General features: G+C 40.2%; 1 protein-coding gene across 3 annotated transcripts; it reads right to left on the bottom strand.

The window, feature by feature from the left end:
- Positions 1 to 43,785: 43,785 nt before the first annotated feature.
- On the bottom strand, positions 43,786 to 71,888 carry ppp2r5ca (protein phosphatase 2, regulatory subunit B', gamma a). 3 transcript variants are annotated; one of them, XM_054795959.1, is made up of 16 exons: positions 71,743 to 71,888; positions 71,598 to 71,663; positions 70,518 to 70,662; positions 58,777 to 58,976; positions 53,257 to 53,367; positions 52,914 to 53,006; positions 52,639 to 52,769; positions 51,573 to 51,632; positions 51,275 to 51,383; positions 51,022 to 51,075; positions 50,773 to 50,943; positions 50,559 to 50,686; positions 48,890 to 48,991; positions 47,999 to 48,071; positions 47,326 to 47,442; positions 43,786 to 45,837 (listed from the first exon to the last, which is right to left on the bottom strand). In XM_054795959.1, exons 1-16 carry the CDS (start codon positions 71,767 to 71,769, stop codon positions 45,703 to 45,705), a joined length of 1,722 nt encoding a protein of 573 aa, XP_054651934.1. In that variant the 5' UTR covers positions 71,770 to 71,888; the 3' UTR covers positions 43,786 to 45,702. The 3 variants fall into 3 exon arrangements, with proteins under 3 accessions (XP_054651934.1, XP_054651932.1, XP_054651933.1); XM_054795957.1 differs by lacking the exons at positions 70,518 to 70,662; positions 71,598 to 71,663; positions 71,743 to 71,888 and adding an exon at positions 63,644 to 63,848; XM_054795958.1 differs by lacking the exons at positions 47,326 to 47,442; positions 70,518 to 70,662; positions 71,598 to 71,663; positions 71,743 to 71,888 and adding an exon at positions 63,644 to 63,847.
- Between the last annotated feature and the right edge of the window lie 201 nt (positions 71,889 to 72,089).

Below are 72,089 nucleotides of genomic sequence, written 5' to 3'. Positions count from 1 at the left end.
TTAATAGCGGTCTTTGTAGGCGGCATAGGTGTGTCCCATTACATGCAATAATAAGTTGTCTCTTTTTATCTGTTTTTGTATCTTTAGAACGAACAGAAAAGAGAAAGACGTGTGTTCGTGTGTCATATAAGGATTGTGGCTGATCGGCAAAATAAAAAAAAAAAAGTTTTCCTTTAACGCATGTCGGTCAGTATCAATGGTGTTAAAAAAAAAGCCACATGACAACACATGTATGGGCTATCAGGTGCATGCCCAAGCAGCAGGTGGCACTATAAAACAATTTTAAATGCAAATGCCAAAAAAAGCGTTGCTGATCCTATCCTGTTTTTTATTTTAATCCTCAAGATGGCGCCTTGGATAAATTTTTATATGGCTAAAGGCAATTTTCCTGAAGTGGACCTTTTACTGAGGACCCCTGTCCAAGAGGGTCATACTTTGATTTTTATGGTGGTTTGCACTCCGAGTGATTTAGGATGTACATATTTAAATAAAACGGGTTGTTCTTCTACACCACATTGCTTCATCTCCTTTGACCTTTCCACAGCTGTCTTAGGGCCTGTGGAGATATGGTCTTCCAGAGAACCCCAGCTCCTGTCTCACCCCTTACTACTCTGCTTCCTGGCAATCATCCCCAAGAAAGCACAATAGACCATATACACAATATAGACATACATGATCAGGAACGTGAAGAAAATACTAAATTAAGTCAAATTTCTTGACTGATGTATTCATTGATTAAGAAGTGTGTCTGCATGGATACTTTTACCAATTTTTGCTTGTACATCCGGCAACAATGGCAGCGCACTTCAACACCGCCGTTACTGATTTTACCCTCACCTCTTCACCATCTGGTACATGGTGCCCACTGCCAAGGACAAGAGCAAACAGCAGTGTATCATTGGCTGTGCTCAGAAGGTGATTGGCTGCAATCTGCCATCCCTTCTCTTACCCCCAGGACTTCAACGACTCTTGGACCTTGGGGTGAGCAGACAAAGATAAGGATTCCTATAAACCCTCCTCAATGTTTGTCCAGTCAAGTGACGTCAAAGCTACAGTTTTTATATACACTCCTGCATCTTGGTACTTTGTTAGCACTTTAGCACATGCTTGTTGTTGTGGTCTCGTGGGTTATCTCTGAGCGCTGCTGGATAGAAGCGCCGAAGCGCTACTACTGGTGATTTTTGACGCAGGCTGATATCATCCAATACTCACTTTTTTGAAGATATCGGACCGATATCAATATCGAATCGGGACTCCCCTAAAAACAATGAGAGTATTAACCTGCATTCTACCACTGCAATTAACAAAATGCAAAATGTTAACCACCGCAAGAAACAGTTGCGCGTGTACAAAAACTTTATTGTCATTTCATTCAAAACATAGCGTACAACAACATTACGACGGCAGGTCTGTTAGATATCAAATTCCATATGAAAACAGAAGAATGTAAATTCAAATATGCAAAAATGGAGGAAAAAAATGTCAACTAACTGTTGTGGGTTAAAAAATTGTCATTATCATGTCTCTGGCAAAAGTCACAAGTAAATGTCCAAGCGATTGGCCAGTTCTGGTTTTGATTTTGGTTATCGACATCAGCGGATGTCGACATCTGTTAGCAGCCGTCGGCTTACACTGGTTCCGAATTTATTACAGTATATTTTCTATTCTCAATTGCAGCATGAGAATGTCTTTTTTTTTAAAGACCTTAACCAACCTCTTATTTCCATGCCACTTAATTTCACCCCACATTTATTTACCCAGACCACAATACTTCCAGGAACCCAGTCTGTTTTGTCCCTGAACTGAACATCATAAATAATTTTGTCCCATGGCTCTATTTAAAATGTTTTGGATCCGGAAGAAAAACAGCCTATCTAGGATATGTTTAATTGATGGTGTTGACACAGTGAGAACATACTATATACTGTATCAAGACCCTATGTATCCAGGTCATGCAGGAATAGTCTGTTCAGCATCTGCGTCTTCACATCTGGACGCACACATTAGTCATTATTGGATGAAAGCCAATCACAGGACCTGTGTGTTTATTTTACAAAAAAGAAAGCATTCAGGGTTGAGGGGGCACATGGTAAATTGGTTAAGTCGTAATCGCTGGTTACAGTAAATCCATGTCATACTTGACTGCGGGGTGTAAGGCACACACGCAGGGGAGATGAAAATCTTTTGCGCCTTGACTCAGACAGCAGACGGCGGGAGTCCAACAGTCAGTTGATATCTTTGTCAAAGCGTTCTCTCATTTTAGGTCCATATTAAAAATTGGCCAGGATATGTTATGAGTGGATTTCTTGCTGGACTGTCCATAGGCAATACTAGTCCCTTTCATACTGCCTGTAAAAGCCGGCATTTTCCTGCCTTTACACCTTTATTACAGGTTGCTGCTGGGACTGACGTGGAAGGGTCATCAAAAAGTTGAATATTCAGTTTATTCAGAGATTCATAACAGGACGATGCCTGTGGTAGGGTGCGTATTTTCAATCAACACCCACCCCTGACCCCCACGTGTTGATGGCAATTGCAAGAATTTTACTCATCACAACAGACGCTGTCACTAACATTGTCGCTCTGCAGGGTGCTGTGTATCTTTGTGAAAGCACACACAGTTATGGCCATATGCCTCTTCAACCAGTTCTGTATAAAATGCAATGGTGGATAAATCTGGATCTCCTGTCATGGCTCTGATGCAGCCATTTTACGGCATCTCTGTGTGAAAAAAAGGCTAATTGATAATTAGTTAGCCCTGATTACCCACCATGATTTTATTCTAATCATGCAGAGAACCCTTAAAGAAGTGCTGTTGCTAGTGTAGTGGTTCACATAGCGGGAAAAAAGATGTAGTCTGCATTTCCCCCCAAACAGTACTAAAAATGGTTATATGGATGGATGGAGGGATCCATTTCAGCAGTCAACCAACTTGGAAAACCCAAACAACTCAACAATTTCCATTCAAATCAGTCAAAAATAATGGTCAATTGTTCGAATAACCAGTTTTTTAATGAAACGCGATATACAGCAGAAGGAAACCACTCAGCCCTGGGAAAGTTAACTGTAATGAGTTGAGCAGCTGACCGGAATGTTCCCCTTCATACTTCCATGTTTGTTTTCATTATTAGACGGACATTTACTGCACGTTCTTTTACTTTGACTCTATTTTCCCTCCTCCTTCCCGCCCCCCTCCTGCATCAATGCCTCTATATCATCTGTACTCTCTTTGCATTCTCAAAAGAAAACTGTTTTCATGTGAAAAAAAAAACATTCCCACCTGCTGTTACCAAATCTGCTTTGAGGAATTACTCTTTTGTTGCCGCGGCTGTGAACACCCAGAGACGTATTCTTACTTTTACCTCCCTTAAACTTTGCTGGAGTTCTTGGCAGCGGCTCGAGGTTCATGCAAGGACAATGCAGATCTGGGAAAACAGCCCCCTCCAACCCTTTTTTCGGCTGCTTACTTATTGACATGGCGGGGTTCCAGAAACCACAACTGATGAAATATCTCAACGACTAGCCGGCGAAACAGATGTACAACAAGTTTCAAAGCTGGCTGCCTCACTCCTTTTCAAGTCTCCCACCTTGAACGTAAAAGAATAGGGGATAAAAAATACGCCTCTTCCCAATCCTTGACTTCACCTTCCATGACCCGATCTAAATCGACGAGCACTAGTGGTGTTAGCGCTCAACTTTAATGAACCGCTGTTGCTGTCTGTAACTAAGCAACATGCCAGCCAACCAGGTATCTGCTAACGTCTTCTAATAATCTGTTTCATTTGTTCTCAAGACGACTCTGAGTGGTGTCTTGACATTTATTTAACTGACAAAAAACATCTACAATAATACATAAACAGCCAACAATAAGGTGTAAATAGTCTTGCGGCATGGGAAAAATGGTTTCATCATAAAACTGGCACGTTTATGAATACAAATGTTCTTTTTCAATGCTTGTCAAAAACGCTATTACGACTGGTGCAATTCCGCGAAAAGTAGACCTCCACCATTGTGGCTAATCACCCTAGCATCACTGCTGTTCATATGGAAAGTGCCTTACAATCAATTCTGTTGTGAATTGCGGCTGTATGAATGAACAGAATTGACTTGTCAGTCTTTTGTGGGATTGCTGTTTTTTTCACTCTTGCGTCCGCTTACACGTCATCTAGACAACCAATAGATACAAATATTGGGATTAAATCTGTATGTAACAAAACATGGCGCTGTGGTTGTACAATTCAGAAGTTGACAGACATTTCCAGGAAGTTGCACACAAACTTCCAGAGCTCAAACAAATATCATTCATGACACAAGCTCAGGTCAGCAAGCATCAAATGACTGACCGCATATTTGGATTTGGATTTGTTTTATTTTTATGTTCTACATGTGTCTGTTAGTCAAGACATTGTTTGTAGTTTTTACCTGTTTTTTAGGGATGTAACAAACACACTGTACAGGTATTCGCATTTGGATCGAATCGGTATGCTGTATCGAGCCGAAAGCTTCATACCCATTTCCCACTCTGTGCACATTTCAAGTGAGGGACAGTAAGTGTACATTCAGCGTGGCGGTGCGCCTCCGCAACCCCGCATAGTAGACTACATTTTGGACTATATTTTTATTTTTTATTTGAGAATTGTATTTATTGGGGAATTAACTGTCAGTAGATTGAAAGTGCATGTTCATGCTTCTCTGTAAAAATCATTAAACACAAAAGCTAAGCAGTTTTATGTTTTGCATTTTGTTTCCATGACCTAAAATGAACTGTGGCCTTAATGCTGAAGTACAGATCGAACCGTGAGGATGCTGCACCGTTCCATCCCAACTGTTTTTACTTACTATTAATCATGGTTAAGTACATATTTACACTGTATGACTATTATGAATATTTAGATATTACTTATAATTAGCACTGTCTAAAAATAGCGCATTAACAGCGGTAACTAATTATTGTCATTAATTATATTAAAATGTTTAGCGCCCGCATGTCATCATGTCAAGCCAAATTTGTTGCAGTCTATTATTCATCAAAACATATTGAAATACAAATGATTTGTAGTATTCTGGTCACTAGGCGGCAGTAATAACACAAAACATTGACACATTACATTACATGACATTACCTTAACACTGCGTGAAGTCATGAAGTCAGCCATGACATGTCCGACATGATAGAGTGAAAAAAGGTTCTCCTCCTGGCTTCTTAAGTGTAGAGGAAATAAAATTGAGGCCAACTGGTTAGCTCGCTAGCTGGCTAGCTATCGGTCGTCTCAAGTCCCTGCAGCATAAGAATTGAGCAATGTGTTGTAAACAGAGAATAATAGTGTAAAGAGAGTTATTTCATGTCTAAAGTGATCTAATAATGTAAAAAAAAACATATTTAGAAAGTCATAAACAGGTTCTCTATGCTCTAACTACAGAAATATTCATTTTAGAAGTTCATTTATCGCAGTCGGGTCTGGAATCGAGGGACAGCTTTCTCAAATTTCTTTATTTATTTCTTTATTTTACTGCTCAAAGACTGGTCATCGGTCTGACTGGAAGTTTTGGTCTGCAGTGGTTCTGCAATGTCTCTTGGTGATTTGTCATTAATAGCACTGTTAAAGTGTCAAATTTGGGGGGATTTTGACTCTTTGTCACCATGTGAATAGCTCCCATTTATTAGTGGTTTCTTTTTCTTTTAACTTTAGCCTTTTCTGTTTTGTCTTTCACCTTTTTATTTGTACCGATTTTCAGTCATTACTATTTGGTATCAAAGCAGTAACTGAATAAACTGGGTACAGATTCTCTGCTAACCAAATCAAATTTTAGAATAGTCAGCATTCTGTCACAACTATTACAGTGTTACCGTCCCATATCTGACCACAGCCAAAGTCCTCCCTTTCTGAGCCCTATTGTCCCGTCTCTAACGGTTACTGCCATGGCGAGTCCTCGCACAAGTTAATGTGTCTCAAGGAGTCTTTGGCCTTACTTGAACTCCTCAAGTCATGGTGATGGTGCGCCTGTCGCAGGGTGTCCTCATGTGGCCTCTCCCCACTGCGGACTGTTTGAGCTTATTAGTGAGTGCCCGTCTGTACACTCATTGATGCCAGTCCTGGGGACAGATGGTGGCAAGACAGGGTGAGTGAGAGCACACACACACACACACACACACACACACACACACATGCAGGTACACTAAATTATACTACTTTTCAGGTATTTTAAATCCTCAACCGTCTTAATATGTCTTATACTGATAAGCTCACTTGTCTTTATAATTTGGCTTTATGTATCTTAGATACTCGAAATATTAAATGTTAATATTAAGTGTTCATCATGTCCCTAATTTCATTATTTCTTTATTTTTTCCCATTTGTGCAATGTTACGTGTACGGCGTACGCTTGGAAAATGATTATTTTAGTTTTTAGTTAAAGACTCACAAATATAAGCTTAAAGGGATTAAAGGGATAGTTGGGATTTTTTGACATGAAGTTGTATGAAATCCCCATCGGCAGTGTACTACATCAACAATGACCCCCCCCCCCCCCCCCCCACTTGGTCCTGCGAGTCCAGTTCTGGAAGGATTTCCGTGACGAGGAACGTAGTTCCGCTTAGTTGCTGGGTCATTTAAGCAAGGAGTTTGGCTTCCCAAAACAATATGCGTTAATATTAGGGATGTCCGATATTGGCTTTCTTGCCGAAAACCGATATGCCAATATTGTCCAACTCTCAATTTCCGATTCCGATATCAACCGATACCAATATGTGCAAAATCACATATCTTTTTCTTGAGTAAAATTGTTGTAAAGTAACAATACCCTTAAATAAGTACAGTTGTTTTGTTGGCTACTCCACCCATCTATGAGCAGATCATTCATGTGCTACATATTTTATTTCATCATTTGTGTTTCTTGTGCCTTGATTTATGTTATTTTTGGAAACATTTAATTTATTTTTAGTTAAAGGGGTTTTGTTTAAAATATATGAATTTGCTGATTATTATTTTGATTGATAACTTTCATGTTCTTATTTTATATTCTTATTTTATTGCATTAAAACTACTATATATACTGTATATATATATAGAGATCAAATACATTGTTTTTGGTGCCTGACTGTTTCCCAAGTGTATTAGTGTGCGTGTGAACGTATAAACAAGAGGCATTAACTTAAATTTCTTTGCAGAAAAGCGTTTTATGAAGTACATTTCCTTGTATTAACTTACAGCGCAGCCTTGCCCCATCCAATACGGCCATGACGCTGACGTACGGCTCAGCGAAGCGGCGTCTACGTATGCAGTGCTTCCTGTTTCCTAGCGTGCTTTGCTGTACTGTTGTTAAAGAGCCGCTAAGTTACATGTTTAGAGCTCACATAGTTGTCGGTTATTCTGCATTACTCGTTGGTAGTGTCTTGTCTGTTGTTATCTACCTATTACGTTGCTGCGTGATTTTTTTTTTAGCTTTTTCTTTAAAAAAACACGGTGAGCAAGACTAGTGTGTGGAATGGTAACGCCCCCCGTGATTTCTAAGGAGCTGTTGAGTGCATTTTGAACATTGTTTTTACTCTGCTTGTTTAAATATAGATTAACCTTATCCACACAGGTTTGTGAGCAGAACAGTATTAACTTCACCATTCTGAAAATTCAGCCGTTTTGCAAGTTTGCAAGCTTAGCGCTGAAACCTCTGTATCGGCTTTTATTGTAGGGAAAAAAACGATACCGATGTTGGCCGATGTTATGCCAGTATGGGCCCGATAATTATTGGTAGCCAATAATATCGGACAACCCTAGTTCAAATGAGTAATACATTTGCATCACTAAAATGTCTACTCAAAAAAAAATCTGACCTCAAAAATCGCTCAGTCATATTTTTAAACGCATTATTTAAAGCAAAAACATCAGCTGATTGTGTAATCAAAATGGAAACAACAAAAAGGGTTATTAACGAGATCATAGAACCGCTGACGAGCATCAGGAGTTTATCATTCCAGACTGGTAAATTTCCTAATAAAATGAAAACGGCTAAAGTAGTGCTAATCTTCAAAAGCGGAGACAAACATCAATTTACAACAATTTACAATTTACAAACTACCGACCAGTTTCCTTCTTACCACAATTTTCTAAAATAATCTAGAAGCTATTCAAGAACAGGTTGGACAAATGTATCAATAAGAGTGAAATACTTGTGGGTAGCCAATACGGATACAGAGCTAACATTATAACCACCATGGCACTGATCGAAATTACTGAGGAAATTACCAACGTTATAGTCGACACAAAGTGTGCAGCTGCAGTATTTATGGATCTGACAAAAGCTTTCAATACAATTAATCACAACATCCTAATTACAAAATTAGAAAGGTACTGAATCAGAGGGTTAGTTTTGAATTGGGTCAAACGCTACCTAGCTAACAGGAAGCAATATGTGAAGCTAGGAGAATATACATCTGCAAGTTTAAATATTACCTGTAGTGTGCCTCAGGGGTCAATACCGGGACCAAAACTGTTCAACTTGTATATTAATGATAATGTAAAGTGATGAAAGACTTAAATGTTAGTATTATTTGAGGCTGATACTACTGCTTTTTGTTCCGGGGAAAGCACACAAGAGTTCATTAAAAAGTCACAGATGAAATGGCCATACTAAAAAGATGGCTTGATGAAAATAGATTATCCTTGAACCTAATTATCTTTGAACCTAAGTAAAACTAAAATAATGCTGTTTGGTCATAGCAGAAAGGACACGCACGCGCAAATACAAATAGACGGTGTGGACATTGAAAGGGTGAACGGAACAAAATTTGGGGGGATCATAATAGATGAAAAAATGAGCTGGAAATCGCACATAAAAATATACAACATAAGGTGGTGAGAAACACTTCAATATTGAATAAAGTAAAATTTGTCCATTTGACCAAAAATCACTCCATACTGTTTACTGCTCTGTGGTATGACCATATCTAATTATTGTGTGGAGATATGGGGTAATAACGATAAAAAGCAATCTTCACTCGCTAAATGTCCTGCAAAAAAACATCAGTTAGGATAATCCATATTGCCGTGTATAGAGAACATACAAATCCTTCTAAAATCACAAATAATAAAATTTGCTGATTTAGTAAACTTTCAAACAGCTAAAATTATGCACAAAGCTAACAATAACCTGTTACCCAAAAATACTTTTCTACAAGAGAGGAGAAATACGATCTCAGGGATAAACTAAACTTAAAACACTTATACACGAGAACAACGCTATAAACCCACAGCCTTTCAATTATGGAATTAAATTCTGGAAAGGATTGAGTAAGGAACTCAAACGATGCACCAAGATGAGCGATTTCAAGAAACAGTAGAAGCAGTTGATGTTAGCAAAATACAAGGAATAAAGAGTCTCGAATGTTGTGTTTATTTGTATTTATTATTATTTATCTATTATTATCTTGATTATTATACATGATTATTATTTATTATGATTGTGGAAAAACCTTGACAACGATATTACCATATTGTTACATTACCTTACCACTTTTCTACGTATTAAAAAGATCACATATGAAACGCAGGAAGTGATTAAATGTACAGCAACAGATGGACCAGATGGAACTGGGAATTGTATTATGTGATGTATTCCATTGTAACTTGTATGCATTTTCAAATAAAATTGAACCATTACCATTCCCAAATGCTGTAAGGTGATCTTGAATGTTTAAAAAGACACATATAATTACAATTTTTTATTATTATCTTTTTTTTTTAAACACAAAATGGGCTATACAAATACATTTCCCTTGCCTATAATCATTTGATTTTAATATATTTTATTTAACACATCTGCACCGGAGAATAACGACAATAAAAGTAGTATTAATGTTGTTTTGTTGCTATAATATTATAATAAAATGACATGAATTCACAACAGTTATAGCCTTGTATAGTATCTGAATTTAGGAATTACTGAGTATTTGAACAAGTGCCCAGGGTGCATAGAGTTTAGCGGGGGGCAGTGTTATGAGGGGGTGCTCCGTGTGTGCTCTTATAAAGAATCTAAAAGGTTAATTAATGTGATGTTTACTTGTTTACCAAAAACCAAATCCCCCAAGAGGGGGGAATCAAAGCGGTGGTGTCCTCATGAGGTCATTGTGCACTCAACGGTGTTTAATAGGATGTGTTTTACTGCCTTGAGTTGTCTCTGCGGGGTACTGCTAAAGCACTGGTCCAAACATCAACCGCAGTGTTTGGGATGCTAGACGAGACGGGTGGGTGAATCAAAAACCCAAACGTCTCAGCCAGTCAGGCGAGAAAAAAGGCAAAGCAGGATAGTGCAGATGGTTTTTATTTGATCATAGGTTGAAAAATGGTGTCTTCTATTACCTCATGTGGTCTGCTTCATTCTTACATATGGAGCTTATATATGAAGGCTTCTTATGTAGTTGGCGTGGGATCTATAGACTTGGCCTGGGCGTCTATTTCAAATGCTTCCCACCATCTAGTGTGACATAAAAGACATAAAAGACGTGGCCCTTTTCAGCGTTCTGTTACAGACTGTAGGACACTCTTCTTGTGTACTAGCATGTGAATAGTTTTGGCGGCTGGTGAACTTCACGTACCGGCTTCCTGACTGGTTGTGACGCTGTTAATTATCCCCATGATAAATTCCTTTCACACTGGAACTTCTGGGTAGCATCAATCATCAAGCATGATACAGTTTGCAACGACTCCGTATGCCAAAACCAGCACTTCTCATACAATCTGGAGATCTTTACTATAATGTATGGAACCCAAGTTCTGGTTGGGGGCAACATGTGTTTTTTTTAAATGAACCCACTCATTTATCATCTGTATGGAACATTATGAAGACAAATGATTTGAATGCTACTCAAGTAAAACACAGATATGTTTTCATCATATAAGTTAAGAAATGCAATAACATATCCATTTAGTCGCTACACAGTTCTTTGTTTTCCATAATCTATGTCATGAATAAAGAATGCATGGTCCACTGAATGAGAGTGGAGAGCGCTAGCCATTGAGCTAAAACCCTGAGCTGTCCACTCAATGTCCAGCGCAACCCTTAAGGCATCAGGGAGTGAGGTTGAGCAATGTACTTCTGCACAGCCACACTGGCTAGCACTCGTTACACTAGAACACCCGTAAATAAGTTTGTTTGGGGTTTGCTCCGTGAAACTTCACAGTAGTCAATATACAGCTTATACCGCAGCTTACACTGCAATAACAACCATACTTGAAACAAGACCAAATTATCTTAAAATGAGGCAGCATTTCTTATTTCAAGCAAAAAATGCTGCAAATGGGGTAAGCAAAATCTGCCTGCCTAGGATTCTCATAACTGGAATATTTTTCTTGTGACTTTTAAGAATAGAACGAGTTCTAAAATAAGAAATCCGGTCTAACTTTAAGCAAGTTGTTCTTAATCACATTGCTAGATTTAAGTAAAATGTTCTTATTACAGGCATCACCAAATGGTGGACCTCGGTCCGGATCCAGACCGAGTGATGGCCCTTTACACACCGTGACCAATTAAAGTGAGTGGTAAGTATAATAAGTTTACAGTTTGTGGCCGTAAATACTTCAGTTATTACGGTTACGTGACAGCAAACGCAGTGACAATCGTTTGCTGTCAATCGTTTGTTTACTTGCCGAGCGAATGAGAACCATCCGTTTTCTATGCCGCTTAATCTTCGAATGAGAACCATGGCTTACTTGAAAGTAAGAGAAGTTGATCAAGAAAAGCAAACATTTAAAAGTGAATGGACGGACCACAGTATGTTCATTCTACCAGAATCCAGCGCCAAACCGTCTCATGTACTCTGAAACTGTAACTGCTCAAAAGTGCAAAAACTGTTGAGAAAAAGTGTGAGAAGCTTGAGCTGCAGAGACCTCACTCAAAGGTAAACAAAAAGAGGAATTGTTTCACAAATTCAGGAAAATCCCAATGTCAGCCACAACAATAACAACAACTTGAAGAGGATGTACTGTTGCAGCTTTTCTGTTAAAGAGACACTTATTAAATTATTATTAATATTATTTTTTCAGAGAAACCGGTGCAGTTTTACTTAACTTCAAAATAACTCATGCTCATTCATTGTTTGTACAGTCAAACTTTTTATTATTTATGTGAAATTTGGTCCTATTTTCTTTTAAATGCAATTTAGGTGCCAAAATAATTGTGTTGTAGGGTGATGTGCAGGCTCTCATTACATTTGATATTCTTATGAGCTAGTCAGTTTGAGGCAATTTAAGGCAAAATAAGGTTCGGACCTTCGCTGTGAAAAAAATGGCATAAACGGACCCTACAAATAACTATTAATTGAAGACCTTTGTCTTATTACAAGGTAAAATTTAAGCCAAATGTTCTTATAATATTTATAAATTGAGATGAAATTTGCTTTGATGAGGCTAGATTTAAGCAAAATGTTATTACATATTCTAGATTTAGGAATATTATTCTTTAACATAGGTTTTCCCGAGGACAAACAACCATTCACACCTATGGACAATTTTTAGAGACTAATTAACCTAACTAGTATTATTTTTGGATTGTTGGAGAAAGCCAGAGTACGCAGAGAATACCCACAGGGAGAACGTGCAAACTCCACACAGAGATGTTGCAACAGAGATTTAAAGCCAGGTCGCTTGATTGTGCGGCCAACATGTGAACTACTCGGCCGACAGTTCCAGGCTTTTTACAGGCTTTAGCCTCTTCAGCTCTCCTTGCATCCGCCTCCTTGCGACCAACTTTTCTCTCGTCTTTATTCATGCCCTGGCTGTGTCAAGACACCCCTCCACGTTCCCTCCAGTGAATCGTGGCATCACACTCACATTTCAAAGGAATTAAAATGTAGCACCAGTCTGTGCCATCAGTTTGGTTCTGCCTTTCATCTGCCTGGACTGGACATATTAACACAAGAAAGGCGAAGCTCTGCAGTAGCTCCCAAGGAATCAGTTCTAGCCCCCCCAGTGGGAACGTGCAATGGTCATTCCAGGCTTGAAAGGCAGGATGATATGGTGACAAAGAGACACTTTGCTGAGTGACAGAGAAGGAGAGAGAGAGAGAGAGGATATAGGGGTCAGTTTTGTATATAGTAGCGGCCCACTGACAACAATGTATGTCCACATTTTATGAGGTGTTTGTTTTTAGTGAAACATATCTGAACATTTTTTTTTTATTTAAAAATACACATTACATGTGATACACATTAAAAAAATACACAAATTGGAGATACATGCTTTTATTGGACAAGCGTGTGCTAATTTGTTGGCCAGTAATTTTTTGAGGAGTTTAGTTTTTGTGTCCCCTAATTCCCTGGGTGCACCAGTCCAGTATACAGTAGAACCTATTTGACCTTTCAGGGCAACCATACTTACTGCTCATGTTCAACAATAAGTATGAGTCTATGGTTGTGTGTTTTTTTCCTGTTTTGAAGTTTTGTGCCCCTTGCTTTGTCGAGTTCCGTTTCTTCCCATTTTCATTGAGGTTCTAGATCCTTGTTCAGCTTTTGAACTTATTTTCACATGAAAAGTTTAGGTCAAGTTGTTAGAGCGCTAAACTGTTTTTCGAGGGTCCACTGGATTCATTATTTTCGTTAGTTTGTGATTGAAATAATCAACTGGGTTCGAATCTCCGTTGGGCATCTCTGTGTGGAGTTTGCATGTTCTCTCCGTGCGTGTGTGGGTTTTCTCCCGATACTCCGGTTTCCTCCCACATTCCAAAAAAATGCATGTTAGGTTAATTGGCGACTCTAAATTGTCCATAGGAATGAATGTGAGTGTGAATGGTTGTTTGTCTATATGTGCCCTGTGATTGGCTGGCGACCAGTCCAGGGTGTACCCCGCCTGTCGCCCGAGGTCAGCTGGGATAGGCTCCAGCATACCCCCGTGACCCTAATGAGGAGAAGCGGTGAAGAAAATGGATGCATGGATGGATAATCAAGTGGTCTTGGCATGTTTCACACAAAATCCAAGGCAACTAATCACCAAAGAGGGCTAAACAGCCCTACTATGTATCAGCACCATGTTATACAAACACTACCAGAAGCACTAATGAACATTTCCAACTGTAATTCTATGAAACTGTATTAATTTATTCCCAACAGTATATTATTTTCATTTTGTAGCATGGCTCTACTGCTGCCACTGTATGTTAAATTTTTTGTCCAATCACAATCTGCCCAGGGCTTTAAGATATTAGATACATATTGATTCTGAATTGCTCAAGATGATGTTGTAGTGTAAGGGTTTGGAGTTGTCTGACACTTGTTACATTTGGTCGAGTGCCAATTATACAGGAAGCTTTCAAAATACTTGTAGTTACTCTCAGAAATGTAACTCAGGCTTATTGGCTTCGATGTGTTTGAAGATTAAAGGTCTCTCTGTAATGCCGCGCCTTGTCATATTGCGTTTTTGTGTATTATTGATGGTTTGTATAAATTGTTATGTAATAGTGGTGCTATTAAGAGTTGGATTAAGTGGGTTAAGTCCTCACTGATGGACCAGGTACCTACAACATATCCCTGAATAGCATTCTTTCGACATTAAAGAAAATGGTGAAAGCCTCACCCCGAACAGAAAAAAAAAAACAATTTATATTTTTATATTGTCATATAGCAATGTGAGAACAAACAATAACATTTGTCAAAACATTTGCTGTTGGTCAAGAAAAACACTAGTTATCACATGAGGTTTGTCAGCTGATCTGCGTTTACTAACAAGACTTTTTCAAGCTGTCGACTTGAGTGTTTCTTTGGCTGACACCATGAACCACATGATAAGAAATAAAGAAAAGGTACTTACCAAGTCCATATGTGTAGAGGTCCTCTCTACATCACGATCATCGGGGAACAATTCAATCAAAACAAAAACAAATGAGAACATTATGGTTTGAGAGGCTTGGCAACAGTTGAGTGAAAGTCAACTGCAAATAAGACGAGGAGTGAGGTATTTTGGATGAAGGTTTTTACAGCAATAAACAAGACGATTATACGAGGAACACCATTTAGTAAAAGCTTTGAAAAGCAGAGATAGCTGTGAAACAAGTTTAGATTTTGCACGCAGAAGAAACAAATCAACTACACAATAAACTGCTGTTAAAGAAGAATTTATAGGGCCAACACCATGAAAAAGCCCTTAAAAAGTCATGATTTATCGGCGTTTGAGGGACGATTACACACTATGATCTCGAGTATCAGGGACAACTTCACGCCGCCTGTTGCGTCCTCTCAGGCCGTCTGTTCAATTGCTTTGCGACACCTGTGTTTAGAGCAAAAAGTAGCACTTACACACAGTGCTAAGTCTTTAGCTGAAGGTCAACTAGTGCGTATGCTCAAACGAAACAACTCTCCAGACCAGCAGATTGTGGTATTAGTCGAACAAAAGGACAAAGCAAGGCCAAAAAATGGCTAGCATCAAATTTGTAGGCTGAAAGTGTGTCATGAAAATTCATGCATTTCTTAAATCAAGAAAACAAAAAGTGGAGGGAAAAATTACTTTACCGAAGTGGCTTTTCTGGTGACTGTACTCATGGGGTCAACCCAGACTGCCTCACCTCCCCCGTAACACCAGCCGTAAAAGCCGCTCTTCAGAAACTTGGGAAAGGCAAAGCTGATGGCATGTGTGGCTGTCGAGATACTGAAGACCTGGGACCATGACATCATTCTCTGGCTCACAGAAATAATGAATTATGTATGAGTCCATGAGACACCACCTGGAGACTGGAGACGTAGCATCATCCTGCCCTTCTGGAAACGAAACAGAGACCACCACAATGGTATCACACTCCTCTCCATACCCGGTAAAATCTTCACCTGCACCTTACTCTCCTGAGCATTACCTGCTACCAGAAACCGGTGCTGCCGTGAATAAGCTAGATTCAGATTCACAATAGACCATATCGCTGCACTTCGCCTGATTATTGAGAAGGCCAGGGAATTTTGGAAGGGCCGACACCTTTTGATCGCTTTCATCAACCTCCAAGCTGCCTTTGATACAGTGGACGATCGAAAATCACTACCCTTTTCAGGCAGCTATACCATAGTGCCGAAAGCTGTGAGTGTTATTTAACTGCGTCATAGACCAACTCATGACAAGGGTGTGTGAACAAGTCTCAGGTGTATCGCTAGGTTCACACGCACAAGCTGACCTTGAATACGCTTACGACACCACACTATTCAGTGAGACACCCAACCTTCTCCTGGAAGCCCTCAGCATCTTCAACAAGGACGCCAAAAAGCTCGGCCTTAATATCAGTTGGACCAACTTATGCACATAGGCGATGGTCCTGACCCACCATCCTTTCAGTTTGATGATACCCTAGTCCTTTTTGTCTCCACCTTCAAATACCCACAATATCCAAAACCGGTGACCTAAAACCAGAGGTAGACAGACGTAGAGCCCTTGCAGCCTCTATCCCTGTGAAGGCCCTTGTGGCAACAACGAGATGTCTCCAGAGAGACCAAGCCCTGAGTATACAACGCCTCTGTCATCCCAGTCCTGCTGTATGGTGCAGAAACCTGGCCCCTGAAAAACACCCTGGCTAGCCAGGCTCGATGGGTATGACACCAGAGCCCTCAGAAGGATTGGAGGAGTAATATGGTTCCACCACGACACCAACACCGAGATTCGTGTGAACACAACTACCCCCTGCATGGTGACATGCAGCAATGCGAAGATTAACCCCCGCCAAGCCAGCCGGAGACACCTGCTGGCATGACACTTTGGCTCAGGATCTGAGGGCCTGCGACATTTCCCTGGAAAAAGCCTGACATCTTGAACGGGGCAGACCAGACTGGAGAAGACTAAAAAGAGGACTTCTCCCATGGCCAGATTCACACGTGAGCTAAATTCAAGCAAAAGGCAGCTACACCCGAGTGTCTGTCCTTAAAGAAGGAGCTTATGGAATGTCCCGACTAAACGGAAGAATTCCAAAACTCCCCCTTTCTATGTCTCATTTAGCAACAGAACATGCGCTGATATTGGCACACACATACAGTAAGAGATTAAAAAAAAGTCATCCGTGCTGTCTCAGAGGCACCGCGTTGATAAACATCTCATATGTCATGACACTGACAAAGAGACTGTGCGAGCAGTCCGTTGATGTTGCTGTCCACGCGTCTGATTGGCCACAATGTACATGAAAGCCTGTGAATGTGTTTTTATGTGGACATAAAATGTTATGTGTGCGTGTGCGTCCATGTGTGGGTGTGTGTGTGTGTGTGTGTGTGTGTGTGTGGACGTAGATCTTTTTGATGCCAGAGCTAGGAAAATATACATGCAGTTGTACCTCGGTTTTCCTTTTTAATTCGTTCCAGAAGGTCCTGCAAGAAAACCAAAATACGTAAATGTAAATCCAATGAATCCATTCCAGACACCCAAAAATATTTTTTTTAAATAAATTTGATAGAAATTAATCAGTTTCCCATGCATTAATTTCTTTTTTTTTTCAAAGTTTCTAAATTACGAACGAATGGAAGTTATTATTGATGCAGACTTCCCGTACATTCCCGTACAGTGAATCAGCAACACGTAGGGTACTTTGTTTGGGCTCTTGATTTCACGGAATGATACAGTACAGGGCAAATTGACTAGTTTATTACATACAAGAATGTACGAAAACCGAGACAGTGTATAAAAAGTGTAATTTTGGCAATAAAATCATACAAAAACAGGGGTGTACGAAAACCGAGGTTTGACTTTATTTAAAAATATCCGTGTACGTGTAGCCTTACTATTTGCTCTTTAAGTTTAGAGACAATCAGATGAAAACTATGGAAAGAAACATATATTTTTTGTGTGTTTAACATGCCTGGCCTTGCTACTGTATATCCTTGACACTTGAGACAATGCAATAAGGAAGAAGCGCGTGTTGGAGATAAAGAAACATTTGCACTTTGCCAAGATAAAACACAATGTAAACATAAAGAAGCGATCGCAGCTATCAGCCTAACAACGACCTATGACCAATAATAACCTCAGTTTGGAGTATCTCAAAGGAAAAAAACACTTCCAAGCTGGAGTTTTAGCCTTCTAAATGCTTTTTGTTGACCTCCTCATCCTCCTACACAGCACCCGAAAACTTACATTTTAATATTTTTGTGCAAATCATCACATCTTGACTGGTTACATAAGGAGTCTACTTTTAATTTGCTATTGCATATTTCTGTGCTTGTGGAGGAGGTGAGAGTTGTTTAATGGAGTTAGCGCCTACCTACGTACCAGCCAATGTGTTGGAGCTGTCTACAAAAAAAAAAGACAGCCATAAGGAAAGAGGCAAAGTAAAAGTTTTCGACTGAAACTATTCAACAGTTTGGGGGAAAACAACATATCAAGTCAAAGTGAAAGTGTTGACAACAGTGGTTTTGTGGTTATGTCAAGTTCTTTTTTGGTTTTCGGTCAGTCAGTGCTGATGGAGCATTGCAACAGTTAAACACTCGTTTTACTGTGTCATCATTCCAAGTCCTTGCTTTAACTCATGGCCAGTAAGTTACACTGGACTACATCACATATTACAATTCACAGTTCCACATTTCCAAAAAGAAGCAGGAAGAAGCAAAGCTCATTTAAACATACGCCCTCTATTTTACATCAATACATTTGTTCACTTCATGTATTCCAAATGTACTCCTTGCTACAATAGGAGTCAAGGTTTTTAATCACTGCAAATAGATTACATATATACAGTCATACTAAATATATAATTAGATCTGATTAAAAGTTTAACAGTTGACAGAAACATAGTTGGATGATGAGTGGGTATAAACAATGTAATACTTCAAGAAGTACTAAGAAATGAAGGCTTAGTATGGTAGAAAGTGCAAGAGTGCTGAGACATAACATTGTATGTGCACAGTGCTTCAGCACTACTCTTCCTTGTACTTTGTAAACATCAACTGCTTGTACTGCTTCTTGAAGTCGCTCATTTTAGTGCATTGTTTGAGTTCTGTACACAAGCCGTTCCATACTTAGATTCCATATACTGATATGCTGTAGGTTTTTAGCATTGTTCTCGCTCATAACTGTTCTAAGTTAAATTTTTCCCAAAGGTCATATTTGTCCTTTCTTGATGAGAAGAACTGTATAACATTTTTGGGTAGCAGGTTATTGTTGGCTTTATGCATAATTTTAAGCTGTTTGAAAGTTTACTCGATCAGCAAATTTTAATAATTGTGATTTTCGGAATAAAGGGTTTGTATGTTCTCTATAAGCAGCTTTATGGATTATCCTAACTGACCTTTTTTGTAGTACATTTAGCGAGTGTATCATATTAAAGCAAACATTGTAGAATTGGTTTTTTTTTGTTTTTTTTTTTACCAGATTCAAAGCTAGGTCATAATATACAGTATACAGTATTTTTAAACAGTTTTAGGACAAGTTATGATTGACGGATTATGTTATTTATGGTAAAATTGAGAAGGAACCTACTTTTCAGGTTTTAAAAGCAGACCAGCCCAAACTAAGCAATGGCAGAGTGCATGAAAAACAATTCAAGTTAACCAAATTCACGCTTGTTTTAAAGACGCTATTACAAAATCTTGCGTCAATGTAATGAGGTCATCCTGAGGAGGTTTGGGTGGTCTGGCATAGACTGATTCCATCAGAGCCAGAGTCCACCTGGTGTAACGTGACGCAACCCATATACTCTGTTTCTCCTATTTGGAACGTCAAAAATTGATATCCGTGATGAAGGAGTTGTAGCTACAGAACCAGTCGATTGCTGCAAAAGAGGCCATAAAAACGTAGCCTTATTTGGACCAAAATATAAATTCTGAGGGTCAGGTCAGGTTTCCCAGCTTATACAAATGATTGCAGTAAATGTGTGTCATTTAGTGATTATTGCATCATGTTTCTTTTATGGGATATTTTATAACTCCTTATTCAAGTTCAACCAAGGTCCCGCAACACAGCATTCCTGTCTATTGCTGTAATAGTGTGTCCTCTATATAGTGCTGTAGTTACTCCCTATTGGAAATAATGTAACGGTAATGGTTTTATTTGTTAAGTTGTTACTTTAAGGAACATCACGTTTACACTTGCATAATTTAACATGTCCCAAAAGGAGTAGGAAGAAGCAACATTAATCAGATGTCTTCTTCTCCATGTCTCAGCAATTACTGGTTGGTTTGTTCACTTTTTGTTTTCAAATGTTGCCATTTTCTAATAGAGAGATTTGAAAACGGTGCATGTAAAAACAACGCTGCATCACATCAACACTACAAATGCGTCCTGTTCAGAATATTAATGAAGGCTCGCTGGCATCTGTCCCATCGTAACATGTCGGGAAACCCATCCCGACTGTGATTCATCCTGCCCGAACAAGCATCTCACGTCTTTCTGATTGGATGCCTCATGGTGGTTCCACGTGAGATGACGTGACCTAGTGGTCGTCTCCTGCCATTTGTATCATTTGATACTTGTTGATAAGCGCTGTATCGTTAGAGCCAAATTGGGCAGATGGTGGAGACCCATTATCCATGCCCTCAGATGTCACCCAAGAAGAACATCTGGACCACAGTCAGTTTTGTTCTTTAAGAATCACAAAGCAAAAAAAAAAAGCTGCAAATCACGACCATCGGGAGTGTCAACATGCTGTGGTGAAGCGATTATTTTGAATTTGCTTGTGGCTTATGGAGGATCATCGTCGGTGTCATCACCGTCAGCCTCATTTTGGAGTGAATTCAGTAGTGTAAAGATCTGTTGTAGCCACGTCCTTGCAAAGTCACTGGGATTTATCGCTGTGACGCAATGCGGTATTTTTGGGTTTCCTGCTCCTTCCGCTCACACTGCCACAGAGCTAAAGTCCCTTTTTAACATCTCTATCGTCTTTCATTAGTGAGGAAATGACCAGCTTTCAGTGCAACATGGGCATCTGTATCAGCACTGCCATATGCATCTGCGGCGGATTCCAAATAGAATTCCACTCACATATTTCGAGTCCAATTCATGGATGTCACCGGTCCTAACTTGTTGACATGCTGTGAGCAAGCAAAGAGGAGAAGGGAGGGGGGCAACGGAGCAAAGCAAGCTAATGCTGAGCAGAGAGATACAGAGAGGAGGCAGCTGCATATTCCCCGTTTCATCTCTAGCCGAAGTTCAGATGAGGACACGCTCATACACTCACTGCCTCGGGATCTGCCACACTTGCTTTGGAAGGCAGCAGACAGGAAAGAAGAAGGGAGAATTTCACTCATAAAAAAAACAAAAAAACTACACATCACTCACCACAAACAAGTTCTGCTATTTCTGAGTAAGAAACTTTTTAAAAAATTAGCCAGGGTGGAGTGTTGTAGTCAAGATCACATTAAGTCAAGACCAAAACGTTGAGAAGTGTTGAGACCAAGACCGAGGCTACGATCACACTCATACTCAATTCCGATTTTTTTGCTCATATGTGACCTGTATCTGATTTTTTCAAATGCAACTCAGGCCTCGTTTGTATGTAGATACAAATCCAATATGTGTCAGTATCTGCTACTGTAGTCTGAACGGTCAGGTACATCCGACATATACGTCATCGCAAGGCGTGGTTTATCGTGCAAGACTTGGATAAAGGTGCTCATCCATGTGGGCCAAAGTTTTTCTTCTCAGGGCCCTACGCACAGCACTTGCTTGCAATCATGTGTCTCTTTGGTTCCACCATTTCTGGTTACCCTAAGCAGTTTTCATTCTGTGATCGCTTTCTTTGTGGCAACACTCCACCTAGTGTTTAAACTAAGAAGTACAAAACAGTTAAGTACATATTATACTGTATGTGGGCCATAATCCGTTATATTTTTAGACTTTGACATGGGCCAGTTAAAATGGATCACGGGCCTCACTTGGCCCACAGGCCATAGTTTGGACATCCCTGATCTACTGTATATGTACATTTCAGATTTCAAATTACAGATGATCTTATTTATAATAATCTGCAGTGATTAAAGCCCTATAGTATACACACAATACAAAATAAATAATGTTCCTTTGTTGTTTCTTGTCTGCGATTGGGTGGCGACCAGTCCAGGGTGTACCCCGCCTCTCGTGGGAGGAAACTGGAGTACCCAGAGAAAACCAGGGAGAACATGCAAACTCCACAACAGAAATGCCCAACGGAGATTCGAACCCAGGTCTTCCCGATCTCCAGACTGTGACTGTGTGGTCAACATCCTCACCACTAGACCACCGTGCGGCCTTGCTACGGACCATTTTGCTCAAAATATGACACTCGCAGTTAGTTTTCTAGGTTTTCCTTAGTACCATTAACATTTACTCTTATTTCTTCACAATCTTTTTCCAGACACCCGAGGAGAAAACATACAAAAGTCTACTGTGAATAGCTTGCTGATTGTGTTTGGTTAGGAAAAGATGAAGGCCATTATACCAAATGCCAATCAGACTTCAAGGATACACACCGGATCAGCTGCCTTTGCTGGCGCACCTGGGCCACTGAGGAGAATGGATGTAACTGTGAGACTAAATAAATAGATAACTTGAAGAGTAATGAACAAATCAAAAGCAGCCTTGCGCATCAAAAAAGACGAAGTTCAGCTAAACCAGTGGTTCTCAATTATTTTCTGTCATGCCCCCACTGGGCGACAGACAATAGAGAAATATCTATTTATTTATCTCTACTGTACAGACTGAACTCGAAACTGAAACCATCGAAATGCAACCAAATGGAGAGCAGTGAAGCATACAGTACACAACGGATTCAAGAGTCAAATTGCATGCTGAGTACGACAAATTCATACATGTTGGCACTAATATAGGTCTGCACTAATATTGAAAGTCCTCCCTGGCTCTCACAAGCCCCCCCCAAACACCCCCCCAAGCGGGCCTGCCCCGCTATGAGAAACACTGACCTAAAGTAAAGTGAGTCATCATGCTGTCTAGCCTTCTTCCAGTAAAAGTACTTTGACTAGTCCCAGGTTTCTAGGAAATGCTTTCCCTTATAAGTTGAATCATTGGCTGCAGCGAATCACAAAAACAATGACCCTCTTTTGGCCCCCACCCCATACACAAAGAGAGCAGACAGGGGCATATTTCACCACACAGTAAAAGTGATTTGTCATCATTGCTGTAAGCCATTGATGAAAAACAGTGACAGTCAAACCATCCATCCATTTTCTATGCCACTTATCCCAATCAGGGTCGAGGGGTATGCTGGAGCCTATCCCGGCTGACTTTGGGCGAGACACCCTGGTACACCTTGGACTGGTCCCCAGCCAATCGCAGGGCACATATAAACAAACAATCATTCACACTCACATTCATACCTATGGACAATTTAGAGTCACCAATTAACCTAACATGCATGTTTTTGGATGTGGGAGGAAACCGGAGTACCCAGAGAAAACCCACGCACGCACGTGGTAAACATGCAAACTCCACACAGAGTATTCCAAATGTATTTTCTGAATGAGTCCAATGGTTTTTAACATTTTCGTAAGTAAAAATTGCTGAATTTGCACATTTCCTGACCAAGTGAGCCTGCCACCAGCATGCCTGCCTAAATCACACTGCACACTGAGTTGGACCATGGCGCCTGCCAGTTTGTGCCCGTCAGCAAGTTGCCAATAATGTAATGTTGCAGACCATATACCATGACTTTCGACAGCTTGTGTAATGTCTTTAATGTATGTGTGACATCATTATTCTTGCTAATCGGACAATAAAATACATAGAAATGTCATACGGGAGGCACTCGCAGCAGCGCTGCATCCTGAAGGGGTCAGACGTGCGTGAGCTGGAAGGTGCTGGACACTGCCGTTCTTCCATAGAGGAAAAGACAGTGTTTTTTTGACAGGAGTTGCACTACTTAGCAGAAAGTCAAATGCATTTTTATCCTATGTTGGCTACACAGCCAGGAGATCGGGAAGACCTGGGTTGAACCTCCGCTTGGGCATCTCTGTGTGGAGTTTGCATGTTCTCCACAGGCGTGCATAGGTTTTTCCTGGGTACTCCGGTTTCCTAGATTAATTGGTGACTCAAATTGTATGAATGTGAGTGTGAATGGTTGTTTGTCTATATGTGCCATGCAACTGGCTGGCGACCAGTCCAGGGAGCACCGAAATAATGGATAAACGATAAACGGTATAGGAAATGTTTGGATGATTGGATGAATGAATTTGACTGCCAAGATGAAGGGATCTCCAGGAGGTGATCAGACCTTTGCAACAAAGTATCAGAACTTTTCCTGGAGAAGGAAAGGCTGGCATGTACTTCATGTAGAGATAAAAGGTAAAAACACAAATGTTTTCCAGTTAATAAAAAAAAAAAGACTAATAAGCATTTTAAAACAATTTGAAGACTTTTTTTTAAACAAAAGTGAATTATTCAGTCAGAGTCAGCCATGCACCTCACCACACATCACTGATGAAAATAGCAATGCCGATATTAACCGTTGGGGGTCAAGAGTGACTGTGGTTAATTTAGCACCCTTAAACTCTACTATCAAGTAGGTCGGTCTATTCTTGGCTCATGTCAGCTGTTGCAAATGAATTACAATACTTCTTTATGATTACAATAGTTCTCCTCAATTGATGTTTGATTTGGTGCGAGAGGCTACCTTGTCTTCTCATTGACAAAAGAGCTCTTCAGCTGCTTAGACCAAGGATGAGTACTTGGGCTGATATTCACAAGAAAAGAGGAAGAAAGCTGTTTTAGGTTAGCAAACCCCCCAATTTCCATTTTGGAGGCCCATACAGTAAGTTATACAAAGTTTATGGAAACCTCGGGGAATAGTTAATGCAACACATACAGGGAACTCAGAGGAGTGAATTGTTGGATTTTATTAAATGTCAGTGGAACTGTTGTTAATTTAAATGCATTTTTAAGCAGCGCTGTTTTAAAGATGACTGCGAATGGAATGAAAAGATGCTGAGAAAGCAAGATAACAATCAAGTTCACCCTCTCCCATGCAAAACACGTAGGAGCCCTCTACATACGGCCTGCTTCTAATGTCATGCCTCCCATTATGTTCGGGGCCATCTCTCCCCTGGGCCTGTAGCCTTTTAGCCATTTAGGTGTCAAAACAATTACCATGGAGAAGCTGCCATGTCTTAGATGAACTCCATCTCTTAGACCTTTCCTTCGCCTCTGATGTGTTACTCCTTACGTGATCAGCCCTGATCCACCACAAACTCTAGAAGTGCTTGTGATCGGTCTCAGGACCGCTTTTGGGGGGTCTCAGAATCACAATTAATTGTATTTTAACTTGGCTTTGACTCAGATATAGCGGCCCCAGAATTTCTCAAGACCAGTCAAGTCTCTGTGGGGGACAGCAGTGTTTATGGTATCATTGGTCTTGAGAACAAGAACTACCCATTCATGTTTACTCTTTGGTGTGAACCTGAATTTAAGAAATACCTTGCTTTGGCAGTTTATTTTGTCATATTGTTGAAACAAGTGACAACGATCATTATGTTAGCAATTTGGCATGAAAAACCTTGTTATTATCCTAAGACTTGTAGAATATTAATAAATAATATTAGTAGCAAAATGTGGATTGACTTACTGCCACCTTGGCATGCTTTTTTAAAGTCTCGGCAGTGACGTGCGATAAGGTTCGTGACTGGTGAGGCATCAGCTCTTTTGGAGGGTTTTTTAATGTTAATACAGGTTGCTCATTAAGAGGATACCAAGAAAAAGAAGAGAATAATTCACGTTTGTTAAAAAAAATGTCTTCAAATTGTTTTCAAATAGTCCCATCATTTGTTATTAACTGGAAAACATTTGTGTTCTTACCTTTTATCTGTATATGAAGTACATGCAGCCTTTCCTTTTCCAGGAAAAATTCTGATAAGTGTCATCACTTCCAGGTGATCTTTGGTATATAATCTTGGCAGTCAAATTCATTCATTCATTCATTCAGCAAAGCATAAAAAATCTTGAATGCATTCAATTTCCTGCTAGCTAGTACTGCTGCTTAACAAATGCTAGCTTTTCCTCTATGGAAGAACGGCAGTGACAAGCACCTTCCAGCTCACACACCTAACCCCTTCAGAATGCAGCAGTCCTGCATGTGCCTCCCGTATCACATTATGTATTTTATTGTCCGATTAGTAAGATAATGATGTCACACATAAATGAAAGATATTACACGGGCTGTAGAATGTCATGGTGTATAATTAATGTTTCTGCAACATGATATTATTGGTCTTGGTTTTGTCTTGGTATCACGCTCTGGTCTTGTGCTTCACTTGGTCTCACATTGCCTCAGTCTAGGTTTTGACTTGGTCTCAACTCCTCGAAATCTGGGTCTTGTCTTGGCCTCAACTTGCCTTGTATTGCTCTTGATTCTGTCTCACATTGGCTAGGTCTTGGTCTTTGTCTTAACCTGTCTGTGACTTGTTTCTACAAGGTGAGACACATGTAATTGATCGTGGCGGCTCACCACTACAAAATGTAAGGCGCCACTCCTAAAAAATGATTTTTTCAAAACGTGAAAACAATGTTAAGTAATAAATTGCATGAATGGATATACATGCATATATATATAGCTTATTATTTACGCACATATTGATTAGTTTGTACGATTAGTTTGAAAACAATTTAAAATACCACAAAAATGTTTCACTGCGCTTTATTTTGATAAACATGCACCAGAATTGCCTGCCTGCCGCGCAGCGCACAACATTGCCAAGTTGCATGCTGTGAGGAACAGAAGCAACACAACCACTTTTTTTTATGTAAAATGAAAATCATTCAATAAGTCGTACTATAATAAGCAGTCATTGCATCAGTGCTTGGCCACACGGTGTCTAGTGGTTAGTACGTTGGCCAACACAGGAACAGCCTGGAGATTGGGAAAACCTGTGCTCAATTCTCCCTTGGGCATTTCTGTGTGGAGTTTGAATGTTCTCCCCGTGTGTACGTGGGTTTTCTCCGGGTACTCCGGCTTCCTCCCACATTCCCAAAAACATGCATGTTAGGTTAATTGGCGACTCTAAATTGTCCATAGGTACGAATGTGAGTGTGAATGGTTGTTTGTCTATATGTGCCCTGCGATTGGCTGGCGACCAGTCCAGGGTGTACCCCGCCTGTCGCCCGAAGTCAGCTGGAATAGGCTCCAGCGTGCCCCCGCAACCCAAATGGGGATGAAGCGGTATAGAAAATGGATGGATGGATGCATCAGTGCTTAACAGTTCCAAACCAATGTGCAGTTTTTAGTAGACCATGTTGCTTCGTTCTTAATTGAGTACAAGGGTGTCCAAAGTGTGGTCTGGAGGCCATTGGTGGCCTGCAGATCCTTTTTTTTATTGGGCTGCGGCACACAGAAATATAATTAAACAAACAAAAACAAAAAAACAGTAAAAATGAGGAAAATAAAGCTAAAGGCACTATGTAAAGAGAAAAACCTTGAATGTTATTTAATAAATGATAACAAAGCTTTGTCTTTAATTGTAGTGTATGTTGTGTATGTTGAACCTTTTTATAAAATATTTTTAAAAAAATAGAATTTCCATAGAAAATTCTGGAAATAATAATATTATAAAATGCATTATAAAAGTTATATTATAAGATGACAGGGGTGAATTAAGGGGTAGGAATGCAGTAGATCCTCGCTTTTCGTGGGAGTTATATCCCAGGACCACCAGCCAATGGCATCTGCCATTGTTCGCTCGGAAGCGAACAAGCACTAAATATGCCTCACACTTATTAAATGGTATAAAATGTATAGGTACTCACCATTAATGCATGATAATAGAAGATTATTGATGACCAGTAGTTGCAGCACAAACCTGCGACACTGTCAATCATAAACTCTTGCTAACAAAATTATGTAGTTTTAATTTTTCCCCCGTTGCACTTAAGTGGATTGAGTCTCACCTCACTGAGTGCTCTTAATATGTCTGAGTCCAGTCCAGTCCGTTAAATCAGTAGCCCTGCGGCTGTCCACTGGTCTTCCTAAAGAATCAAATTTAGGACCGTTGCAGTTCTCACTTTACATTAATGACTGCTCATCCATTTGCGTTGATGTCTTTGTCCAAATGTATGCTGATGACACTGTCATGCACGCTCATGGTAGTAATATCTCACAGGGGGTAGAGAAGCTCACTAACTCCATGGTTAATACCACGGATTTGTTGAAGCAAACCTGCCTGCAGTTAAACACGTCTAAAACAGTAGCAATGTTCTTTACTAAGTCCGACAAATCCTCCAGTGCCGAGCCAGATGTTTTTGTCTGAGGGGAAGGACTGCAGATCGTATCAGACTACAAATATCTGGGTGTCGTAATTGACACAAAACTGTCATATAAATCACATGTAAAGAGGGTCTCGAATCAAATCAAATTTAATCTCAGTAACTTCAGACACATTCGCCATCAAATGGCCACACAGGCAGCAAAATTGTACATGCACACACTGTATCACACACATACTGTTTACCCATTTGGTCAGAGACTAGTATTACTTCTCTCAAACCCCTGCAGTCACTTCACAAGCACACTATAACAATTTTGGACAAGAAACCATACATTTCTCACCATTGTCCAATAGTACACATCAACTACTCAGCTTGGAAAACATGGTGAAATGATCAAATCTCAGTTTTATTTCTAAAATAATTCACGGTTTATCATCTCCTCCTCTTCAACAGTTTGTCAACATCCGGAGAGCTGTTCATAGCAGAACTAGAGGTGCAAAGAGGGGAGATTGCATTATTCCATTTCGAAAAAGTGGATTTGGACAAACAGGTTTCTCCATCCGAGCTGCCATTGCGTGGAACCTCACGGCCATAGCCATTAGAAATTAAAACACATATCATACATTCAAGATCCAGGTAAAGAAATGGCTTATTGATAATCACAACTGCCAACACTAACTACAGACCGTGTGGTTCTACGGTTGTTGGTATCCTGTATGTATGTGTTTGTGTCTTGGTATGATATTGATTTTTTGGCTCACTGTGTTCCCATTATTAGATTTTATATCTACTCTTAGTAAATGGAATTGGGACGAGGGACTACAGATGAAAAATAGCCTTTTGGCTAATTCTGGCATATTGACAGAAATGTCTATTAATATGCACGGTCCCTGTAAATTAACAAAAACACAAAAACAGGGCATTCAAGGAATGGTGAAAATGTAGTTACAATGTTTATGTGTTCAATTTGTTAAACCTTATTTTCATAAACGTATTATAACATTACAAAAACTAGCAGGAGTTATGTTATTAGAAGCCCATTAAGGTAATGTTTTCACGAAAATAGGTTGAATTATGTATTAAGTTGTCTGTTTGTGTGCAAGGAATACACAAAGATGACTGAAGCATTTTCCATTAAACTACTTGGGATGTGTGCATGAGCCAAGGGAGAGGAAACTATAAAATTTTGGTGCCGATGCTGATAATACTCTATGCAGATGGTGAAATCTTCTTTAATTTGTAAACAGGAGTCTGCATTTCTATTTCAAGTGCCTGATTCAAATGAGATTTAGGAGATTTATGTAGCAAAGGTTGGAATAATTTCTGGAAAGTCTGCCAAATATCCCCTTTCCTTTGATGAACCAACCATAGCACACAGTAGATGCCTTTTAAAACAATTCTCGGCACACCTTCAGCACTAGGGTTCTTGTACAGCAGCATTTCTCTGGAGTTCAAGCTTTAATGTCTAGTTAGTGGCACGCTTAACCCTCTAAAAAGCTTCCTAATGACATCCAAAATGTAGTCCATCTCCATCAATTAATCCCAAACCAGCAGCACTGGATGCTGAGGTCATAGCTAACTTGTTGGGCAGCAGACAGATGTAGGAAAAAAAAAATCCATCGAAACCACTCAGGTCCATGTGCTTCCTGGGGCCGGGTTTCAAATCAAGGGCTTAATGTAATTCTCTAGCACAACAGGATTTGTGTTAGTTCCAGAGGGGTCGGTGAGGTTAAGAGCTGTTAAGTAGTAGTGTTTAAATCCTTCCTAAGTCCAACCACCACAATGCCAGGGCCCCCACACTCCTCTGGACTCATTTCACCTCAGGGTGTGGTTTGGATAACCCGGAAGACTAAATCCAGATTAAACGCAAACCTGAATTTCCTCAAGAATTTTTGCTGTGGTAAATTACATTCATGTTTTTTTTAGCTTATACAAGCTCAAAAACAAAGTTGTTACTAGGGATTGGACATCAGATGAAGTTAATTGTAGGTAAAAAAAACCTAACGTGTCATAATGAATAATATATGTTTTATTACTGAACAAATATCCAACCATAATGCAGGAAAACGGCATAATTGAACAGACTCTTCATAGTCTTCTCAGGGCATTCAATCAATCGCAACTGGACTTTTCAGGTTGTCTCGAAGACGTTTTGCCTCTCATCCAAGCAGGCTTCATCAGGTCAGACTTTTCATCGGCAAAACATCAAAGAAACCAATGATCTTTTACCTAAAGATCCCAAAAAGCAACGGCCACACATTTAAAATAAGCAACAAGAACATTTGTCGTAATCAAGCACACAGATTTACGAAAAATAATTAAACATTGATGAGGTATTATGGCCTGCTTTTAGCGCTTACAAAGGTCAATGTGTCTCAATGCATCGGTTAAGAACAGAGCGTGGTGCCCTGTTAATACCGCTGCATTCGTAGAAGATGAGAAAGAAAAATTAATCAATTGTAAAGCTCTGCTCGTATATACAGAACGGAAGACAAGTGTAAATCCTAACTTGATTACATATAGATCTGTGCACAAATCAGCAGGACAGGAACAGCAGTTTGGTGGCCACTCTGTCCAGTAACTTATTACGGGGTCATACAAAACGTCTTGACCCCCTACAGAAAAGTGTCTCAGTCTTCCAGTCATGGTAATTCACAGAGGTTGAATCGAAGGAAACTGGACTTTTTCCAAGTTGTTGTATAGGTTTCACCTTTAATTTAACAGGCTTCGGCGTCAGAAATGACTTTCCTGCAAGGTGGCCAGGCCCACCCTTACAGAAAGTGTTAGGAACTCTATCATTCAGGAGAGACTCAAAGTAAAGCTGCTATTCCTCCCCTCTGAGAGTGGCCATCTATTTCAGATTCCTCCCTGTAGCCTCCTTGTGAGGTGAAGTGTTTAACCTCAAGACCTTGGACACTAGAGAGTTTAGGAGTCTCACAGTTGACATAGGAATGCCTCAGTATCCCTGCCCCCAGATGGAACCGGAGGAAGTACCCCGAGGCAAGGAAATCTGAGCATCCCTGCGACCTGGATAGGCAACATGAAATGGATGGATGCATGAATAGCGTTACTACAATAACCAACGTTCTGTTGTTCCACCCTTCTAGGGCGACTTTCAACAAGGCTCTACAATTTTGACCATGAATCTGATTTGTGAGGTTAGAGCTCACCAAAGAGAGAGGGCCTGGCTTGTCTTATAGTTCATCCCAAAGTGGTGTGAAGGGGTTAAGGTCAGGGCTCTCAAGTTCTAGAAAATATCTGACCGTAACTGTTTTTCAACAGCCTTTGGTTGAGATACCAAAAAAACAAACATCGTTTTAAAACACGTTTCATTACAACAGAGATGCAAGTCTGATCAGGATTTACCGACCCGAGTAGTACACTGGAAATTCAAATAGAACTGTACCACTTAGTGGAAAGGTATCGGAAGGCTTAAGCATCAAACCAAAACCCTGTTGAATAATTAGAAGACAATAAACATCCCAATTGTTTTATCCATATCATTTCCTCTTACACCCCTCTCAAACTGAGTCTCACTTTTTTGGATGCTCTTTGAACAGTTTTGCTTTGGGTCATTGAGCGCATCAGACTTAAGATCTCCAAAATGTAATAATTACACGGCAAAAGGGCACGTTTTTATTTCATTAAATGGTAGACAATGTGACAATCAATTGGCAGAAGAATAACTCATTCCAAGGAACTTTTCGGAATCCTGGATCCCCCACGGTGGCGATTATTTGCCCAGTGCAGATTTACCTTGGATGAACCCAAGTATTTGGCTGTGGGTAGACGTGGGTGAGAGAGATAGAGAGAGAGCACGCTCTAAGCAGGCTGAGCAGCAAGAGGCTGATTTATAATTAGAGTCAATGTCGGTCCAATACCCCCGCTGTTCTGCTGATGGCTCCATTGCACCGAGACGTTCTGCCGTGATCTTAATTTGAATTCTGCAGCACGACAACGCATCTTTCTTTTTGTGCATACACACAACCCCAGATGTCGCACATCATTTTGACTCTGACCCCCATTTTTTCTTTTTTTTACATTTTGGATGTCCTATCCATACCTTGAATGCAATTGAATATAATATGTTGATGTAATATCTCTGTCGTAACAATCAATAGAGAACCAACTCATACTGTGAATAAAATGGCATTTTTTGCTTTTTAAAGGGTTTTGTTTATTTGTGGAGTTCAAGCCTTTCCAAGTGCATCGAAGATTGGTGCACTGCAGCATGCAAACTACCAGGAAGCCAGAAGGAAGAATGTGTCTAATTTAAAAAAGCTCCAATAAAAACATCCTTTCTAATGTTTTGGAAAAATTTGGCTCCATCATTATCATCATTCTAATCACGGATAATTTTCACACTGCAGAGAAATCGCCGCTTTGCTTTGTCTGGCAGAATTACTTCACGCAGTTGGGGTTTGGATTTCATACTCTTGCGGATGCTTGATGGTCATTAACTGATTAAGACTAATCAGAATCCTTCTGTGAATACTTCTCAAGTCAAAGTAAGCTCGATATAAAATGACACTTTAGAGTAGTTAGCTGATGAACCAGCTTCATCACTGTTATGCTTCCGAGCTGGAATTTGGCTATGATTACTTTTGGTTCACTTTGTGACACATCCTTGGAGGGCCTCATTAGGATTACGTATTGTTTACATATTATCGGATACTGTTGCCAAATTGGTACCTTTAAAACGGTGCTGGTGCTTAAACGGTGCCTGAACTGGTACTTTAAATAAAAGGAAAACCTACGCATTTTGTCCAAAAACAATGTCTTTTTATTTTTATGGAATTTTGCAACATGTAAGTTGAATACATTAAGAATTTAAATACTTCAATCATATAAATAAAATTATAACTAAATAATAAATTTGCCGATGTGAAATCAAATCCACAACGAATTGTCAGAATTATCACAGCAAAACCAGCAGCACACAGAATGTGGAAAAAAGGAACTGCTTGTGTTGATGTTCAGAATTCCGTTGTTCGTGAATGATTGGTGGATAATGAGGAAGCGTTGTGTTGCTGTTGTGGACTGCGATAATGATCGTATTTGTACGATGATTTTCCCCAAGTGTGCATCATGATAAATAATTCCATAATGTACGATAACACTGGTCTACCATTTCTTTTTTTTTTATTTCTGCTACTGACTTAAAACATATCACCCTTGGTCAATTTTGGGCTGCCGAGCAAGACTATGACCATAAAAATCTGATTAGCTAAAGTGTTAATGTTATGTGAGGTTCTTTATTACATATTAATGTATAGGGAGTAATACACAACCTGATATGTCTCCATACACTTCATGTGCATACAGGCACAAGATTATGAAGATTCAATGAGGCACTTCTTGTAAGTTAGGTTGTGTAGGTTCTGTACTCAACATTATGCGGCCTACCTTGATTGCCTATGGTATACCACAGGGGTGGGGTATCTTTAAAACAAGAGCTAATGAGCATTTCTAAACATCATTTTTGTACTCAGTGACTCAAAATTAGCCAAGACTGACTGACTATTTCAGTAGCATTTTGGGTGTAGAGGGTGTAGGGTGCAGTGCAATTTCATCCCTTCAATACATGGGTATTAGCAAACACAAACACGCTGCACACATGCATACATGCTGCACTGCGCCTGATGTTGTGCATTGTCTTATGTGCCTCTATACAGCCAAGTGGGGGTGCTCTTCTGCCAGTGGCAGCTTTTTTCCAACAGTGCCGTTAGTTTATGTAAAGGTAAAACTGCATTATAAGCTATACTATACACGGTCTGCGGTAATGTCTTATGATAGCTGATGGTCCTCGGCAATGTCAAATTGGGCATGTACAGGCCTGTCACGATAATCAATAAAACCATTAATCGCATGATAGAAAAAAACGAGGTTGATAATTTTGACTCTTCGATAAATTAACATGTGCGACATGTACTGTATGTATGCCTGTTTCATTTCCTCATCTCGCTGTAGCACACAGGCTGGATGACGGAAGAAGGTTCACTCTGCGTGTGTCTGAGCGCATTGGTTGTTTTGTCAAATGAAGGGGAAAGAGTGAGCCTCCAATCAGCTATTCAGCGTCTTTGTCACAGTACGTGGAGGCGGGAGCTAGCTACGTAGTGATTGAATACACTGAGTGCTAGCTAGCAGTTAGCAAGCAAACGCTAATATGAATGAAAGCACAAAAGCGGTAGTTTTTAAGCCGAATTCCAGTTCCTGTGTGTATGTGCTGTAGGGCATTCGTCCGGGCGGTTGGCGCTTGCTAAAATGCTAATGACATACTTGCCGAAGGCAGTATAGTGGTACCTCAGTTAGCAGGTTTTTCGGTTAATGTAAAAAACTTACACCAAAATTTTGTCTCTGTGTACATTTTCCGGTTAGCATACAATATGTCTTGTCGTGTTATTAATACACTGCGTGAGTCCAACTATGTTCTTAATGTAGTTTATTACAAACATCAAGCATAGTTTGCTAACAAAATGGCAACCAGAATCAGAAGTCAGCTGCCATCTTCACACCATCTTCCTGTTTTGTCATATTATTCCTTGAATTCAATGGTGTTTCTCACCTTCTTCATAACTCATGGAGAAAGAAAACACTGCCACATCGTGTCTTTGGTAAGCGTCACGTCACGAATCACGCTGGCAATGAATGTAAAAGTATTTTACATTTAAATACTCATTTATCCCTTTCATTCATCATTTATATGTAATCAAATGCATTTTGAATTGTTTTATGCACGTAAAACTATAATTGTAAAACTACAAAAACGTGTTTTGTGTTAACATCTTGCCTTCTACCATTTTTCCCCCTTTCCCTTCTGTGTTGTTCTTATAAGACAATTTGTAACACAACTCCAACACAAAGTGAGTACAAAACAAAAAAGAGGAAAAAAAAAATGGCTGAAGGAAGAATGCTGGTTATGCTCTTATGTGGGCATGACTCCATCCACAAACTATGTAGCGTAACATAAAAACAACCATATGAACTGAATATTCTATAAGCATGCAAAGACCACAATGGAAATACTGTAGGTCTTAGCAAATGGGCACTGGCGTGCATGTAAGCACGGTGAGGTTACAGGTATTTGCTGCATCCCAAAAGCTGTATTTCAAAAGAGTTCTTTCATAAAGTATTTTTCCTTAATTTAATGGTAACATACAAACCACCACGGCCCTATATAACCACAAGTATTTCATGCTTAAGCGTGGATGCATTTGTGAATTCACTCATCCTCTACACCGCACAAGAGGGCTGTTTGCCTTTTGCGTGCAACCTTCAACAGTGTAAACAAACAGTCACGTATCAGTTGTCAACATCTTTGACATATAAACACTTGAACTCTGTTATTAAGAATATTGGCGCTCATTGCCAAGGTTTCCAGCAATTACGCTAAAGAATGTGTTTATGTGAAATTTGCTCAAAGATGTTTTTAAAAGGCCACGCGTGAGACGACAAAAACACGGTGAATGAACTTTCCCATCAAATCACAGTATAATCTGCAGGATATGCTGCTCGTAAAAGAAAATGGCAGCCCTTAGCACCTAATAAAACGACAACAAATCAACCCGCATTCTCATGGCTCAGGAGGAAGTGAAGGTTATGGAGGGTAAACAGTTCAAGCACGCCAGTGTTAAATTGCCGCTACCGTTGTATGGAATGGTGAATATTAAATTTGATAGAGTGTCGTTGTGGGCGTCTTTCCTTTTCATTGATTTGGATAAGCCTTAAAGATCTACCGAAATCTAAGACAGAAATCCTGCCTTTAAACAAATAATGCTGCTTGGTTTTTGATTGACACTGCCAAACAATGGATGTTTGCAGTGGTGTCGAAATGCACTGCATCATACTTAACAGTATAATCTGTATATCGTATTATATATTATATAATATATATTATATATTATTAGATATTATATATCGTAGTATAATCTGTAATCGTCCCTCGCTCCATCTATTGCGGTTTTTCAAAACTTAATTAATAAATGGTCGTTTTTTCATGGTTGACTATGGCCTATTATTAGTAAAAAAAAAATCATGTTTAAAGGGATAGTTCAGATTTTTGACATGAAGTTGTATGACATCCCCATCAGCAGTGTAGTGCATCAATGGTGACTTACCCCCCACTTCGTCCCATGAGCCGAGTTCTGGATGGGGGGGTAAGATTAAATAAACTTTGCTTTTTGGACATGTAGAACAGTCAATTGTACCATGTGATGTATTCCAATGTAACTTGTATGCATGGTCAAAATATAGTAAACTATTACCATCATCATGTCTGAAAACATGCCCATTTTTACTGTATTTTATTGAAAGAAAAATAAATGACAGGGCAGCATTATATATATTTGTATGCATTAACAGCGCAAAATTAACTTAAAATTTTAATAAAGTTAAGAGATGGCACAAGTCTGAAAATCTACTTACCTAACACTGGTTTCTTTAATAGCAAAATATTTGATTTTGGCTTTAACTGTGTTGTTATGGGCAATGAGGAGTTGCGTTCAAAGACACCACGTCATTGAAGTTCACTTCACATTTTGAGTGAATTTTCTAGGATTTCCGAGCACACTTAAATTCAGCAAATTGTACTTGCGCATTAAGAGTTACAAAGTGAGTGATAATAATATCCACTTATTGAGTTTCATTGCATTTCTGTTTTTTAGACCAACCATACAGGCATAATAAAGACATTGTTGTGATGCTCAGAGTGTCCCTGAACGCATCTCGCGCTCTGTCGCGTGACAATGAGGAAGTGTTGTTGTAATAAATGGACTAAAGACGTGTTTGTTTGGAGCAGGAGACTCTGTACATATATGGTGTTAGAATTACTGCTCTTGAAGTTTTCAGGTAAGAATAAAGTTATAAAAGAGCGTCAGGTACTGTGTGACTGTGGGGAGCTCCACTGTGCCGTCGTCTGTCGTCATAATAGAGAGCTGTGGCTTGCCATGATGTGTGTGGTTAATTAATGAAATATATTAGTTACCTCCATTAACGCGCTATTTTTGACAGCCCTAGTTTCTACACCTGTACACCCCTTAGCACTTACCACTTGATTTAAGGAGAAGTGGGAAACCACTTGATTCTCTTGAACGCATGAAACCTAGGGGTAAGGGCTAAGATTAGAGGTAGAATGTGGATTCAGCCCAAGTGTGGTCAGGGACCAGACTTGAAACTGTGGGGTAGGAGGAGCTTCCTCGGATGCAGCACCCGCTGACAAGACGGCAGAGCGGAGACCGAAAGAAGCATATAAATGTAAGTAATTAAGCATATCTATTCATTTTCACAGTAACGTCACTCATGTTTAATTGAATCCTTGGAGATACTCCACCTAAATATATCGCCATGTTTTGTATTGTTGGTTGTCGCTCGTTATAACGAGCCGGCTAACACCAATATCAAACTTCACTGCAATCTACTGCATTTCATAAATGATTAGACAATGATTAGATAGCGACCACATTCGCCTGTTAATTGTAAGTTGTATTTTAAAAATCGCTCTCTAGCTAGCTCACGCGGCTAATGTACAGTAGAAGCTACATTATTGTACTCCACTGTGATGTTCGCGTTTTATATTAACTAATAGGGGTGTCAAGAGTCACTCAGTTCACAAGACGAGTCGTTACACGAGATTGGGTCTACGAGAATGAGACAAGAGTTTATCATTACTTTTAAAAAAAAGTACAATGAAAAAATATTTTAAAAAATATATGACAATACATTATATTGCAATCTACTAATTTCTATTAAGTTACCTATTTTCCTCGGAAGATAGATCATTTCTACCGCAGAAAACACATCTCATTGCGATTCTTGATTCTGATGCTTTTAAGAGGCGGGGTCATAAAGGTTTACATGGTTTAAATGACGGCACGATCCAGAGTTCTTTTTGAATGAAATGTCTGAACTTCTCCATTAATTTTTTTATTGATATTAACTTTTTTTTATCAACTTCACTATGAAGTTCTCAGAGGGCTATTTTAAACCAGTATATAAATATCAAACCAACTTGAATACAAATGTTATGAAGTTTCTTTCCACGGGAGGGAAAGTACACTTTCACTAAATAATTACTTTTGAAAAGCTCATGTGAAAAACATTTCCACATATGCTGCTGTTTGTGAGTTAGTGAGTGTGCGATGCTGCAGGCACTTAAACATGCACGAACCTGGGTGCAGAATATCAAACAACTTGCAAAAGATTTGTCTATGAAAAGTAACGTTAGCTGGACATTTGAGTTGAGCTACCGTATTAGCACTAGTATATACTCGTTTTAGACATTTTTGCCGAGTATGTGCTTGCTTGGCGCGGATCCAGCTCACGTTCTCTGTTTCGGTTTGTATGATATTTAAAGTTAGTTGGTAAACTTGTTTCGTTACGTATACGGTGCATTTGACAAGGCAGAGTTGAAAACGGCTCATGATGCGTTGGTCGCTGCCTCCACTCGGGAGGGATTTTGTTGAGGATTTCTTCAGCTCAGCTCGTACCTAAAGTTGAGTTGGTGACTGCCCGTGTTTTTTTGTATTTTTTCGTCTGCTTGCTTCTAATTTGGCTGGTGATATAAAGTCAGTTGGAAAACTTTGCTGCTAGTACTGAATGCTGTGCTTTTGAGAAAACTGCAGTGAACAAGGCTGATTACTTCCCTGTTTGCCATCACTGGATGTTTGCATGAATCATCAACTTCACACAGATAGTGGTGTACTCGCTCATCCCTAACTAGTACTTTGTTTGCTGCCTCAATGTTGGCGTAAGCTATTTTTTATGACACCCTATGTTGTGGTGCACAGCACTCTTATTTTGAAGGCCAAATGTATGTTGTGTGGGTTGAGAAGGTCTATTGACTGTTGCTAAAAGAGAAGAGCTGTGCACACGAATAAACTCGGCTCCTGCAGTCATAGCTCCCGTCCTTTATTTACACCGAACTTCCACGACATCAGCGGGCATCCTAAAACTCTCAGTTACATTGGCATGAGACAGACATTTATTGTTTGACTCTCCTGTTTCTGACTGCTTCGAGGAAGTCCGTCAAAGACGGGGTACCATGAATCCATAGGTGTTTAATCATGTTGTTCATGCGCCCTCCTAGAACTGTCTTCGACTAAAGGTTTTCACAGTCAAATCTGATTCATTAGATTTTGTCCATAGTCAACTAATATTCAAATGTTTGTTTTTTTAAGAACAGAGCTAATGGCAATCTCACTAAACAGACCTCATTTGCAACTTTTTCCACCTCAAAGAAACAGGCTAAACACTCATATACACAAAAAAATGGCAGGTGTGCAACAACAATACCTTAATTTATTTAGTGACATTGAAAGCAAGACAGACAAAACCGGAACACAGTCGGTGTCAGCACACATAAGAAAAGTGGACATCGGAAAAGAACGAAGCTTGAAAAAAATTTGCCAAAATTGTCAGTAAGCAGCCTAATTTCTTGCCTTAAAATTCACTGTTGGGATATAAAATAAAGTTGGCATAACGGCCTTACCCGTTTTGAATGATATTCCCTGACATTTAGTGATTATCCCATGTTGTTAGTGGGTGTTGCGTGATATTAACAAGCTGCTGACACAAGTTGTACTTGACTTTCTGGAGTCATCTTTAACCTTTTCAAAAGACTTCCACACTTTGGATGATTTTTAAGTAGGCATTATCAGCCAATAAGTGCACTGATGTTGACAGTCTTCCTAGTGTTTGGATTGTGCCGCTGAAGCGGGTGTTTTTATGAACGCACGTCATTTTCTGTTCTTTATGAGCACAAGTTTGTATCAAAATAGGCTTTTTATAACAAAAACAAAGACTTTCTTTGTAAAAATGTATGCTCAGAGGCAGCCGTGGCCACCCACCCTTTTAGTCAGAATGGTACAAAGTTGATCACATGACATTTTTATGTGATTCAACAGCGAGATTGATAGTCGAATCAGACTCCTTCGAATTGAATCGTTGAATAGTCGGCTATTCTAAGACACCCCTGCACCCTCCTTTGCATGGCATCATTGTGTTGCAAATGCACTGAGACGACCGCTTGTTTTTTTATGAAGTTAAGCCAAACTCTTTAGCCACTTCTTCTTTGTTGGTGTTCGCGGCTATTTCGTCTGGTTGGCGGACAGGGCAACGAAATTTGGAATCGAAATTTTAAAATGTCATCGATCCCGGGAGAATTGGTTCCCATTGATGCCCAATCTTAATTAACATCCTTGGTGCATCCTTCTGAATACCTCTCTGGCAATGCCAATGAAAACGGAGCATTATTATCTTCATAAAGGCCTAATTTCTGATACAACTTTTGTATTGGATCTCATTATAAAATGTGCACGTGTACCAAATATTGTGAACTGTAAGTGAAGACACAGCATGACGACCAACCAGGGGAGTTCATGGTATCGGCACCTCTGCCCCCCATTGTACAACTATAATCTCTGTAAGTGATGTGATAAGGACAATATAGTACATGAGACAAATGAGGCGTCAAGTGCAGGGAATGTGCAGTCACACAGAAACCATATGGAGAGGGAGACATGAACCCAAAGGGACCGGTCAGAAAGACAGCTTGCATGTGGGAGGCGAGCATACCGGATAGTCATTAGTGCAGTATGCTGGACATTTTGTTCAATACAAGTCAATGCAATAGCAATCAGCAGTCTTTGTTATTATGCAACACGTGTTAAATTCACAAAAACAGCACTCTGCGCTTACGGTCTGATGCATTTTAAGAAGAACATCTTAACATCAACTGTCACAAGTGTAAAAATAAGTTGAAGACAATTTCCCCCTGACTGAGAGGGGCCCTGAAAAATAGAGATGCGGTGACAACAGCTGCTGGGGTTAATGTTTTTTTTTCCATGGGGCCCAGAATTCCTTTTGGCGCCCCTGACGATAAAACACTTGGTCTTAACTGTAATGGCGAATGTATAACACGAATGTAATTGTAGCTGCAGCTAACTAATCTTGCGTTTTAACATACAAGCGTAAAAAGAAGTTAACCACAATTTTTTATAAATGATTGAAAAAACAAAAACAAGGATATTCATTTAGAAAAAGTCAACAAAACTGATTCGTTTCCTCCTGGTGACATCTAATGGTGCCTACCAAATTTTGTGGCGATTCGCCAAAACACCTTAAAGTTACAGTGGCGTGTTTTGTCAAGCTTTCAGAAATTTCAGGTCAAAGTCACAACACTCAAACAAAGAACACTGCGGCTTGAAGGAGCACATTCTCACACACACACACCAAAACCAAAACCACACATTCAACAACAATACTGCACTCTAAGCAATTGCTATACAAGAACATTGCGAAGTAAATTCACATTCACTGACATTCGACAACAACAACACTGCAACACAAAGGATTGCTGGACAAGAAGATCTGGAATCAAGACCACATTCATTTACACTAGACGACATTAACACCACAACACAAAGGACGACTGAACAAGATCATCTGACATTGGAAACCTTTCACCGCACAGACCATGGAATTGGGGAATCTGATTATCATTTCAAACGTCATCCTGTTACCGAAAGTAAAATGGAGCACATTGTTACTGATGCGTCCCGACAGAGTCACACACTGTGGAAAAAAACTTTTTTCTGACATTAACAGGTCAACAGCAGCGCTCGCTTCCAACATCTCCAACTTCCACACCGTCTCTGCGTCATCTCCACATCCACACAACACTTCCTCATTCTCCACCAATCACAAGAGAGGTGCATTTATTTTTTGTTTCATTAAAATATTCATCCTGTATTCTGATTATAAGCTTGAGTGTCAAAGGCAAAATCACTTCAAAAATGTTCGATACCAAAATCTGCAGTATCGTCCACCCCTATTGAATATAACCAAGTGCAATTAAACCTTGGTTATGGCATGTTTTTCAGATAACGTCTAAAATGTACACAGTTGTACCTCGGTTTTTAATGTATTTTTATCGCAAAAAGTCCTTCCTTGTTAGCATCCTATTTGCTAGCTAAAAAAATGGCAAGCGGAACCGGAAGTTGGCTACGTTACGTCGCCTGTCTGGGATATCATCAGCAGTTGACTCTCAGAAATATGAACACAAAACATGTTTGATAGTTTTACAGTTTGAGTTTTACATTCACAAAACAATACTAAATGCATATAAATGACGAACGAAAGGGATAAATGAACATTTAAGCTTACTTTTACCTTCAATGAAGACTTGACTGTATCCAAAGACACTATGTGGCAGCGAGATCAACATCCACCACCTTCCTGTTTTGCCATGAGTTGTTTCTTGAATTCAATAGTGTTTCTCACCTTTGTTAAAATGCTGGCACTTGCAACTTTCTTTGGCTCCATTTTGAGTGATTGTGGTCATCTTCAATGAAGGTAAAAGTAACCTTAAATTCATGTATCCCTTTCATTCATCATTTATGTGTACAGTACTTACAAGTCGGACCTTCTGGAACGAATTAATGACGCTAACAAGGTTTCACTGTACTAAAATCATACAAGTGGTTTTAATGTCAGATACACTGTCCATTATTGCTTACCTAAAAGCATTCGGCAGATGATAGCTAACGAGTTACTCTGTGATACCTAGTTTGTGATGGTTTGATGGGTAAAGTCTATGGGTTGTGTCAAGTGTACTGCAAGTCGCATCACAAGGATCTTCAAAAGTGAATTTAAATAAAGAGAGATAGCTAGAAAGCGAGGCAGAGTTCATTTGAGTTTATGAAAGTGCTGATTAGATTATGCTACGAGATGCTGTCACTGCTCCTCACCTCAGCTGCCCTCTCGCCCTCTGGCTGCGGAGTAACAGTGGCCCCTGTCGGATGGAGACTGTACTGCATCGACTGGCACCAATGGGCTTCGATGGTGAAAAACTTTGTAACTATATATGCAGTACATATAGTTTTAATGGTAGGAAATAAGCCAGTAGTATCTCATTACGAAAACCTGTAAAAATCACACTTTGCACAAGTGTCACATTATCTTCAGCATCGACACTAGTACTAATAAAATTATAGACAACAAAGGTTATCCTGGGTTGCCTCAGCAATCACACAATTTGACTCCATTACATCATCGCGATTTTGTAGCTGTTACTTTCAAATGTAATAACTCAAGTCTCCCTTCCGTCTGTCACTCCAGTGTCAGCTCAGGACAAAAAAAACATTTTTTGGAAACACCAAATGTCTGTTTTTGCCGGAAATCATCCCCATATCCGATGAGCAATCGGCTTCGTTTCCGCTCCTAATACTCTCAACAGCAGTGGGAGATAAGCTAGTGCAGCCAACTGTTACACAAATACTTCAAAGCAGAAATACACGTATAGGAAGTGGTTTAATTAAATGTGTTAAATACTAATTTTAAAAATAAACTTTGCTGAGAGGCACTGGGGACTAGACGTATAAAAGGTCAAGGTGGACAGGTATCCTAGTGTCTTTATTCAGGCTTGAACTATGCTGGTACCAGCAACTCATAGTGAGTTTGTAAACTAAAATGTATATTACAGGTTCTCAATAGTATTTGGAATCAGAAGGGGGAGGAAAAATGATTCTGTGCGCTAAAGGTTTGGCTCCACCTTGTGTTCAAAATGATTCGATACAAGTACGCCTGTTGATTAGCGGTAATAATCACCGACTGTTTAGCTGCAATGTAGTACAACGCATGATCTTCTGGTCAAGTAAAGCCAACATGGATGCATGGTTGAAAATATATATTCAAATAAGTTCTTTATTCATTCTATATCATTGTACACCACTAGAGACAGTGATAGGAGCACACAATGGGCATGAACATTTGCAGTGGAGATGAGTTAACAGTAAAAATATGAGTACTTTTGAAAAATCTTTTGCCGAGGGTATGAATGAAGAAAGGAGGGGGACTTAAAAAAAAATGTATGTGCCAGATTGACATTTTCTCTTGCTAAGGAGGTTTTATTCTGTACAGAAGGACAATTTGTACAAAATTAATATATATCTATATATATAGATATAGATATATATAAATATATAGATATATATATATATATAGATATATAAATATATAACACTACATGAAACAAGGTAAATCATATATACAATATTAAATGAATCATATAGTACAGGTCACATACAAAAGGACACTTAAGTTATGTTTTGGAAATAAAATGTTAAAAATGAAAAAGACAAAGCCACCAAATAACTTTTTAATAGCCTCTATCGAAAGGACTCATTTTTTTAAACGACTAAAAATAAAACCTCATAACTCATAAAACCCATAAAAGATCATCTTTCCCAGCAAGCATAGGTTTTTTTTTAAGAAAGAAAGAAATCAAGTTTGGTTGAATGGCATTCCTCCGGAGTAAAAGGTACATGTTTAACATGGTACTTTTTAAATTTACAACTTTTTGCATTCAAGCAAATACAGTATTAATACAGTTAAATCAGCCAAGTCACAATGTCAGTTCACTGGTCAGCATCTGGCATGTTTGTGGTCGGCCTTGTGACACAGTCGGGTTCAGGGCCGTGTGAACGGCCACACTACTTCACCTCCAGGGACGAGACAACTACCACATCAAATATGAAGAAAATAGAGCATGCCTCGCTAGTTGAAACAACAGTACTGATTTTCCGATGCTGGTCAAGTTTAGAGAGGGATTTTTTGGTGTTTCTCATTTAGCATCAAGTGCATCTATAACTAGTGAGAGCTTGTATTAAATAACTTAAATCGCTTTAAAACAGTCAATTACGGGGATTTTAAATCCTTCTTGCCTAGACGTTGCCACTGCATCACAGGTAATGTTGCGGCAAAGACGCACATCTCAATATCACATTCAGCAGTACCATTGTTTGAACTGTGGGGGGCACAATTACCGCCGGGTTTTCAAAGTATTGCCTGTGAACACAAGGAAGCAAGCCTATGAAAGAGCGGCAAATGGCACATGAACAAAAAAACTAAACAATAAAACGGAAAGTGACGGATGTCCACAGGACAACGTCCCATTTCCTCACTGTCTTCCTGGACATTGCAAGGCGACGGACAGGCCTGAGTTTGGTCGTAAGTGTGCTACACTACAAAACAAAACACTACTGACCAAAACCAAAGGCACGTGTCCCTGTTTGAATCGTAGATAAAAACAAAAACAGTCTTGGCACTGGCAAGATGTCCGTTAAATGACTGGAAATGGACGATGGGAAAGTCTCGTCTTTCGTTTGACTTTTCTTGCCTTGCATGAAAAACAAAATCCAGACATAAAACGTCAGCTCCGGCAGTTCCATACTCCCGACAAAAGAATGAAGGAATGGTGTAGTCCTTGTCTTCGTCCAGGTTCCACACTTAACAGAGAACGACGAGGGGGCTTGAAGACATGAACAAAAAGGGACGTCCCTCTCCAAATAAAACCAAAAGAACCTGAGAAAGCAGAAATCTGAGGAACGTGAACATGGGACTCCTGCACTGGTCACAGGCCCAGTGTGTTGCTGCATGGGCAGCCGGAATGGACGAGAACAAAAGGATTCAGGGTAAAAAACGAGGGTGTGAGAAAAGGGAGGGATGGCGAGCCCAACGTGGGTCATCCAGTTTGACAGCTGTTGGGCGGGTGGAGGGGAGGACGTCCATGGCCGTCAAGGGGCAGGATCTAGAGTCCGTCGCGGGTGGTCAACATGTCTTCAGCTCTGCGGTGGGACTCCAAGGCTTTTGTGGTGTAGATGTCCTGAGGCAACTCAGATTTGCGCCGCACCATGGGCCGATCCTTCCACTGGTCCTGCTGCAGCTATTAGACGGAGAGAAGTCTGATTGAAGCGTTATCTTCCTGGTCATCTAGTCGCTGTCACAAGACGGTAGTCCCCATGAATCGATCACTGATTAACAGTGAGGAAAATCTGTTAAACATGTAGCAATAGGAGTTTAGGACCCTTGCTGCATAAAGAAGGCTAAAGGGTATTCCCCAATCTTTGCCCCCAAGATGGAAAGACAGAATTCTCCAAATTAGGTAATATTTTGCCCCTTTTTCCACTGCACTTGGCTTGACTCGGCTCTACTCCTACTATTGATGCTTTTCCATTGGCAACACCAGGTACTATAAAGTACTGTTTGTAGTACTTGGTGCCATATGGACAACACAAACCCCCTGTTCACCTCAATCCCCCGCATCCTTGTAACATATGTTCTTGACACTTCACTATAGTACTCCATCTCCAGACCTGCCAACTTTGAAGAATGCTAATTTAAAAAAAAAAAAAAAAAAAAAAAAAAAAAACAAGGAGGGGATACGAGTTGATATTTTTATATATTTTTTTCAATTTTGTAAAAAGGCAACAAAAAAAATTATACTTAAAAAAAATTATATTTAAAAAGAGTTTTGTGTTATTAGTACATAATGCCTTTTCCTCCATTTTTACATTTTTGTTTAACTTTATTTCTACAATGTGCCACAGGCCAATACACTCCTGCTTTATATAGCTCTTTGTCAGGGTTGTTTATTTAGCTGCCTTCGTCACGAGCAATGACGGTAATTAAAATTGTACGTCACTCTACGCAAGAGCGAGCGAGGCGGTTGAGTGTACACTGGTGCCTCGACACAGGAGCATTATCCAGGTTCCACAGTCTGAACTCAAAACTGAAAAGAGCAAAATTCAACAAAATGGAGAGCAGCAAAGCATATTCAAGGGTCAAAATGCATGGCAACTACGAAAAATGTGTACATGCTGGCAGGTCTGTGTCTCTACTTTGCTGCAGCGCTTAGTTTGCTTGCTGCCCTCAGTCGCCTCTTAGCAGCTAACAGCTACAACCAGAGAAATAAAAGATGGAGACCTTCTTTCTCCTTCATTCAATGCAACTTGAGTTTCCTGCAGCAATATGAGGCGAGGCGAGGCGAGTCGAGCTGAGCCAGTACCATGCAGTGGGAAAGCTGTAAGTTTTTTTTTAACAAATTAGATGTGAAAGTTGAGTATCACATAATGCAGTTCACTGAGTTGAGCATGAAAAACTAGTTATTGCTCACATGGAAAACAATCCCTGAACATTTAAGTTAGTTGGCCACTTACCAGAAACCTCAATCTAAAATGCGCAACTTAACCCATGATCAGATTTTAGGCTATTTCTTGTATAAAACTTGAATTCTGTGAAGCTATAATAAAAAAAGAGACTGTAATTTGTACAGAGAGCAAAGTAATCATGTCTTCGGGTGTGTGAAATAAAAACAAAGAAAAGGATTTTAAAAGGAAAAAGTATGAATGCAGACAGAGAGATGTCAGGTTACCTGAGTCGCGCCTTCCACAACTGTCTTTTTTAACCTTTGAACATCTTCTATCAAAGGAACATCCGTCTCCATTGATACTGGACTATCGCGGTCAGAGCGATCAACATACTTAGAGAACTGAGTTTAAAGGAAGAAAGAAAAGGGGAAACAAAAAGAAAAAACAAAAAAGGGGGATGGAGAAAAGACTTTGAATGGCATGCAATGAATCAAGAGGTTCTGCACAAATTGCAATCTTAAAATTAGCAATATAATATTTAATAAGAAACTGTACATTTGGGAATAAGCACAACACACCTTTTTTTAACCGTTCATCCACCTTTTCCGGGTTCTATCAATTTCCAGGTATTTGATTACTTCAAGCCTTTTTTAATCACATTTAAAAAGAGACCGTCTTACACTGTAGGCAAATAGCTGATAAAAAAAATAAACAGAATGCAAGGAAATACATTTCTCAAAATGTGCCACTTTCTCAGGCATTTTATCCTAAATTCAAGTACTAACTATGACCGTGCTACATCAAAAATCACCGACATTGCAAGAGGAACCCTCAATTTTACCTTAAAATATTATCAATACAGCGCAAAACTCCCTTTTCATTTTGAAACTCAAGACACAGAATGCACGCACACACACACACATAGAAACATTGGTCATATCAACAGACGGTGCTAACCTGTGGATTGGATTTGGCGAGGTTCTCAATCTTGATCCAAGCTTCTTCACGCTCTTTCGACTTGGCCTTTTCCCTAGAGGACCAAACATGAAACGTGGCGTCATTAACTTGGCCGTCCCTAGTTGGTCACTTCAGGATCTTAAAGGAAAACTGCACTTTTTTTGGAGGGGGTTTGCCCACCATCCACAATCCTTACATGAAACATGAGCACGTCTTTCCCTTTTACGTGCGTTCTAAAGAGAGAAAAACAGTTACCGTGAGGGAGCTAACAATGCATGTCATGGGACACACCTATTTCAACTTTGAAGTCCTCTAAAAAACCTCCAATAAGGTTTTATGGTTGTATATGCATGCTGTGACAGGTACATTCACAATAATATATCATACTTCTAAAGTATTTTGCAGTATTTTGATCTTTTTATACATTACCATAACTTCTTTCCTGGGCACATTGATTTCACATAGCCCATTGATAGGAACTAGCGTTACTTTCGTCAACAATGTAAGTGTGTCAAGTGCGTGTCTGTTTGCTACTACTAATCATGACAGACTTCGTGAGAGCAGTTGACGACTACTACTTTTGGACAAATGAGGATCCAGAACCTTATCTTTTTGAGCCCGAATATACAGAGGATGACCTACGGGTTTTTGAAGCTATGCCTGCAAGAGGAGAAAGTCGAAATAGCTGTGTCCAATTCCGTGCACTGTTAGCTCCCACATGCTAGCTGTTTTTTGTTGTTGTTTTTTTAAGCTGTTTTTCCTCTTCATAAAAGAGAAAGAAGTGTGGTCATGTTTCACATAAGGATGGTGGACGATGGGCAAAATTACCCCCAAAAAGTGCATTTTTCCTTTAAGAAAAAGATGCAGTAGTGGAGAATCTGTGATCCATACTTGTTTTTCTCAGCCCTGAACTGCTGTGTGCAGTCGTCAAAGAGCTTCTGGTTCATCTCCATGAATAGCTTCAGTGCATTGTAGATGAGGCCGTGGATGGTCCTGCAGACACAAACAAGGGACACGTGAGCTACACATTATTTGTACTACATATATACAGTATTTGTACTACACTACTCAGAAAGTTAGAGATACTTGACTTTCTGGGGTAATTTTAGGATGAACCTAAAAAGGCACTATACCCTTTCCAGGTGAGCATAATTTCACCTTTAAACCTTGAGCCAAGACATTTATAGACGAATTCACGGTTTACCGTGATTCGCAACAAGTCAGGGAGCCCTACAGTAGATAAACACAGCTACCTGCCACTGTTGCTTTACATTTCTTTGTGCACACACCAGTTCCCTATCATATGTTATCTTGTCCATCAGAATTATTTTAATTAACATACACTAGTTTTATTGTACTCTGCAAAAGATGTGTGTTTTGTTTACTAATCATTACAGTATTTTTCGTACTTCAACACATTTTAAAAACATCTCTCCATGCAATTTGGCATTGAAAATTATGTTTGTGGGAAAACAAACTAGGGTGGTGACGTTCTAAAACTTTAAATGACATTATGTGTTGATATCTCAAACGTAAAATTGTCAATCAAGTCTTTTTTTTAATGTTTAGACAACTTGCTGTTCTTTTTTGCTCTGAAACAAAAGCAGGGGGTCTAGGGGTGTCCCGATCTGATATTGATATCAGACTAAACGACTATCAGATTATATTAGCCTGCATCTAAAATCTCCAACATCAGCACTCCCATACAGGCAGTCTGTTCCTCACTCCACTCCAGCACTTCTAACCAGTATGCAGACCCCACGTGATCACAACCACAGAGCCAACAAAGGAGCAGGATGACGTCAGCCATGTGAGAGCACCCCTTGCTCAAGTCCAAAACAGACATCACAGTTGAGTGCAAACCACGCCATGCACAAGTCCGTCGCGGTGGCACAGAAGTGGCCAAGTTCAACACGACAACCCCATCGCACATCCAAAGCAGCACCACAAAAAACATCATAACGATCCTCGCAAGAGGCAAACAACCCTCCCCGCCCCGAACAACCAATGTCGTTGTCCAATTTGACAAGCTGTTTTCCTCATACCGACTGTTGCTGACTATTTTTCTGTTTGAGTAATTTCACTTGATCAAGCCTTTTTCTAGGATTCCACACTACAAAGTAAGTAATAAAAGTATGTATGATTCGTGCTGATATCGAATCAGATTGATATCGTGTCAGCCAATATGCAAGGCTGCAATATTGTGTCGTATCATAAGTGAAAAGGTTGTATTGGACACCCCTAGCTGCATCCACACAGGTTTTGTGTGTGTGGTTTTCACAAAAAAAAGCTCACAAGTTCATCTCACTGAGTAACTTCACTCTAACTACTGTATAGTTGTGGAGAACTTCACTTAGTAGCCGTTTTTCCTTGAGATAAGCAGCAGCAACAGAGTAATTGAAACAAAGTTGAAGCATGCAGCCATATAGTAGTATACACTAAAGCTGACCATGTGACGTTCAGAAAGGCATTGTTTCACACGGGTGTTATATAGCGAGGACGGATTAGCGCAGCCCGAGTGTGAAAGCTGCACTCCTGTGTCACGAGTGACGCGTCTCACTTGTTCCAGTGGGTCTTGGAGTTGCGGTACAGAGCGGGGAACATGATTGGTAGAATTTTTGCCGCGTTGTCGCTGATCAGACTCATGATGTACTCATTATTCCAGTAGTACAGAGCTCTCTCTGCCACCTGGAGAACACATAGAACACCTCAGCGGGACGTACTAGAGTAATTGGTGTACTTTCAGGGCTAAGCTTCAATAAATCATGGGTTACCTGGAAGTGCGGGCTGGACACACATTTGGCCAGCTGTCGGAAGAGAGGCTCCTGCACTTTAACAAACTCGGACGGCTCAATGACGTCCAGAATCTCCTCTAGCTCGTTGAGAAACATCACTTCCTTGGGACTGTGGGTCTTTGGCCAATACTTGAGGAGAGCCATGACCACCTTTTGATGGAAAAGTAAGAGAATGTTAAAGCACGTTAAGCCAGTAAGGAAACATGTACAAGAAATTATTCAACATACCGGCTCAGTTAGGGTGCTATCCTTTTCTAAAAACTGCACCACACAGTAGGCCAGCTGCAAAAAAAATCCCCCCCAAAAGTTAGTGTTTCTGCAGTGCTTTTGCTCTTAAACTCAACTTGCATTCTATCAGACATTGTTTACATTCTGCATTAATGTGATGCTGCTGCTTAAGACAGGTCCCCCATGCTTCAGCACTGTAGTCTGAGCTTTTTTATGGTTTAAAAAGGGGGGGGGAAAAACACACACACTGTACCTGTGGATGGTAGACACTGAGTGATTTAACTTTGTGTAGAGGTAATAAAACCTTCAACAGGAATATCTTGTGCTCTTCTTTTAGAGGTAAGGCAAATCCATTGATAATGCTGCAAAACAAAACACAAATGAACCAATTTTGATTGGCACTGTGAGAGTTACTAATGTAACAATATGTTTATTATTGTAGCGGTGTAGAACAGCACTTCATCTCCAGTAGTGGACCTTGATTGACTGTACGATCTGCCTAATGTTGTGCTCTGCGAGTGTATAACAGTGATCATAATGGTGAATCAAACCTTCCAAGTATTTCCAGTAGTTCAGCAATACCATTGTGGTGCTCAGTCTCATAGATAAACCTGAAAAAGAAAAGTGAATTGTTATAGGAGCCACAATACTATAGGTCCTCATATAGTGGTCAGGAATTTTTAATTACTCAACTGCAGAGAGCTGTAGGTGTTATGGACAAGGTGCTTATTAGATGGAGGAGGTCTTTATTTGCAAAACATGTTTAATGATACTAGTCAATACATTACAATATGACGTGTACAGTTTTAAACCTCGCTCCGGTTTTTGCCAAAACATCTTATTCAAATGTTTTGTACACTGGCTCAGATTTTGTATATTGCACGGAACAAACTAGTCCGTTTGCCCTTTACTGTATAGTTCTGTGAAATTGAGTGCCCAAATAAAATACCCTATGCGTTGCTGACTCACTGTCAGTGCATTTTTTGAAACAATTTTTTTTTATTTATTTTAATTTATTTTTACATCGAGGCAGCAATTTGATAAAGGTGAGGAAGACTTCTGAATTAGCTCTCGGCAGGACGTATAGGAAGTCTGCAACAACATTAAGTTCCATCTATTCATCATCTATTTATAATTATTTCCCATTGTTTTCTGCGTGTAAAGCTGGAATTATCATCTCCAAAATGTGTTTTTTGTTAATATTTTTTGGGGTGTCTGCAAGTGGATGTACATTATTTCCTATGGGGAAAAATTGCCTCGGTTTTCGTACGTTTTGGTTTTCATCGTAGCTTTTGGAACAAATTAATGACAAAAACCAAGGTACCACTGTATTATAACAAATATACACATTATATTGTGTTACGGCCCCCGTTACTGACTGGAGGGTAGAACTCGACTATGAAACACATACAACAGCACTCTGATAATAAACTCCACTGTAAACTTTGCCACGTCTCCCCTGCCTGAAACTCACTTCTCCTGTCCTGTTGTGTTGAAAGCAATGTCGCTATCCAACATGTATTTATACATATGGATGCATAAATATCCCCTTTTGCGGCTCAGATCTGACTATGTTTCAGGACTTCTGTGTGAAAAGGGACTAAAAAGTGCACTCACCTATAGAAAATGTTATTAATCTGTTTTCTGATGTAAGCTCTCAGGCCGAGGAACTTTCCATAGATCCTATGGAGGGTCGTCTTGAGGAAGTCTCGCTCTCTGGGATCTTCGCTGTCAAATAGTTCTAGAAGCTTAAATGCAGGAGAGAGAGGGCAGACAATACATGAAACTCTTTGTAAACGTGCTGTTTTTTCAAACAGAATGGTTTTCCATTCTGCTGTCAAGCCATTTGTCTGCACTGACAAGAGCCTGTTCGCAGCCAAAACCTTTCTTACCTGCATAACAAATTTCTGGTCGATGTATTTCTTCGCTATGTTCGGCTGAAAGTCAGGCGATTCTAAAAACCTAAGGAAAAATTCATACACGAGCTGCAAGAGAAGAAAAGAGCGAGATGAAGATGGACAGAATTCAGAGTAAAATATGTATGACACCCTGTGTTGCTTGGTGTTCTGCTCGTTAACCAATTCTCTTATAACATTCAAGAGGATGTTGTGCTAACTTCTGTTTGTGCACACAATTTAAAAAAAGTGTTTGTCCATTCACGATTGAAGGATACATATGGTGCCAAATCGCTGCAGGAACTTAATTGCTGTTTTGACAAATTCAACCGATAGCTACCTGTAAGTGTGGCCACGCCGCTTCAAGCGTGGGTTCATCCTCCTCGGGATCAAATTCTGCTCCAGTGGGGTTGGATGAAGGAGGCAGCGTTCTGAACATGTTCACAGCAAACTAGGACAAGACAAAAAAAAAAAAAAAGATTGATGTCATACATTTTTCATTCCACACAGAGAGACAGGCTATTGCAACTATCAGAGAGGTGTTCCTTTAACCACAATCAAAATATGCCGAGATGTAATGCTTAGAAAAATACCAGCTAGAACTCTGATGCAGTGCCGTTCAACACCATTACGAACTACAACCACAATAAAACATAACCTTAAATTAAACAATACAGTACCGTACTATATTGACTCAAATATAAGATGCTGTCTGAAAAAGACAAGATCATGTTTAGATTTACATTAAAGGCATATGAACACGAGGCCAATGGCACGGAGCCTGAGCCCACTTAACATCTAAAACCTAGGTTCCCAACGTGGGGTACACAGCTTGCCATGGGGGTACATGAATAAAACTTCAAACGGCTTGACTACATTAACGCGCAACACTGAAATTTACGTAACACCTAATGTGAACAGCCACAGCGGGTACAGTGCAGAAGAAAGGTGACAGCATGAAGTTGTTCATTGTTCTGTGTGTGTTAGATGAACAAGCAAGTCGGTTTGATCATGACGCTGAACATCGAAAGTGTTTAATCTTGGAAGATTTTTCAAGATTATTTATATTGTGCTCAAAATGAGAGCTGGTCCTGTGCAGGAGTTGTGCAGTCAGATGTCTGAAAGGGTACGAGACTGTGAAAAGTTTGGGAACAACTGATCTAAAGCATGGTACGTTTGGCTAGTGTGAGAGCAATGAATCACACCCAGGTGAAGCACGTTTCCCCTCTTTTGGCACAAGGGGGAGGTAGTCTCGGGCCGGCACGAATCCATACACACCTACGTAATAAAAGACGTTTCATTCAATTGTGAAATGAATGACAGTGGCAACTTTGTGAAAAATAAATCAGACTGATTTGAGGACTGAAAATAGTCCACTAATCAGAGAAATTGCAGAGATATAGGGTGGAACATTGGGGGCACCGCAATGTTTCAAAATTTAATTTAATTTTTTACAATGTGCTGTGAAGTAATAATTAACGAGCAACAGGCCACACTTTGGACAGGTAGGGGGAATCGTGCCCAAGTCCTCTACGGTACGAATGGCCTAGTGCGAGTACGCCCTAAAGCATACAAAGCAACAGGAGACGCCAAATGGCTTTGTCATCAAGCAAGTCAGATCACATCAATGACAGGCACTCGCGTCTCAAAGGTTGGGCAAGTTTAAGTTAAAAAAGATATTTGAAGATAATAGTGAACAACCAAGCAGAATCATCAAACATCTCTCAAAATATAACATTTGAAATTACACTCTACCACTGCACACTCTCAAGGTGTCACAAGATATCTTGTCGCAAGATTAAAACGTGACAAGATTTCTGTCTTGTAGGCACCAGGCCTGGGACAATAATAAAGAAATTAATCACACAATAAATGAAAATAAATGTAAAAATCTATAATTTTGCCGGCGTCATTGCATTGCGATATGCACGTGTCTGTTTTCCTCGTCTCCCACCTCCAGAGAGGCATGAAGAGGATTCACTCTGTGCACTGGTTTCAGAACCTTGGCCTGTTTGTACCATAAAAAAAAAAACAGTGGCATGCACCACGTCTCTTTGTCTCAGTGGGTGGAGGCGGGGCCGCTAGTATACACAGAGTGCAGAAGAGTGTAACTTAGTCGAAATTAAATTAGTAGATTGCAATGTATTGTCATATATTTTCTATTTTTTTTTCATTGTACTTTTTCTTCAAGTAAAAAAAAAAAAAAAAGAAAAAAGTCTGGAGAACAAAACAACAACAAACACGCAAAACATTACACAGCTTCTAAACTTGTAAGCCTTTTAGAGTGGTTCCCATATTTGTTTAAAATAAAATGTAGCCAACTTTAACATAAAAAGCTCATTAGAGTTCACATTTCTGCATATCAGTGCTGTTTGCTCAACAGCGTCAATACGCCTGTGCTGAATTGTCATCAATGACTACAGTATTGTACTGGTCCTGTCCTTGAAGGGAGGTATTCTTTCATTTTCTTAATCATTTCTTTATTTTTTTAATTGGGAGAAAGATGTTATTTTTATGATCGATATTTTGTGTATTCTCCATCTGTGACCAGCTTCCCCTTCCTTGCGATCTCATGTGCAACCCACTGTTGCCAACTTGGCCGTTGTCTCACAAAATCTGATGACTTTCCAAACCCTCTAGGTGATTTATTTTCCCAAAAGTGATTAGTGATAAATGTAGGGACTGGTAGTTGGAGACACAGTGAAAGCACTGTTTTTTTGGGAGACTAAGTGAAAACACAAATTGTTCTGCGGTTGCTGCCGAGAGGTGCGTCTTGCCTTGAAGCAGTAACAAGCGGTCAATGCACAATCAGCTCCCGCGGCACACTATCTGCCTCTCCCGGAGTCACCACCTCGCAATTAGTGTGTGACGGGCTCCAAACACATGGCTACAGCGCGCTTCTCGTTATATAACAGATTGCTATGCTCTCATTAATTGCATCGTTTTATTTTACAGCGCAGTAACATGCTTCAGACTCAATTCAAACCTCCCTCACCTTTTTTCTCTCCAGTGTGACTCACTGCATACACTTGCATACCTCCCCTTCCCTTCCCTTGCTCATCCAATCAGCAGTCGGAACGCAATCTAGATGCATGCAGATATTTCACATTCTTTGTGAAAATGGACATTTCCCCTACTTCAGCGTTTAAAAAAAATCATCGTGCTCGGCAAAGGGAGCCCCAATAAGGAGGCTGAAGTGATGCATGCAGCTCCGGAGCCGTGGGTTGCCAACCACTGTCGTAGACCCAATCTTGGGTGTCCTGTGACACCCCTACTACTTAATAATCGTATCGATCGTGAGGTGGCTCGTGATCCCCCCCAACATGAACTATGAAGCCACTATCCACCAGCAGAATTAACTTGCTCAAGCAATATCAACTTTTAAAGAGCTTTTTAAATGCAAAAAAATGCTCTCTCATCTGTTAGTTTTACATCCATTTTATATTTAGGTCCCTGTAACTGTGGGTTCAGGGGTTTTGGTTCACAATAATGCGAGTGTGTGGTAAGTGCGGTATTGAGGCTTCTCGCTGTGTCAACTGACTCCCCCCGTGGGCTGCGGGCCGATCATGGGACAGTGCAGGTGGCCCGCCGAGACAGTGGGAGCCTTGTTCGACAAGACTGCAAGGTAGATAAGCCTGTTGTGGTGTCGCTGCACCGCGCTCCATGTCAAGCCGGCAAAGACGCACAGAGGTAAAAATTGAAAAGGTCATTCACATGACTGCTGAGCTTGTGCGGCGGAGCATCTTGTGTTAATGGTTCAGTTTTTGTCTCACGGCTTTACTAAAGACTGGCCACAGACAAGTATGAACTACAATGGCGAGCAACAGGCTGCTGCTTGTGCTTCAAACGTCAACACTTCCCTTGTGAGCAGGGAATTATCTTACTCAGAATGTCCCACGACACTTTATAGCATAGTTCTGTCATGACAGTTCCACGAATACTATACCATACCATGACTAGGGCCCTATGAAATCAGTTGTTTTTTCCTGAGCCCACCTTTCCCCACACAAACGTTCGTTCTCTTCGCAATTACAGCATTTCATTCACAATATGTCAATATCCACAAGATTTCATGTTTAACAGCAGATTATGTTTTTATTGGCCAAGATTCCGTCAATGTGGAAGTTATAGGGCCCTACATGACTGTTCTGATCGCAGCATAAATTTTTTTAAAAAAAAATAGCATAAAGTAGTTATCAAGTACAGCTTTTGCTTCCTTGAAACTGAACACTATGCTGGTCAGTAGTCACCGTTTTCAAGCCCCATTTTTTTTTTAAACAACCAAACCAAAGACTAATTTAATCTAATCGGTGGTAGAAACTTCAGTCTACTCCAAGTATGTCAGACTCACTCTGTCGTGATGTTTTCCTTAGCTTCTTTGATCACCGTTACCTTAAAATTGGCATCATAACGCCACCTTTTGTGTGCTAACATTGCACAACCTTTCATTGTTTTTGAGCAAGTCTCCTGACTCTCTGTCCAGGTCACTGATGTATGCGTGTGTGTGTTTGAGAAAGAAGAAAAGCTATGACTCCCTGTTGGTAAACTGAGTTTTCATGTATAAATCTCTATACAGGCCCAGTCTTTTTCAAACTTTTGTTCTGGGGGGGGGGAATATTTGTGGTGCCCACCACAAATAAATTTGGACCGCCACAAATAGATTGGCGCCAGCTGTTCGCCATCGCTCATAAACCCATAACGCACCTGGTTTGCCGGAAAATAAGAAGACAGAGGGGATCAATGCTGCCAATTACACGACTTTGTCACTATATTTAGCAAGTTATAAGATCTCTAGGTACTCTTTTTTTTTTATTTTTATAAACGCGACAAGCGAAAAATCTAAGACTTTAAGCAGTTGTAAGCCTTGTCTTGTTTATTTAGCAAGAGAATAAACATCTTTTTTATTGTTGTAAGCATGTTTGCTTACAACAATAAAAAACAATAAAAAACACTGACATTGGCTGGCGACCAGTCCCGGGTGTACCCCGCCTCTCACCCAAAGTCAGCTGGAATAGGATCCAGCATACCCTTGCAACCCTAGGGAGTATAAGCGGCATAGAAAATGGATGGATGGCATATTTTTCTTATCTCTTTTCTATTCACTCAATTATGCAAATTCCATGATTCCCACCAACCACTCACCACTACCACAAATAGATTACAGTCCTGTGGGGAACACCGCATGTTATACTCGAGTCCGGGTAATGGCATACAGTAGGTAACATGGTACTACAGATTCATATTGACTTGTAGCAGGTTGTTGTGGATATGGAGAAAGGTAATAGAATGTGGTGAAAAGCAAAGACCAGTCTGTTTGCAGTTGTTAGCATCAGACGTCTGTTAGCCTCTGGACTGTGGTCATGAGACGCAGGGGTGATGGATTGCTCCGCGGTTCAAATAAATGTTCTCTCACTTCAGGCTAGCCCGTTTTTCCCTTACTCTGAGGTGGACGTAGCAAGCTGACCAGCTGTCGAGATCCGGCCAGATTTGGGGGGCTGTTGTCTTTTATTTGCCTCATTGGATCTTGTTTTACAGCACAAGCTCATGGTGGCTCATACTGGTTGTTTCTTCACTCAAGGCATAGGACTTATTGTATTTCTTTATTAATTAAATGAATAATCAATTACCAAAACATCAGATAACACACTATATAACAGACTTAGAAAGTAGAATTGATCTAATAGAGACATTGGCAGTTGCAGCAGGCTGTAATGTTAGTCTTGCTCTTAAGCACCCTATATTTGGGTTGGGTTCATTTTCACCAGCATGCCCTTATTCTCTGACCGAGTTCCACCCTCATCTTCATCTTTTGACACAAACAGAGCACCCCCCATCCATCCCAGCCACCAGCTCCACTGACCATGTGAACCACCTCCGGATAGATGGGCTCTGTGATGACATTCCTGTTGTGGGTGATGTACTCCACCATCTCGCTCAACGCTGCTCGCTTCACCTCCTTCCATTTCAGGTCGCTCAGTGGGTCGGACAGGAAGTCGAAAAGGACGCAGCACTGCCGCAGCTTCTGGATGAAGAGCTTCTCCTGCTCCGCGGGGGCCACGTCTGAGGACAGAGTCAAGTGGGAACACAGGGTTAAAAATGGCCGACAGACAGTGTAACTGCAGCTACACTTGATAAGTGAAGCATCTGAGAATATCAGAGAAGGGGAAGCCATGTTTAACGAGAGGGAGGTGGGGACGTACGCAGGAAAGACGCGGTAGGCGTTGCTGTCAAGAATGAATACTGAGCACAGCGATTGAATGTGAGAGAGATGGAAGCTGGCAAATGAGTCATGAAGACTCAAGTGCAGGGACGGTTCGAACCCAGGGGGCGGATAACAACACAGCAGAGAGGAGGAGAGAGGACATAATGGAGAGGATGAGGGCATTTGGGAAGTAGGTGAACGGTCTCGGCCCAGATATTTGTTGCACACGAGAGGGAAGGAAAAAAATAGTTTATTATTGGTACGTGGTGTTTGGAGCACTTCCTGTTTCGCTTCATTTCCATGTGTAAACAAACTCTAGCAGTCACACGGACACACAGGAAATACAGGCCTCCAGACTGCGACTAAAATATGAGACATCGCAAGTAATTTTTCATCTACTCAAGTAGAGTCAATAGAGGACGGCTTGTCGCAGTCTGAGCCTATTGATGCCAGCGTATGTGATTGCTCACATTTCAAAATCGTATTGATAGACTTTTCTACCATCTTTGTTTACACATTTTGCCTGGCCCTCACTTTCTTTTGCCTCTCTGGCAGTAGCTAGCTAGCTAGCTAGAGTTAACCGCCTAGCCTCTGGTCCACCGGTTCCAAATCTGACTCTTTTTTTTTTAACCCACTGTGACATTTTGTCTTTAAAACAAACAAGCAATGCGGTTCGTTCGGAGCTTGATTTTGTCCCAAAGGTAAAGTACGACGGCTGTCACGTTCATGGGGTACATGCCAATTTACTTTTTTAAAGTGTCACTTGACAGCCTTGCTCTGTGCGCTTGCTCTCTCCCCTCTGATTTTTAGCAGCTCACCAAAGAATATTTGCTTCAACTTTTATTATTTTTATAACTCTTCAATTTAGACATTATGCCTGTATTTAATGACAAATGACCACAAAATAGCAGACAAAAACAGCACACTGACTGGAGATGTGCTTTGTAAATAAAGTACAATTGAAAAGTTGCCACATAAAACACAAACAGCTTACCTCTACTTTCCTTTGGTCAAAGTATCGTTAATAGTGTTAGATACACCTGCTCTATCATAAACCTGGACACTCAATTTATACTCTTTAATATTAAGCAGGACAGATTCATATAAGAAAGATTTCAATCATATTTTATTTTGTTAATTGTGCTATTTTTAACAAAACAAGAACAATTCATTTCCGATGTATCAGTGTTACTCTAAAACAAGCATCAAATTAAATTCAGGTTTTGTGTCAAATAGTACAAAACTTGTTTCAGACAAAGGAAAAAAAAAAAAAAACAACAAGGTGTCCCCCCCCCCTTTTTGTATTCTTTTGCATCAACCCTACCAGTTAATTTGCCCATTTGATTTTATAACTATTGAATATTTTTTGTTGCTGACAAACCTGTGCTCCACACTTCAACCCAGTAGTTGACAGTAACTTTCCAGTAACCACTTTCTGTCATATAGTAGAAACCATGACTTTTTCATACCGTGGTATACCTTGAAACCAGTAACCGGCCCATCCCTAGTGTGGAGACAGCTACATTCACTGATACTTTTTTGCTGATATTCTTCTAACTGCATTTGCTGATAACACTAAATCACAGACATGGCTCATGGATCAGAAATCACCACAGGTTGTATCGGAAATTTCCGATAAATGAATTACACCGGTATTGGAACCTGGATCAGACGGGCCCCAACTTTGGTACATAAATAATAAATGTAAAAGTCATAGTTCACCTGCATATGGTAAATCGTATGTTTAGGATGACTTTCCACATTGAGGGATACAGAACAGTTTGACGGCTGCTATCTGACACGTTGGACGATTTGTTTGTGTACAATTGATTAAAACCTGCTTTGTCACTCTTGAAAAGATTGCAAACAATTCTGTGGCCACAACATTTACCCCGATGGCATGCCAAGTGTGTGTTACTCGTGTCGCTGCACAGCAGCATGTCACAAAAAGCACCTTAAACATGCACTTTTGGGGGAAGTATTGAGAGAGTAAAAACCTGTCGTGGTCAACATTACTGAAAAACCTGCAAAATAAATTGAATATACAACCCTGATTATAGTCTAATTTACAAAAAAGCAAAAACCAATGCATTTTGCATTAGCAAAGAGTGAATAGAAAAGGCCACTGATGCCACTGACCACGACACCATAGAAACTATTCAGCATGGTCACCAGACTGCATGTACAACTGCTTTAATCATTTTAACAAATCGCAATTAGTGTCTTTGAGTTGCAGCTCAACGTGTTGCCGGGTCGTGCCCCCAGGTCCGCTTCTGTTACATAAGTCTGTCTGCCTGCGTTAGAAATATTGTATGTGGTCCTAAAATACCCGGCGGCTTGTTGTGTAACAGACAGAGGCGCTACATTGTTGGTGGCAAAATTGATGTGAACCACAATGTGACTTCTATTAATGTAACCCGCAGAACACCGAGGGGAGGGGAAAAGCATGCGACACACACACAAAAAAACAGTGTCTGTCATCGTGTCTGTTGGAGAACAGAAGAATGATTTACGTCAATGGTGCTCTTATTCAAAAGATAATAGCAATCAGAATCACACTGGAACCACAGCCTCCACTTTTACCTTGATCAAATAAGCTGATGGCTGCTTTATCTGCAATGTGTTATGGTCAACATAAACACTGACTGATACTATTTATCCTTATGAAAGGGGACACAGTGTTACAGGTTGGGAGGCATATGAGAAAGTAAGCAACATGTGATTGCTTGCAACCAGGATTTGTGCAGCTTTGGAGTCACAGTTTGCAACACTGGCAGCATTTAACACAACCACTGCTCTCCTCTGAGCAACACAATTAGGAAATAAGGACTAACAAGTCAATTTGAATGCCCCACAGGACGTAGACAGAAGTCTACCAAATATTTCTGGGAAAATACACCAAAGTTCAAGTTCACATGGAACTTGCGACATTCGTAACTGGTCCTCGTCGCTGTACAACATGGCTGAAGTGACACTATGCTGAAACGATTAATAAAGAATGGACTGCAAGCTGTGGGACACAGAACATTGTACAGTATTAACATTCAATGATTAGCTTCTTTTTATACTTGATAACTAAGAATGTTGAAAAGCATACCGTAATCCTGGTCTTCCTCCACACTATTCCTCAAAGGGGAGTAGTGGGTTTTGTTTTAATTACTAACGAAACCACAGTTAACTTCTTTTTACACTTGTATGCCACTTAAGAATGGTGTTATGATGGCAACATGACACAAGAGAATAATTAGTTGTTTTTTTACATTTCCAATAGGAAACTTTGTTTCTAAATATAAACAAAATTGGAAGTCATCCTTGAATGGATTATGATTCAAACAGTGGCTATACTGTATTTAAAAAAATAATTAGTTTCCAGTGTATAATGTTGGATCCAGCTCATTATTGTAGGCTTATGTTAAAATTAGCAACTCTAAAGGACGAAGGTGGTGAAACAGAGGAGATACTTGGCGGAGGTTCCTGAAGTGTCAATGAAAATGCAAAGGAGAACCACATGTTCATTTGACTTTGTGCAACAATACTGAAAAACAGCACTGACTTGCCTGGAACAATAAGAAGCACATATGGCACATTTAACGCCGGAAACCGCATGTATAGATGCAAAGATCCTGTGGCAAAAACTACCTATGGGCAAGGGTCACAATGATAGAGACACACACACACACACACACACAGTGGCTTGTGTGGCTCAATAGAATGCAATCAATAATTGCCCTGGTTTGCAGGCAGCTAGGGCCGGGTCTACAGATTGCAGTGAGGACAAGAGTGAGCCTTTTAAACAGTTCATTGTACAAAAGTGTGACATGTGCTCCGAAGAAGACGTTACATGCAGCTGTACAAAGTGTGTGAAAGCAGATTACGTTCAATATTCCTCAATTCTGCCATTAATTGTATTTGAATGCTACCAAGCCAAATGACAAGGAAATCAAAACGATCGCAGCATATCAGAGCAATCGGATAACACTCTAACATGTGTGTATTAAAAAAAGATGGCATCAGTGCTTATTAATGTTGTCACATTTTATCTCTGCACATCCTTTGAACTGTGGAATCTATTTTGGTTTACTTCAGGTAAAATAGCTAACGCATTCCAAATGACTCTTTGCCAAATTTGGAATGAAATATCTCACTGAAACAGGAGGAAGCATACTTGACAAGAGTTTGAAGGACAAAAATGTAGAATACAAAGGTACACGGCCTAATCTTAACGCAACTGATGAACGGTTCATGGTCTGACGCCACTTCCGTTATCGTCACGAATGGCGGGGGGATGGGCAAGGAGAGTGGTTAGCTAGCAAGCTAATAAAATGAGCATTTTATGGTATCAGTGTTCCCCAAGAAAGCAAACGGCTGACTAATGAGAGCCCCCAGGTTGCTCAGTGCTCCGGCGCAGACTTTCGGTCTCAATTTATGCAGCTAAAAGCGCTGTAAGCAGTGAAGGGGAGCTGGAGCACAGCAACCCCCCCCATTCCCCGCGACAATACAGGAAGAATAATTAGTCCGTACGTACCTCTGAAGTGCATAAGAGCCACCGGCTGAAAAGGCCCATTGGAATTAGGTGCATCCACAACCATTCTGTCTGCAGATTTATTGCATGTCAACATGTAAACCTCAACCAGGAAGGTGATCCACTCACTCAGGGAGAGAGGCCAGCCTCCATTTTAGCACAAAGCAGATCAGAAAATGAAGCTCCCTGCCGCTGGAGGGAACTGGCTAGTTTGTGACGTCACGTGCGAGGGAGGACGCCCATTTGACTGAGCTCGGACTGCTCTCGTGCAATAGGAAACGAGACTCCCTCCACGGATGAAGGCAATTGGCTGAGAAAGGGGGTAGGGAGGGGAGACAAAAGTGGGTGGGACAGGCGCTGGAATGTGGTGCCTTGGCCCCGCCCCCCAGTTGCTAGTCTCTGCTGACGCTATATGCTAGGCAGCCCAGGCCCTTCCACACATCATCAGAGCAGATCGATTTGAGTGTATTCCACACTTGGGCCATTTATACGGGTTTCTGCATTATCTGTTTGAGCATTTGGAGCTGGAAATTACTGAGTGTCTCCGAAGCAACACACTGTCTGCTTAGGCATGGTTCAAAGATGGAGGATGAGAATGGAGAGCTTATGTGTTTTGGATTTAACTGACTAATGTAAGGAGACTAAGTGAAAGGGGGTGAGGGGACTCAAATCTTGGGCTTTCAGCATGAATGCAAATTGCAGTTGTCATACTAAAGTGCATCTAGAATAAATTGTTAGTTCACTCACAACACTGTGTATTTTTTGCAAGATGACATGCTGTGCTGCAGAAAAATAACTTGCAAAAAAAACTTTTATATGTTTTTTTAACAGAAATATAAACCAAATTCCACCCTCTGCCAAGAAATGAAATTTCTGGTTAAACAATCAATAAAATTCACAATCAGCCCAATAAAAACTGACCCAGGACCTGTTTGGGAAGGGCTATCATAAACTGTTTTTTTTTCACATGATTCACCAAGAATGCACAGTGAAACCACATTCATAACACAAGACTGTCTCTCCATATCATTTCACAATGTTGCACACTGAACATTGTAGCGCGCTTGAATACAAGAGCTGTATTATAACATCAGTATGATTGTAAAAGACCGCATTCTTAATGGGTTTTATGAGACTGAACATGAGTAATAATAGCATGCTGTTGCCGAGGGGGCTCATTCTAAACTGTCATATAAGTGTATAAATAAGTTAACCACTGGAAAGTAAAACTCAGCAAACTAAACAAATTATGTACTGACTTTGATTACCAGTAACACACACACCAAGTGGGAAGTGATTTGATGGCACTATCTGCAGGTGGAAAAAGAGTGTTGCAGCTATAAATCCAGCAGGGGGCGCTGTCTCACCAGTCAATCCAATATTTTCCAGCAGGAAGAAGCTTTGACAAGACTTGATGTTGTGTAAGTACAATACTGTATACCTGTAATTGTTTCTAAACGACATTTAAAATGTGTTTAATAATTGTAGCAGGCATATGATAGGGTTAAGAGTAGGAAAAATGGGCATTTTTAGGGCTTTTTCTGGGTGCACCCATTATTCGTGGTGTTGCACCCTTTGCTGGGTGGGCGTCTTGGAGCATATACTCTGCTACTAGCAGGAATCACAACTGATCGAGGCAGATGGCTGCCTCACACTAAGTCACGGTGCTGTTAGAGCTCAAGTTGTTCCTTGCCTCTGTCACCAAAGTGCTCCAAAGCCTCCACGTGACTTACTTTATGCCCCCTCCTGGTAGTAAAATGCACCGAGAGCCTTATTATTCACCAATAGATGACGACAACAACTGCTGTCTCTTCAACAAAGCCAGTAAAAACAATCTTATAAAACGGTATTCCTCCCATAAAATGTATTTGCAGGACAATCGTGACATAAAAAAACTCAATTTAAAAGTTGAATGGTGAACTCTGGGGAATAAGTACACTTCCACGTTTGACCAGAAGGTGGCAGCAAAGACTGATAGCAGAAGATGAGCTGTCAGTCATTCATGCTCATGAAACATGCAATGCTGACCGACTAATCAGCTATGTCAAAACTCTTATTTGATTCGTGTAAGGCGGACAGTGATTGACATGTGATCACAATGCGGACAAAACCCATCAAAAATGGGATGGTGACCGTCCTTGAGTGTTATTTGTGTGGCAAGAATTAAGGCTTTTCTTCATGTTTTTTTCTCCCCAGGTCGATGCCATGGGATATTGAGTGTGCTAGGAACAGTTGCTTCATTGCTCATCCTTTGTGGGTATTGAGTTATACATGTAAAAGTACAGCCTTATTGTCCACGAACACAGTCGTTCCTCACCACATCATGATTCGAATTTCGCGGCTTCACTATGGTTTTTCAAAAATCTATTAATAAGTCATGGTGTTAATAAATCGTGGTTGAATACAGCATATTATTAGTCAAAAATATGCATATTTAAGCAAATGTTACGTATTTGTTGCCAAAGTTAAGCATTTTTAAGCGTAAAAATGGCAAAATGAACTAAAATACACATATGACATTCACAAGAGGCATCAAAGACACTGGTGAAAGGTACTATTCTAAATAGGACACAAGGTGACAGTCATGTTGCTGTTCGGTGAGACACACAAGGATCAGACTTGCTCGCTGGAATAACAAGCTTTCATTGCAGGTTTGAATTATCTCACAAGAGACACAATTGTCCCTAATAAAAATCCTTAACAAAAACACGGGCTACTGTTACCAATTCAAAGTTGAAACTCAACTCTGAACCCCCGATGTCACTTCCTGTCCGCCTCTCTTTCAGGTCCCTAAGGGAACGCATTATAGTAACACACACGAGCGCGAGTCTTATTTATGTCTAAAATGACTTGTTTAAAACTGTAGGCAGACGGTCATAAACAGGTTTTCTATGCTCTAACTATGAAAATAATCCATTTATATATAAGCAATCTTACTTTGTGGAAATTTACTCGACACAGTCTGGTCTGGAACCAGTTAACTGAGACCAATGAGGGTTTATTGTATAACAACTGTCAAATACAAGTAAACTGTCAATTTGTAGCACAACACGATAAAAGGAAGCATAGCTTAGCTACACCTGTTCACTGACCAAAGGTTTCCATATACATATGCCTGAGCACCAAAGCCTACAATGACACCTAGAGGACAGGAGGTTGTCCTGCATAATAAGTGCTAAATTGCACTCACTCACTTTTCTCTTCTTTGCACTTAAAGGCGGAATCATTCAGCGTCACCGAGCGGCCGTAAGCGACACCTGGCCGGGTCCTCCCCCTCCAAAACCTCCGGCGGAGCTTCCCAAAAATTCTCACTTTGACCGCAGAAGCTATGATTGGTCAGCTTTTTTTTTTTGTACATAATTTCAGGGTATTCCCTTTCATGAAAGCACCATAAACGCCGCCATAAAGCTTCATAAAGTTCAAAACAATGGTGCAAATTGAGGAGCGCCTCAGGAAAGATATATCTAATACGCAAATATTAGTAGTTCTATGAATATATGATAAATATGAGCGGTTTCAGAGCAAAATGGTCAATAAAAGTGGCTTATGTTCCACACTGATTAATTTCAGCTTCAACAACAATCGGAACGTCACAGTCACCATTGTTTACTACAACACCGGAAGCTAAGCTAAGCTAGCTTAACTATTGTAGCCAATCCTTGCATATTTAATGTGATGCTTTTGCTCAAACTGTATGTTAGTCAGTATGTCCTTAAATATATTAAAAAGTAAGCATATATATATTAAATATATTAGATATTGAATAAATGAAATGAAATGAAATTAATAGCTAGTAAAAGAGCTGTTTTGGTAGGGAAGTCAGCCCCCGCCGAAGAGCAATATACAGTATGGATCAAGAGCGCATAGCAGTCACTGCTTCTGTTTATTGCGGTCACGCAACATTAAACTGAGCAATTACGTGCTAGTCTCGATGTATGTTTCAGATTGGAGGGGTAATATTTTTCTTTCCCCAAAATTCTATCCAGTAAATTTGACCAGTATTGGACTGATGCCGATACAAAGTACAGTGGAACCCCGGTTAGCATGTTTTTCGTTTAGCGTAAAAAATTTACACCAATATTTTGCCTCCGTTTGCACACATTTTCCAGTTAGTGTACAATATGACACACGTCATGTCGCGTTATTAATACACTGTCTTTTAATCACAAGGCGTCCTTGTTAGCATCCTTAGCTTGCTAACAAAATGGCAACCAGAACCTGACTGCTGACTGTGAACATAAAATATGTTTTTTATAATTTTACAATTATCGGCTGACATGCATTAAACAATTCTAAATGCATACATATGATGAATGAAAGGGATACATATTTTTATAAGTTTTACCTTCATTGAAGACGTGATTGTCCCCAAAGCGACATCAACCCCTTCCTTTTCAACACCACCTTCCTGTTTCGCCATGAGTTACTTCTTCCATTCAATAGTGTTTCTCACCTTCTTATCACTTGCAACTTTCTTTGGTATTGGGTTACTGAGGTAAGAAACACGATTGAATTCAAGAAATAACTCATGGCAAAACAGGAATGTGGTACTGAAAATGACAGTGTTGATCTCGCTGCCCCATTGTGTCTTTGGGAACAGTCAGGTCAAGAATCGCATCTCCAATGAAGGTAAAAGTAACCTTAAATGTTCATTTATCCCTTTCATTCATAATTGATATGCATTTGTATGCATGTCAAATGATTTTCTGCATGTAAAACTATAATGAACTAACTATAAAACTAAACTATAAAAACCTGTTTTGTGATAACATTTTGGCCTTTGAATTGATTAACTGGATTTGCATGATTTCGTATCGGAAAAATTGAGTCAACTAATGAATGACGCTAACCGAGGTTTCACTGTATCAGATCAGACCATCCCTAGATAAAGTCACCACGACGTCCTGGTTCTTTCCGTTTTAATGCTAAAGACATAAACATATACATATTGTCCTACATTGCAGTCTCTGTGTGCGTCCAGGTACAAGAGCAAAACACAGCTGAGGGTAAGTTTCCAGGAAACCACTTAAGGGCACATCCTGCATGTAATGCTGTGTGTAAACAAAGAAGCCATGAAAAATAGATGTAATTGTTCTAACGTCATCCTAACAGTCTTGTCTCAGTGTCTGGCACTGAAATTGCCACAAATATGATACATGCAAGTGAGGGTAATCAATACAGGGAATTAAAACACAGACCCGCTTGCTGAAAACGGTCGTTGTTTTGCAATAAATCAAGCCTCTAAATCCCAAAAAGCTGACACGTCATGCATGCTCCAACCACCAGTGTCTTGCACTTACATCCAGCCTGAGTCAGCGTGACTTTACAATCTTGCAAACCCGGAGATGCAAACCCCCGAGTTGGAATGCTTTCTTCCGGGTACATCTTGATCCTACAGCGCATCATTGGAATTACAGATAAAGCAGCCGATGGGCAGTAGCTCATCAATTATGTAGCGCAACCTCCAGGTTAAAAAGGTGGTCATGAGGATCCACCTGTGCGATACATTATTAATATGGCTGCCTTCCTCCATGTTGGGCAAACATGCACACCCAAATAATGAAAGGAGAAGCATTTGAAAAGAGAGAGTACACCGCATAATGTAATGAAACATGCTCCCTTTATATAAAAATAACTCCCCATGCGTGGTGGCAGACAAGAGACAAATGTATAAGACATTTTTTTAGGGGAAAAAGTCTGAAAAAAAATATTTGAGGTTGTAGAGATTTATACATACAGTACAAAGCAGATGGTGGCGTCAAACGACTTCGCCCCAAGCACAAACAACGATTCAAAATGCATATAAATTCAGAATGAAAGGGATAAATGAAGATTTAACGTCACTTTTACCTTGATTGAAGAAGGCTTGATTGTTGACAAAGACGGCGATGTGGCAGCAACGTCCACACGGACACCACTTTCGGGTTTTGCTGTGCGTGTTTCTCACCTTCTTTATCAAAATGCCGGCACTTGCAACTTTCTTTGGCTCCGTTATGGATCATTTTGCAGCCGCGATCAATAAGAAAATCAGAGGCTTGTGGTGTTTACTGTGTTAGCTCACAAAGAACTACAGAGTCAACTGCTGATGACATCATAGACGGGCAACGGAGGTGGGGGGGTTCAATGACGTCTGGTTCCGGTTTTCATGCTAACCTGGTGCTCACGGGGACGTTTTGTGATAAAAAAAATAGGTTATGAACAAGCGCAGTGTATTCATAACATGACAAGACGCGCGCCATTTTGTCCTCAAACCGAGGCGAAGTTTTTCCGAATTTTCAAAGTAAACCAAAAAAGATACCAAGGTTCCACTGTAGTTCTGAACAAATTTAAGAGATCACCACCCCATATAAATGATCAGCATCGGTAATAACCAACTTTTTTTGTTGTTTTATTTGATTCCGTGATGGTTAAACCAACTGATATTTTTGGTACTAAAATGTAATTATTGTCACCCATACAACAGTAAAGCACATTAGCATTTCTGCATCAAGACGTCAAATTATAGTCATTTCCTTGCACTCCTGAGCAGAAAAACATGTTTTTCAAGACCAAAGGAAGCCAGGATTTTGGGTTATCATGCGAGGACAAACGGTATAGAAGATGGGTGGATGGATGGAAGGATGGCTGGATGAATGGATGGATGGAAAACAACTATTTAGTTGTTTCGTTTGGTTAAATAGCATGAGCTATTATCCTAAATTCCTGGTGGGGCACACTGTCATCCTCTTATGACCATTATTGTTGTTTGCAGTGGATTGCACCATGATAACAGTTGCTTCTAATGGTTCCTTTTTTAAACCGACTTTCAGATATCACAACTGATGAGATTGTGCGGATGTACCTAATAAAGTGATCCATGAGAGTCTCTGCTGCCTACCTGTCAGTGCAGCTAGTTTGTACAGCTCCCTGTTGTCACTGAGGGGGAAGCATGACGAACTCAACCTCTTCTCCCTCCTCCCGACCGAGTGTGACCCCGGCTGCTTCACCCTCATCAGCTGAGTCGCTGGAGCCACTTTCTTACCCTGCGGAGAAAGGGCGAGTATTGGAGGTAATTCAAGGTTGCGACAGGAAGACAGGGGAGGAGAGGTGATGTGCTTAAGGGTCAAGTTCTGCCCCGAGTCGGATCGGGTGGTGATTCTCAGCAGGGGGGGGAAGGAACCTGATCGCGATGGACGTCAAAGTGTGCAGAATAATTGAGGAGAGAGCTGTCACAGGCATCAAACAGCTGATGGAGACATCAGATCTTGATGACATGTCAGTAGGGACAAAGCTACTTGATGGAAAGTCATAAGATCATGGCTCTGATGTCACATGATACATTTTCTCAAGGATTGATTGGGATAAGAGAAAATCAAATATTTGTGTTAATGTGGCATCATAAAAGTCCTTGCAGATATGTGTGGTATCTTTACATTTGACATTTTCAAGGAATGTGAAGGGACCGGATGCAACTCGCTCCAAACGGCATTTTCTGAAACCAAAAAAAATAAGATCACCACCACCGGATAGCATGTTACAACAAAAAAATAAAATAACTGGCATGCACATACACAAAGGCAGTCTCAATTCCGAGTCATTGTGTGGTTATCACAGGTTATACAGGTATATTCAATGATAGCTAATGTTAGTAGCTAAACTTTGCCAAATCGCTGCCATTTGCTGACAACAAACATAACTATTGCGTGTTACATCTTAGGTATTCAAACCAGGAAGAGGCGGGATATAATGCTCCTCGTACGTTCAAATGTTGGTGCCCTCTTGGCAGCTGGAGGAACCGCTGATGTCACACCATCAAAGAACCCGAGTTTAGACAACTGGAGGCCATAAAAGTGCTCAATAGAGCCACAAAGAAGTATGTACACCACAAATGTAAAAGACTATCGTACCAAAGTAGACATAACTTACAACGTGCTATTGTGTTGTAGTGGTAATATGATTTTTTAAAAAAACAACTTACATCATGATCACCGACAGGCCTGTTTTTATTTGCAGGTTTCTTGCTCTTTCCAGACTTACTGGACTCCTAGATGGCAAAACTATGCGTTATCACTTCTGGGATTAAAAATACAGAAAGAAATATGATTCAAAATGTGGCACTTTACCTTCTCTTTTCTGTTCTTCTGAGGCATGATGGGCAGCTCCACTGTCAGCTGGTCGCGGTTTCCCACTAGAGTTCACGCTGGCGTGGCTCCCACTACTGACAATTCACGCACCCACCATGTGACCATGAGTCCGCGCAGGCTGCCTCCGTGGGCACTTCATGCAGATAACAGTGAGGACAAACGGGTGTTTGAGTGAAGGAGAAGTAGTGGAATACGTGAGCTGGTGTCTACTGTGATGCCAAAGCAGCACGGAGTTGACTTTCTTGGGCGGTTGAGCCTCGCTTCTCTCCACTGCCACGTGGGGGCAGTGTTGCACCAGCAGGAATGGACGCCTGTGAACTACGTGT

This window comes from Dunckerocampus dactyliophorus, chromosome 13, assembly GCF_027744805.1.
Source record: "Dunckerocampus dactyliophorus isolate RoL2022-P2 chromosome 13, RoL_Ddac_1.1, whole genome shotgun sequence".
NCBI classification, from domain to species: Eukaryota; Metazoa; Chordata; class Actinopteri; order Syngnathiformes; family Syngnathidae; genus Dunckerocampus; species Dunckerocampus dactyliophorus.
This window is presented reverse-complemented; position numbering and strand designations above follow the sequence as displayed.

Excerpts from the sequence above, each read along its gene's own strand:
- ppp2r5ca (XM_054795959.1), bottom strand. The coding sequence starts at position 71,769 with ATGCCTCAGAAGAACAGAAAAGAGAAG. Across the intron at positions 70,663-71,597 it reads GGCCTGTCGGTGATCATGAT|GGTAAGAAAGTGGCTCCAGC; the intron begins GTAAGTTGTTTT and ends CTTTCTCCGCAG. Across the intron at positions 50,687-50,772 it reads TGTCCAGCCCGCACTTCCAG|GTGGCAGAGAGAGCTCTGTA; the intron begins GTAACCCATGAT and ends TGTGTTCTCCAG.